This window comes from Betta splendens, chromosome 5 (genome assembly GCF_900634795.4).
Source record: "Betta splendens chromosome 5, fBetSpl5.4, whole genome shotgun sequence".
In the NCBI taxonomy this organism is placed as follows: domain Eukaryota; kingdom Metazoa; phylum Chordata; class Actinopteri; order Anabantiformes; family Osphronemidae; genus Betta; species Betta splendens.
Window position 1 is genome coordinate 15,240,273 of NC_040885.2, and position 72,089 is coordinate 15,312,361.

Sequence of the window (72,089 nt, forward strand, 5' to 3'; positions counted from 1 at the left end):
TATTTTCTCCTAATCCTTTTTGCCTTAAAATACTTAAATGCAAAATGCATCCAACTAGCATTCACTGAAAACTATCACATTTTATTCAGTACACCGTCGCATCTTTCTTTTGTGTATAAAATTAATTCTCCATGGAAACATGGACAAGCTTTTGGATTTGACTGTGTCAATTAAAGAAACTGATGTTACATATGCGTTATCGGTTCAGTTCAATGGAGGCGAGTTCCTTTAGATAATCCTGATAACATACAGTACCTGAAAGGATATCTGAAGGATGCGTTTCAGGCAAGGATTTTGGGAACTTTATCATTTGATTAATGTGACATTGATATGCATAGCTTGTGAAATGAAAGGCTGGGAAATTGCTTTCCTATCTTGATGGGCTGATAATGTGAATGGGATGAGGGACTTGCCTAGCTCAGTCAACAGCACCTGTCATTACACCTTTGGTCCTTATCAGCCCTGTGATCTGTCTTCTCCGGGTCTGCTTCAGAAGGGTAATCTCACAAAGCAATTAGGTCTTCCTCCCTCTCTGTATTTAAATGGCAAATTATAATGTACCCCTCCTCTCCAGCTGTGGTGGGAACTGCTCCTGGATATTTGCTTAAAATCTTCTCGAGTACGGAAAATACCAATGGTTCAGCTGTTTTTGAACCACAAACTAGTCCTGCATAAAATCAGCTGCTGTTTTCAAAAATAATAATTGCTGTTTATCAGAAGAGAAATGTGGCTGTCCAAAAAATGGTTCCTCCCTCACTGATTGTGAGATGTAGGAGGCGAAGGGCGGATCTAATGCAGGTAAAAACAAAGATGGCAGACAATGCAAGTTCACTCACAGCCTGTGGGGAAGAGGACACGTGTTTGACCGAGGAACACGGGAATGGACTCAGGAAATCGTGAACTGCGTCATGTGTGTTCGAACTCCATCTGTTCAGGTACGTTGGACGTGGAGCATTAGTTATGAAAACTAAATGTTTGATGGAAGTTCAGACTTGAGGCCTGCTCGATGTTTAGCATGAGCTAGCATTAGCTGTGTAGCTAACGTGGCCATAAAAGGGCCCATTATTAAATGCTGTGTCCACCTCAGGGCCCTGTTCAGTATTACACTCATTGATTTTTCTTGTCATTTTGACTGGTCACATACAACAAAGTTCCTCTTTGCTTGCGTCTGCAGAACCCCCCCTAAAAAAGCTGTCAGTGAACTAGGTGCAGGTGGGAAACTGGAGCACAAAAATGCTGCCATAACTACATGTTCTCAGCATCTCAATCATCGTGTCCCAGCCAGCGCTGGTGCTGCCCGGCTAAAGCTGCAGGAGTGTCAGCTGCGCTGCTGTTTCCAGCTATAATGTGACGGTCTAATATTTCCTCGGTGAAAGGAAAAGTAGAAGGCTGTCTGCCGACACTCTCCTCTGCACAATTATGTTTCATTTAGCCTCAAATTCAAAATACGGAACTTTTATTCCTCTGAGGACGATTGTGCAGAACACCTTCCAGCACAGAATAAACAAGACCATGGAAAAGGAGTTATTTGCATATTTACTCAAAATCATGACGGCGATATTGTAAACAGAGTGAAAAGCAGAGTTAATTTGATGTTGACTGTGTCATCTTGGATGTAATAACACTATTAATCCTGGTGGAAGGCACCTGCATGCCTCTAGCTTGTTTTGCTGAAGTACATTCATTTCAATCTACTCTATCAAATTACCTTGTATTGACACGCCAAGGATAACCAGCATCAGACTGAGGTGAAGTAATCACGAGTTATTCGTGCTGAAGTGAACATATACGTGTGTGTATATATATGTATTTTTTGTATGCACATTCACTTTTGTGTTTGGTCTTTGTCCTTAGTTTCTTCTTGACTCTCTCAGGCACTGCTCTGCAATTTGCATGTATATTAGAAATGCTAGTTGCCTTTTTTGCGGCCATTTTTCTATAGCTCAGTTTTCCTGGAAAGGCAAAAACAACAGTTCTTGAGAAGAAGTTTAGTTTAAATTTCTGCTGGCAGCACTGGTAGTAAAGTGCAGTGGGCGTGTGAGCCAACCACGAGCCGGCGTGGCATGATGCTGCTGCATGTTGCAGACTGACTGCTGGACGGTGTGAGTATATTTGAGAACAGCCAGGCTGAGGTGTTCTGGCCTCTCGTGTTCATCTTGTTCTTTGTTCAGAAAAAGGCAAAAACTACAAAAATGACAAAGTGCAGCGAGTTTGTTTCAGTCCTCGGACACTGACTACCGCAGATCCACATTATCGGCCGCGTTCCCTCACACTCTAGGCCCTAGATTTTTCTCATATGCGTCTGTGCAGGTGGCTAAGAAGGATTAGCGGAGGCATATTTTCAAAACACACTTTCTTGTGATTGTCGATTTACTTCACTTCTTCACTTTCCTCTTGGCCGGCACGAAATGTGTTGTACAGATTGTCCTTTGTCCCCTTTAAGCACCACTTCTGGAGCCATCCAGAGTTCTTGAGATCTTCGCCTACTTAGCTTCAATATGTCCTGCAATGTTCTGCAGATACACTTTTACATACGATTACATGCGTTGATGACTTTAATGAATTTATTGATTGTAAGTCTTATGGTAACAAAGACTTGGATTTGTGTGTGTATGTGAAGTATAGTGCACAGTAGAAGTCCTTCATAGTGACGCAGCTCTTGTGAAGCATGCGTGGCACTCATCAGAGGCCTCCTGAGTGTTTGTTTGCTTCTTTGACATGTTGTGTAGGTTACCAGACAGAGAAACGAACTTGTCACAACAAATCATCAACGTTGCTGCTTGTGTCTGGCGCCTACGCTCCAGTTAGAGCGCGGCATGTAAATGACTACTGCAGATGCAGCTCGGCCCGGCTACTGCGTCCAGTGGTACCTGCTATGCGTGAACACCGCCCCACAGCTGCTGCTCTTTAGAGGCAAAATATGTGCTTAGGGTCTGGAGAAGTGTTTATAAAAGTTGATAGAAACTCTCTCCAGCGGTCGAACGCATCGTCACCCGAACCTAAAGGCGCCCGTTGAGTGCGGCGCCGGCCCAGAGGAGACCCTCACCTGCGCTCAAGCAGCCACGACTGCGTTTGATGAACACAAACCCGCCGCGTTTGCTGAGTCTTTAAACATGACTCACGAGCGGCGGCGTCATTTGCAGGCAGTGAAGAAGAATGACTTTTATGCTTGGATGATTAGGCCGCAGCCTGCTGGCCTCAGCGTCTTGTCATCTACTGAGAGCTGAATGTCTTGTTTATAAATAAAGATGTGCGTGTATATCATTTCATCCAGGCTTTTGACATTGCCTGTGACATCAAAGTCGTCCCTGTCGGCAACTGAAAATGAAGTGTTTTCATTGGGACAGAACGTGCGTAGCAATGCGTCCCTGACAACTGTTTACTCTGACTCTCCTATGAGAAAAAAAGATGATCCTGAGCGCGTCGTGACTGAGGCTGCTTATTATCAGACTGCCACGTCCTTTATCTAATTAATGGAAGTATCTTAATTATGTAATCGTCATTTTCCACAGGGGGTAGAAGGAACAGCGACAAATGTTAATGTAATCTGATAATACGTCTGCGGCCCTGACTGAGAACATTACATATAAATTTAATAACGTAAGATTCAAGCTCGGACAATTGGATTTTGATTGGCGTAATTGACAATTACCATTCGCCAGCATGTAACACAGCCTGTTTAGTGTGTGTGTGCGTGTGAGTGTGTGTGTTTGTGTATAATTCACGTGTTGTGGGAACAAATGAGACTTTTTGTCAGTTCCTGAATGTGCTGAACGGGTTTGATTTCATTAGCATCATGGTAAAAAGTCCATAAGTAATAATATTAGTTGTGTTAGTGTAATCCATGTCTTTATATATTTATGTTGTCATTTTATTTTCTTTAAAACAGAGACTTGATGTAGGTAGACTTTTCTGGATAAATGCGATGTACAGTAGTTGGAATCTTAAAAAGATGTTTAACTTATTAGGTGGTAAATGTCCACCAAGACCTGTAATATTAGCTAATCGAATCCCGTCTTTGTGTGAAAACGTGAGGCCAACGTTCCCGCGCGTCCAGGAGAAGCAGAATAAAGTGAGAAATGAGATGACATTAAAGCGCGCCTTCCTCCCTTGAGTCGGAGCTGGTGGAACAGGGAAAACAAGAAAGCCACAAAGTTATTTGAGTTCTTCAACCTTGCCTGTCTCGCTGCCATCAAACCATTTATCTTCCTTTTTTTGTTGTTCAGTGCTCATTAGTCTTGATTTAATTTGCTTTCTCTATGCCCACTCGCAAAAGGCATCCAATTAGGTGTCAGCCACAGTTCTCGTCTCTCTAATAAGAAAGGAGGTGGCAGACTGAGGAACACGGGCTAACAGATCATTTTAAACCTATACTTGTGAGAGGCGGCTCTAATCTTCTGCTGAGCTGCAGTAACTAGAGGCACGCTTTGTGTTTTCATGTTTGTGTGTACAGTGCTGGCACGTTTCCTATTCACTCTTATGTTTGTATACTAATGACAAACCAAGTACAGCATCGACCCTAAAGGATTCATGATACGTGTGTGTATGTGCTGCTCATCATAAACATGCTGTTTATGCTCTGGACTGGGAGTTACCGTCCGTGTGACGCAATCATTGCTTTAAACGCCACATGTTAAAAATTTCCATGCTAACTAAAAGGCCTTCTTACCTTTAGCGCAGGATATTAAGGATAATTGATCTTTCTTGACAGAACGTATTAGTAAAACTCAGCCTCCACTGCTCCGTCAGGCTTGACTGAACATAAATTTGGAAAAAAATCACAGTTGAGTGCGGAAAGCACTGAGTGGGAAAGTGTTTCGAGATGCACTGCGTCGGTTTAAACCATGCAATCAAAGTAAGTTAGAAACTTTAATATTTATTCTGCCACCTCAATCTATAAACAGGCAGCGCTGTGTGCTGCTCGCTTCCGGCAACGTAAGAGGGCACTATCATTAATTCACTCTAGTTTTGTTTGCATAAGCATTATAAATATTCTCCCTTTTGATTAATCTGACTTTTATTTCTTTTTTCTTTGTCGTCCAGTAGCCGCTGAACAGAAGCTTTGGGATAAACATGACCTGGATGATCTTCAAACATGTGATTAAAATGCACTGGTTGAATCTATTAGCTGTGGTGCAGCATTTGGGCGTTCCCGATCCCGGCTGCAAACGGTGGACGGCGCATCCACGAGGTTTCGGTGCTTTTTGACACGTTGACATGTAACGAGAAGGAACCAGACTCGAGGGTTCATCGACGGCTGCTCTGCCAACTGAGCCGCCGCCGCCGCCGCCGCCGCCGCATGAGACCCAATCAGTCCACCCCGCTTCGCCGGCCGTCCCTCTCCTTGCTCCGCTGCGCTTCACCAAATTCTGTCGGGCGCTTCAAGTATTAGTCCTGCAGAATTACAATAAATAACGCTGCTGCAGAACCAGCCGAGCTCAAATAATTGATTGCTTAGAAAGGGGGATCTTCGCTCCAACCCTTCACACGGGAGCATCTCTGCGACGCTGCCAGTCGTTCAATGACTCGGGGTCACAGCCGCTTTTCACAGCACTTATCCAGAGCAGTATTTGTTGTGCTGTAGTTTTAACTGTCCGCTTGTGGACAGAAAATCAACATTCCAGAGTCCAAGGTGACATCGGCAGATGTTCCTTCATTTGAGAATAGGACCATGGGGCCTTGCTCCAAATGCAGTAGAAGAACATGCTGCAGGTCACATTACCTAAGAGTCAGTGTCCAAATCATCTCCACGTGCAAGTTTCCAAAAAAGATGCTATCTGAAAAGGAAATGAAAGTCATTCTCACCTCCTCCTAGTATTTTGAATAACGAGAATGGGCTCTCATCATTCATAATGACACTGATCATCTATAATGGTTTCAGATATGATAAAAATCCAAGCTCGTGTAGAAATGCCCTCTTTTCCAATTCTGATTTCTATGGCTCTACTGGCTTTAACCTTGAACAGTGACAGATAATAGGTTTGTCATTGGTGAGCCACCTCCTTCCCACATAAAGAACCTTTAAAAGAGATATATGGCTCCTCCTGCTGATGAAGCCCTCAGTGTTTTGGGATTATATCGCGATTCATTCTCATTTACTTTCCTGCGGGTCTCTAATTTGAATGACTCTGACAGGATCATTAAAGCAGAGGTTATCAACTCTCCCTCTAGATGAGATGCGTCCTTATCTGAGGATTGGTCACCTCTCTCACTTTGGCTCTAACTGCCTCCTTCACATGTTCAGCAGCGATCTTTGGTAGTTGATTAGTCACAGTCAGTTGTGTAAACTGTAATTCCACCATCTTACCTTTTAATTATTGCTGTAGGTTATTTCTGTCGTGTGTGTGTGTGTGTGTGTGTGTGTGTGTGTGTGTGTGTGTGTGTGTGTGTGTGTGTGTGTGTGTGTGTGTGTGTGTGTGTGTGTGTGTGTGTGTGTGTGTGTGTGTGTGTGTGTGTGTGTGTGTGTGTGTGTGTGTGTGTGTGTGTGTGTGTGTGTGTGTGTGTGTCAATATACAATACAATATACAATCTGACATTTATAGAAATAGAAGAAAACACTTCAGTGCCACAAACAAAATTAGACACTGCTAAAAACAGATGAGAAGACGAGGGACAGTGATCATTTTAAATTGGCCAACATCCACTATTGTCATTATATGGCAGTGCAAATTCACTAAAGTAAAAAAATAAAAAGGTTTTTCTCTTCTCTTTTTCTCTAGGTTTTAACTTTTTCACAAATTGTACATTACAGCCTGTGTGGGTTGAAATATTGGTTAAGCCAAAATTGGGAAGAATCTGACTAACTAGACTTGTGCAGTAATAGGATGATGTCGGACACTGAGGATTCTGTCTTAAAGTCATTCCAGACTGACAGACTGCTGTGAATCTTAGTGGTGCGCTGGCACCAGCATCGAATGATAATTGAGGAGATGGTTTAATGCAGGTCATCAAGGAGAAGAGGAAACAGATGTGACGTTTGCTTTTTTCCCCCTCGTACACAAAGTTATCAGTAAATCTGGGTCTGCGTAAATGCAAATTAATTTTCACTTTGCTCCGACTTTTTCACAATCTGCTGTATTGATTGACAGCCGTGTATTGGTGCCTTTTCATTTGTTCCTTCGGCTCGAAATGAAACGCTCCCTGTTGAATTTCACTCCCGCTAACCGCACAAGAGCCACTTGAATTAAAAACTGACGTCGGCTCAGTGTTTTTTCCAGGTAGGAGATCGCGATGCTGCTCCTCGGGTCACTTTCAATCAGCCCAGTGCAGTGTTTGAGGCTTTGCATTTGATTAAGACTTGTTTTGTCACTCTCTTTCCTCTTCTGTTTGAAAGCATGTCTCAAGATGCAAGTTTTAAGAAAGTCTCCCACCCAGAACCCATTACTATGTTCATACATCATGCTGACGTTGAATGTGTGATTAAAGAGTGGGGATATGGTGATTAATCTACTTTTTAATTACTCAATCATCCTTGTTTGAAGAGATGCTTGAGGTCAACAATGTCTGCCCTTAGAAGTGATTGATCTTTGAATTTTCAAAAATGAGATGGAGGTGAAATAAACGTTTTATATGTAATATTTTAATGCCAACATACAGAAATCTCTAATAATACTTTAAATCGACAGCTGCGATCTCTAGATTATAGAAAAAAACATTCTAATGATAGGAAAAAAACAACCTGGATGTTCGACAAAAGTCAACGATGACAGTTGTACAATTTCACATTCAGGTAGATCAGTCAGATTGTACATCCGACCTCCTCGTGTGTGACTAGTGCACAACCTTGGAACTTTGTGTGCAATGACAGGAGGCTGTTCAATCAAAGGCACGTACGTACAAATGGCCGCTTCTGTTCCCCCTTTCCTCTGCATGTCTGATAATAATGTTTTTATTGGACCTTTTATGTACAGTATAATTAATTTAGCGCATCTGTGAAGCTGAAGCAACTTTGATCTTTGAGCAATTTGTTGTTCCTGGTTTTCAACATGAAATGTGACATTTACATTTTATGCTGTGTGCGAATGCATATCAAAACATGACAAATGTAGAATTGTTAGCTGATTCCTTTTTTATTTATTTTTCTCTCTCTATAAGAAATTGATGAGAAGCAGAAGACGAGGGCACTGACGAACATCGGATCAGTTTTAGGGACTATATCGCTCCAGCTTTCCTATAAATAACAACACTCCTACATTTGAAGCAAACTAATGTACTGTAGGTACATTATCTGTTGATTTTTATGACTAATAAAATACTAACTTATATTTTTTTATTACAGAGACTTGGTGCATTCTGAACATAACTGCAATGTTCTGCATGTAAGACTATTATAATTAAAGCCTTGGGCAACAAATGACCCCTGAATTATTAACCATCATCAACTCTCACTCTCCAACAGATCCAGAGGTGTTACAAGGATCGAGCAGTGGCTTCACTACTGAAAAATATGTAAGAAGCTTATTATTATTGTTATCATGGGTATTGTGATATTGTCATGTTTCTGCTTTTGCAACTGAATCTAAGGTGAATACAGCTGCCATTTGCATAGAAGCTACAAAGCCTGCTTTCATAGCCACAAGCCTGCAGGTACTGTACAGGTACTGCGAGTATTTGATCCTCACAATGTTTGGAACTTTGTTGTGTTAAAAGAAATGCTGCGATAAAGTGATGAACCGAGCCCTGAAGAGGTGCGTTAAAAGAAAAGTTTTTGTTTAGCCACTGTTTTTAATGGTGGTCTGCGCTCCGTAGGGCAACCAATTACATTTGCAGGCAAGACTCAATTACAGGCGCCTAAACATGTACTAGATTATAATGAATACATGGGCCATGCCCCAGCTTTATGATTATAAATGTCAACATTAAGGCAACTACTTTTTATTTATTAAATTAAAAGGGTGTAATTTTTCCAAGCTTTGAAAGCGTATGGACTCACATTTGAGAGTCTCTCAGATGTCTCTCCAAGCTGGGAGTATCTCTCCTAATTAGATACTGTAGGTGTTTGTGTGCTGGAGGTATTGCCAATTACCACAGTGACAAAGAGCAAACATTAATGGGAGATCGACTACAACCAGGCGGCGGTGTCTGCAGCTGAAAGCCCAAATAAAAACTCTAGCAGACAGGTCATAAAGCTAAAGGTGAAATCCAATTAATTACTCTATTGCGGCACAGATAACGACACCGAACAAGAATTATAATACATTTGTGCATCTTAATGAATGTGACTGTAATTAACCTGTAATGTCTCTCCCCAAATCTGCCCCTAATTAAAGTAAAAGATAAACTGTCTGTCAAATCAGCTCTCCTCAATCAACTCATGCCCAGGAAGCTGCGTCTGCCTGATAGAAGCACAGAGGCTGTGGTTTAACTTCAGTAATTAGGATATCATCTTGAAAGCATAGCCCTGGGTTACGCTATTAGATTATCATATACAAACATTAAACTGCACCAGTGGAATAAGGGCTGTGCTGTGTAGGTGGATAAAGTGCTTGTTAGGGTGCTGGGAATCAAATGCAAAGTGTTTATATTCCGGCAGACTTGGACTTTCATTTATTTATATAAGAATTCTTCACTAATCTGTCACGTTGTGTTACTGATACAGACCGTCCTTCTGTGATGCAGAGAATCCATGGAAAGTACAGAGATCATAGAAAAGTCAGCCCTAAACAAAATACTGGGTATTCACAGCAAACCACTTAGAAACACAGATGACTTCATGCACATTCTGAGCCTGAGTCCGTCCTTGTGTTGGTGCCTTGTCCACATGTTCCACCAACACTAAGTAGTAGAGAAGAAAAGCGCCGTGTGGGATCTTTAACGTTGTTGGGCGAATTTGATCAATTCGTAGAAACACAGCTTGTTCTAGAATTAAAAATGCCCCATGCTGTTATTTATCAAAATGATACAACTACATAAACAGCTTAAAACATTCATAAATAAAATAAAAGTATTTATAAAACAACAAAACATGCAATTTGAAAGGACTTTTATTTACTTTCTGCTGCCGTAGACCATATCATCAACTTGAATGACTGAGGTTTTCCAAAAAAATATTGTCCAAAAGAATGTAGGAGAGTTTTCACTCGTTAAATAATTTATCACCAATATGAGGATTTAGTAGACAGTAGGGTTCACAAATGCAATGTGATGCTAAAGCAACAAAACAAACAATGGTGAAATGCTAGAAATTATTTAAAAAGACTGTGTGACACAGAGAGAAAGAGACTTATAGTGTCTCATTTTCTCCAGTTTTGGCTTGTGAATGGATCCATGCGGGTCATTGGTCTTGTTTCCTCCTGGCTCGCCTGTCGAGTTGGATATTTGTAAACCGGCCTTGCCTGCGGCAACCTTTAAAGGATATCAGTTTGTTGGAGAGTGAGGGCAGGCGGGGGTGCAGGCCCAGCTGAGCGAGCAGTTGTGTGGGGGATAAAACGGGGTGGAGTGTGGTGGGGTTATTACGCACCCCGGATTGAGCACAGTCCCTCGGGTTCAAATTCCAGCGCTCTGCGTGCCTCTTGACTCATGCGGACCTTTACCCCTGTAGACGGGGACATGTGATGAGGATCTGGATGCGGCCGTGCTGCACTGTGTGTTTGGCTCATGACCAAAGGGGGACTCGCAGCAAGCAGCAGCAGCTCTGTTTCTTGAAAATAGGACATGTTGGATGTGGACATGAAGCTGTGCAATCACAAGTGACAAACGCAGGCATGATGTGGGATCCCGGCCATGTGGAAAGTGTGAATTCGCTTTTTAAACTGCAGGAGACGGGTTTAAAGGTGTTTAAATTAGCAAAAGACTTCTCTCTATACACATACACTACAACCAATGAATACCCTTTGCAGGTGGCGTCCTCCATCTGTGTCATAGGCCTCTGCTGGATGTGACTAATTGTTTCCAACATCATCAGAGCAACCACCGCCCTGAGCAGCGTAGTTTCTCCTGTTGGTTGAGAAACTTTCAACAACGCTTGCCTCAAAAATCCACTGTAGAAATATTGCTTGCCCAGTTGATTGGCTTAGTTTAAACCTCGTCTGGTTGCACTGATTATTATTTTTTTTATATTTGGGTGGAAATTGAAGACCAAAAGCTCTCCTACTGTAGCTTTAATACTAAATTCAGCGTTCTCCTCCTGGTCTTTTGTATAGTTGTTCCCTGCCCTCCTTCCTCCACTTAGCTGTTCTCCTGAGTAAAGCTACTGTAGGTAGAATCTAGTACTCTGCACTGTACATATGTTCAATGTGTCATTGAACCTTTGACCCTCGCAGCTCCAGTACTGCTCTCTCTCAGCCTGCCTGCTCCTCTAATTAGAGTTGCCAGCCCTGACAGAAATCCTGCCACAATCCGCCCGCTCACAAATGGCACTCGACTGTTTGTCACCCCTATTTCAGAAACGTGTGAAAAACTGGAGAGGTGACACTTTCTCACCATCGCGGTTCAGCTCGTCCTCGTCCAAACTTCGTTTCTCCTACAGTAGCTGTGTATGATTAGTTTTAAGAAGAAGCAAATATTGAGGCGTATCCTATCTGTCAGTGTTACTCGGTGAAAAAGCAGAGCTCTCAACTAAGGTTCTGGTAATTATTCAGTTTATTAGTTAATTATCAAGCTACAGGTCTGTGATTTCTATAATCAGCCTTCTTTGTACTTTTCCGACAGTGTATTTCAACAAAGATGCAGGTAGACCTTTATTTGAAGATGTTGCCTGAAGAAATGAGTGGAGAACAGCATGGTAACTGCACAAACCCGTGACGGGTTCAGGAAAACGAGAGGTGGAGAAATCAGTGGGACACGAACACCCATGCAATTCGCCCCGGTTGTCTACAAGTTTACACATGCAAATACACAAAAAAACCCAATGCACATGTCACTACAGTGGAAATAAAATACAAATGCTTTCACCATGCCTTTCCAGCACAGTACTATGCTGAAACATTGTATGAGGCTTAATGTTAAACACTGTAACACATAAGGTACTGTAGTATCAGTAAGAAGGTGATGGACAGAACTTCCAAATGGTAGTTTATTTTGTTAACCACTGTAGCTGATCCACATTATGTAAAACTATTCTCTCACTCTTAATCCTTCCATTTCTTATTTCTCATCTTTTTACTCGGGAAGTTTTCTGTTACATATGCGACTATGATGACCTTTAGCCACTTCTCTGCCAGAACACTACAAGCAAATGGCTTTGCAGATGTGAAACAGGCTTTCACTATTCACAATCGGCTGCTGTCTTTCTTGTGGAACAATAGACTTTTGCTGAGGGAGAACAATATGATATAGTTATCAAAGTACTCAGAAATCTCGCTCGTCTGTGCACAGTTGTAGCACAGAATGATGTTTTCTTTCCCATTTGGGAAAAATGCCAAGGCCTCTGCCTCAGCTCTTCATGCTCCTAATGCATATTCGAGTGTATCATTAAAGTAGATGCAGCACGTAGACATCCATTCTCATAAGTCATATTTTAACCGTTCTGTTCACCATAAATTAGCACGAAATGGATTGTAGATTTAACTAAACAGGCTTTTAATGTTGGTGTGTTTTCCTTTTTAGATAGGAACAAACTCTAATGCACTCATAACTCTTAGCAGAATTGTTTAAATGACCAGGAGTCTCATTTATAAACACCGCTATGAACCAAAAAGTGCTGTTGCAAGCATTGTTATTTACATAAAAAGTCCTAAAGTGTCTATTCTGCATCTGCCAGAATACATGCATCATTATGTTCCCCTTTAAATTAGGTTTAATTAGAACTGTGGGCAATACATGAAAAAAATTCTGTAACCCCAGGAAACATAAAACACACTTTACAGTTAACTTTCATCCCTGTACTGTATGTAGTGAAGTACTGAAACCTACTGAGGCTCACATGGGGATGAGAAGACATGTTTGCAAACATGATGAATTTTTTCTATGTTTTGAAGTAAACCAATTAATTTAAAGTGGCTCTTTTCTGAGATGTGAGTTAAGTTAAGAAGTTTGTAACCAGAGTATGGGATGTTAAAGCTGCTGTGGCATGCAAATTAATGCTATCATTTAATGCTGTAAAGCGGAGAGTCTAGTGCCACCGCGCCGCGGCTCAGTGAATGGAGACTTTTAAACTGGTGATTACAGCCTGCTGGGATCCCATTAAGAAAACAAACCAGGTTGATGCTGGATGAGTGTGAAAGCTTACGGAGCTTCAGCTAAATGTGAACGTGCCAGCTTTCATGGACCCCCCCAGTTGGTTGATGGCAGAGCAGCAGCCACTTCTAGTTACTGCAGGTCCGTTTACAGATCATTGTTGGGTCACATGCACTTTCCTGCTAGTAATGGTCTTTAAATGGTTCAAATATCGATTGGATTGTTATTCGTTTTTAATTCTAGGCACAGTCTTGATCTTTAGCTTTCAGCTTGAGCCTTTAGCTTGAGCCAGAATTAACGTGTCCTTAGTTAGGACACAAATAGATGAGGATGTTTTTGATTTGTTGCATATTTATAAAAAGAAACTTCTATTAAAGGGAACATTTTTTTCAGGATTTAGGGAAACTGTCATTTTTAATGTTACGGCTGATGTAAATCTACATCAGTGCACGTTAGCGTCACTTTTACAACGGAGCTGGAGTGGTGCCACTTACAGCAGTGTGGGTTTGTTTTATTCTGTTGAGGCACACAAAGAGATGGATTGCATTTCTAGAGCTTCACTGTGTGTGTGCGCACGGGGTTGCGCTGACCTTTGTACCGCGAGACACTGCCAACGTATCCCGCAGTGGAATCGTGCCAGTGATGCGCAGCTCTGCTGGGCGAAAGGGCCGCTTTGAATGAACACATGCCAGCCTTTGGAACCGAGGTGTTTTCTGAGGGCTAAATATGGCGCCGGTCCTCGGACCCCCGGGGGCCGGCTTCAGAGCATTTAACCGAGTTAGAGGGCAATGCGTTCTACAGATCTGTGCACCGTGGCGACGATGCGTCACTCTTACCCAATAACTGAGCTCAAACGCATGTCAATGCCAACTTATCGCTTCACCTGAGTATTGAGTCTAGGAGCAAAAAGGAATGAAATGGCCTCATGCTACATGTAATCTTGATATTAGCAATGGAATAAGATTGTTTTTGACTAAATCACCAAGATGTTTTGTTTTTGTCTAAGACACGATGAGGTTTGTGTACAATACCATACGTTTTAGCTGGGACCTCTTGATTTGATGAATTATTAATAATTTCCATTTAGAAACAGTGAAATCTCTTTGATCTTCATCCAGTGCTGCTAGAGAAGCTGCTTGGAATCCTGCAGTTCTGTGAGCGTGTGTGAGTTTTCATGAGCAGCACTGACATTGTCCGGCCTTAATATGGGATTCCTTCTGAACTTTTCCATGTACTTCTGCTTCAGAAGTTGCCCAGGCAATTTTTTTCAATCCCCTACTTGATAGAACAGAAGACTTCCTTCCTCTACCTTTTTATTTTGAAGGTTTGTTTTTCTCATAGCAATCTAGTGAGTCACACTGGCTGTTACAATTAAGGGCGATCTATGATGCTAAGATGGATCTCCCACCCTGCCTGCCCTTGTATCGGGACTTGAACACTACTAAATGGACAGTTGGAAAATGTCCACCCTCGAAAATAACACACACTGTTTCACTTTCTATGGGATTGCGGCCTTGGGGCAGCTGTGGCTGATGAGGTGGGGGCTCGCACTCCAATCATGGGATTAGCCGCACAATTCTCAGCTCCTGCCTGGACTTTGGGCAAGACAATAAACCCCAAGTTTTTTCTTGAGTCCGACAAAACGCTGGACTCCTGTAACGCATACCTACTGTACCTTTTGTTGAGGGAACGCACAGCATGCAGACACAGTTGCACACCAACACTATGAAGCCTTTTTATGTGTGTAAATAAACCTTTAACCAATTGCAAATAAGCTCATTGGAAAATGTTGCCGCGCTAAATTCTTTTTGTTTCACTTGACAACAGTTCATTGTTGTTCCGGCCCAGTGAAGGTTACATGCGATATCGTCTGAAATACTTGTAATGCTTTGACGACACAGATTTAGAGGTAATCAATCAACTTTTGTCTTGGTAAACAAAGCCTGTCTTGAGGGTTATGGAAATGGCGCTGTCTTCAGAGAGAGGCCCTGTTGTCTTTCCTTGGCGGATACATAAATAAGTGTTTGTTCTTAAAGGAGCCAACACTATTTCATGTAAATCGATGGGAGTCTCTGCTTTTTACCGTATGAGTCATAGTTTGTTGTGTTTGCATTTACAGTACAAGGGGTCTCTACGTATGATTGTGAGCACATTTTAAACTGTCATCTTCTCCCAACACAAATGATATTTTATATAAACGTTACTTTTATGCCACATGCACTTGTAATAATGATCTATTTGCTCATTCTCATTCAACTCACTCGTGCCAGAAATACAATAGATAGAGATGTGAAGAATAAATACTGTATATGTAGTGAAACAGTTTCTCTCTGGCTTCACAGAAGAACTGCTGAATTAGTGAGAGGGACTTTAATTAAGTATTAACTTCATATACCTGATGGGTGTTTCACTGGTCTGTGCTCAATGTGTAACTTTTGGCACTTTAGGCACTCTGGCTATAATGCGTTTATCAGAGGTGTTATGCTGAGTAACAATTGGAAAAAGTACAGGAACAACTACACTGTGTAGCTCAGTAGAACTAAAAGGTGCTGCAGTAATGGGTGATATAGAAAATCTGTGTGTGTTACAGTAATTGGTGGAATTTGAAACCTAACAAATTAAATTATACAAATAAAAATGATCTTAATAAGTAGGCCTTAAAACCTTGACAGGATTTGTGTGTGTGTGTATATATTGTAACTGATCACCCAGTTGATGATTTTTAAAAGTGAGCTCTCGACAGATTATAGGGAAAAAGACTAAGCAAAAGCCATCACTTTGAAAACCTCTTATTATTCCAGCCTCCAGGAAATGAAATGGTGAAATTAAATGTATGCGTATCTTAGCTGGGAACCCCCTGGGCTTCCTTGAAAGACCAGAGTGAACGCGCGTGTTCCCTTGTGACGCAGGTTATACAACAGCTATATTTATTCTCATGTGTTTTCTCCCAGCGGAACCGGGTACGAATGTGGAGCGGGAGACATAACAAGCTACGATGCCAAACGCTATCTTTATAGAGAGACCAAATGAGTGTTTATGCAAACATGATTAATAGACCCACACATTCATCTGGAGCAACGCGCCGCATTTGTCTGGCACGCGTGAACGTGTAATTGTTTCGGGAACCAGACGCGTTTCCGTGCTCGTCCACGGACACAGTGGTGTTTTGTCGCCGTCACTTGGCTAAGTTGCTGGAGTCGCGGCGCGAAGGGCGCTTGGCGTGATCCACAGTTTGGCGCGTGTGCGCTGGGAGCAAGTCGCACGTTTCCCCCCGTGTTTGTAATGACTTCATCAAAAAGCCAGTGAGGAAAAATTTACGTGCGGCGCCTCGGACTCTCCACGTGTCCAAGGTAACGCAAGAAAGTGAGACGTTGTTTTTGTAAAGTAGTCTGTTAAACCGAGAAACTGCTAGAAATAGATTTCACTATGAGTGAAAGTTTCAGTTTCAGGATAAGTGTCTATATATTTTATTTTATTTTTTTGGGGGGAGTTTGAATCAAAATGGAAATGAGGAGTGATGACCTTCAGTCGCCCGTCTGAGTCAACTGAAACAAGCTCAATTTGTGGAATTGTAACCCCAGAAGATTTTCCTCTCAACAGCAGTTTCTATGTGGTCCAGCGCATAATTCAAGCGAAGATGAAATTGAGTTGTTTACCTTTTTTACTTGTAAATCATCCACGCATGCTTTTGCGTTACGGTAACACAATTTATCACCTGGACCCTGTGCGTCTGTGGAAAATGTTGGGTTCATTCCAATTAAAAGTGTGGGAAATGTTATATCGGAATATGATTATTCATTCTCGAGCGTTGAGACTTGAGCGCCGCAGGACGCGTGGTAGCTTGGTCAAACTCATTTTAGTTACTGGACTCATCTTTTCCAAACACGTAAAAAAAAAATATGATTTTACTCACACGTTAAAACGGGAATTAGAGTTTTGACATCTTGACAAACTTTCTCTGCATTGATTCCATCTCACTGGACATTCAGTTGCTGAAATTAGACGCCAAGTAAAAATGTTCAGAGAAGGCTTTAATGTTTATAAAACCAGTTATTGCATTAACATCTGTGTGGTAGCTAGTGGTGCCCCCAGTGAGCTTTTGTGTGATTGATTAGAGCATTGAATGACTGAATGGAACCACAGGAAGTGCTTTTGTTAAACTTACAATTATCATTAGAAACATTACAATTGCTGTAGGTTATTTTTCGCCCTTTATTATGGAGTGAACCACACTTATTTATTGACCTCCTGTATTGTGTTGCCATGGGAAATTACTCAATATAGTAATATATATATATATATATATAAATGTCCAGAATCCAGTTATATCAAACTGGGAACACCTGGATTTCTGTTATTAGCATGCGTCTCCCTTCTGGTGTGCGCCCTCACAATCGGCGCAGTGCTCGGAATGAAATACCAGACGAACGGGAGGATCGGGTGGAGACGTCAGCAACGCAGCCATTTAAAATACGCCGCTTCATACGTGAACTGGCAAATAGCACGACACAACACACGCCAGCATTTCAGGAGACAAAGCGCTTTAAAGGGCTCCAGCAGTAAATTGTGTTTGAGTTTTGAGACTATGGAGACTGGAAGAGAAGGGAAGGAAAAATGATATTTGAACTACTTGTGTACATATTTATACTCACTTCTTTTATTAATAACAAATATTGTCATTTGGCCCTTCTACAGTTCACAAGCTGTCTGTATTTCTACAGCAGAGCACGAGTGTGTATTATTGAGCAATTTCAAGCATTTTAGAGAAGATCTTCCCTCCACAGTCTAGGAGCACTATACTTCATGGTCTAATTGGGTTTTACAGGCAACAGATTCTCTGCATGAAAGTGTTTTGCCATTATTCTGCAATTTCCACCACTTACGTGAAACAAATAAATACATAATAGCAGTTTTTATGTGCAGATCCAGTCCTATCAGTGTCATAACCTGAAGCAGTGACGGTAACTCCTGCTGCAAACGTGGCCCATAGCAAAGAATTGACTGTTAAGCCAGTGTGTGTGTTTTTTTAGCATTCATTGTCTTGATAAAGTGACGACCGTGTCCTGCAAATGTGAAAATTTCAATTTACAAATGTCGCAATTAGCAATGCCCGACTATTGCTGGGCTGCATTTGTTGACTTTTTGTCTCATACCTGATCCAAAGCCAATTACTGTATGATGTGGCTGAATCGCTGTGTCCAGGCCGTTCTTGGTCTTCTCAGCGCCATGTGCCCTTTACACCACATCAATTAGCCACTACGTTTTATGCTCCAATTGAACTTGACTCAAACTCTGCAGATTATCAGTGGCAGAGCTAACGGTTTCTGGCCTAAATGGAAAGGCGTCCCATTGGAATAAGCCCGGCTGCCCTTCGCCGCTGAAGCAGCTTGAGAATCAATTGTGAAGTGACATTCGCTTTGTGGCAGTGTGAGCCTGGCTTTCAAAGCGAGGACTTGGAGAACCGAGGCGCCCTCGTTTTCAAATAAGGCAGTTTTGTTAATTGTGGAGCAGAAATAAAGCAGATTGGCGTTCGTCTGGTGAGAAGGAGGGCATAATCAGGCGGATCGGACACTGAGGAGTGGAGACAAGGGCCATTATGCTCTTCCAGTGCAGACTCTTCAGAGGAAACGATAACCGGGGCTTAGAGTGACAGAGTAATATCACAAACTCGCCTGCACGAGCAGACACCTTCCTTTGCTGACGAGGACATGAAGTGGAAAAAAAAACCTCTGGGTTTAAAACTTCAATTTGAAGGGAAATGGATGTCTGCGCCGAACACTGCTGACTGCTCCACTTCACCCTCTACAATGATATTAACAGACAGTAATTAATCAAAGTTTTACTTTCTAATTGAACCCAACTTTCGATTTGTGGCAAACGAGAACCGCTGACATTAGGTTGTGATGATTTCATATTATGCCAAATATAATTATGTGCATGTCAAGAGTGTTGTATTACCGCTCCTTCTAACACCATGTCCTCTTTTAGAGCCACTGCGGTCATCTTCATTGCGAAAATACTCTCCAGACAGCAGAAGTGTGGGCGGCAGAGATAGCAGGGAGGTCAGTGCATTGGCTGCCTTCACCAGTCCCACAGCATTCAAATATGAGCCTGACTATCTCGTCAGAATAACTCTGGAGGATGATTTATTGGTTCTGTTTGCAAAATCATTAGCAATAAAAATGGAACATCAGTGCACTATTGAAATTTGCAACGGGGGAAACAGTGTCTAAATATATACGGTACACCTTCCAACGGTGCAGTTATTGTGTCCTGCCCGCTCTCCTCTTCTCAATTTGGAGAGACAAAATACAATTAGATCGATACAAATTTCTGAGTCGGTCGTGTCAAGCGTTATGCAAATAAATGGAGAAAATAGAAAACTGAGCCTAAGCTCAAGTCGCGCAACAGTGAGAAAGAGAAATCAATAGCAATATGAGCTAGTCGCACTGCTCCAGGATCAGTTTTCTTCATGTGCACAAAGTGCGTCGCACCTGTTTTAAAATGGAAGATTAGGCAACATCTGGCTGCTTTTTCCTCCAGACTGGCGTTCCTGCAGCCATCAATAAAATGTGTGTCACTCAGCCCATGAGTGAGAGCCTCTTAGCTGGTCACCTGAGGACAGGTCATCAGTCCAGTCAAGCAGCTGAAGTGCCAACCCTTCATTATATATTTCATTATATTCATTGGACCTGGCTCAGTACTGCAGCACTTTTTGGACTATTATGACAGGAGGTCTACTTGAATTCAATATTGGTTAAAGCCTCCCTGTGAGGTAATAATTAAATATTTAAGGCATGAGAAGGATGCTAAAATGCCTGACACCACCTGAAGTCACCCTTATACCTACTCCCTTCATTCTGCCTTTTTTTTGGTCGAACCGTTTCTCTTTGAGGAAGTGACATTTGTAAAATATTTAGTGTGTGTGTGTGTGTGTGTGTGTGAAATGGAGAAGAAAAAGAAGCAGTATTATCCGGTTCAACCCACCGGTTCAACATACTGTAGATCTACCCGCATTAAATATTGGCAATGTTGACTCATGCAAAATGCAATTATTGCTAAATAATTTATCACGATATTAGTCAGTAGCTGGAAATATTCACATTACAATGCAGATCATTTTGAATTATTCAAAGATAGAATATTAAGTAAAGAGTGATTAAGCGCATGCAAGTTTTGCTGGAAGATTTTTATTGTGGTTCATGTGTTGAATGCAACATTAGCTGAGCTGCTACAGGTCCGTTCGGTAATGAAAATTCCAGCTTGTTGCTGGTTGTTGGCATTTTTTCTAAAAATGTTAGTCATTATATTGCATTTATTAACATCTCGTGGCTATTAAACTGCTCCATGGTGTTAACTTAGTGAAGTGGATTTATATTTTGAATTGATTGTCACACTGTTACTAGTTGAGATCTTTCACATATAAATATCTTTTGTCATCACGTTTAATGAGCGGCAGCACTAACATTGTTGCTTCGCTGTGTGTACGGTGCCTGTAGGCGCGGACTGTAGCTTTCAGGTGTGTGGCGCTGAGATGAAATGTTTCACATAGCAAACACATTCTCACGATAACCTTGCTCGCACTGATGAAAAGAACATAGACATTTTTGGCATTCTTTCATTTGTTGTGCTGCCCGTGAAGACAGAAAAAAGCTACTTAAGGTCAGTGGAGATAAGACGCGGTGCTGATCTGGTGTTATTGATCCAAGGTCTGAAGCAGAACCGCTGTATTCAGTGCTGCCATATCTGTCACGTTCAGGTCTCAGTACTGTTGAATATCAGACATGTAATAACGTGTGTGTGTGTGTTCATATGCACTAAGCCAGTGTTTAGACACTTTGTGCTATAGGGGACATATGAAAACGATAGCATGGAGACTCATCCATGCTTCTAACACAAGAAATTGGGCTGTTATTGCTCTGTGACCTATTGCGCTCAGTCAAGATGCACTCATCCACCACACATTGGATGTTTTCAGTTCAACAGTCCCCCAGCATAGACGGGAATGATCAATAAGACCCACTCTTCCTGCCTCACTTCACAACTGTCTAGTCTTGCAGCCGTGGAATACGTTGACATGCAAAGGCATCGGGGTAAACAAAGGTATAATGGCAAAGGGCCCAGTAGGAGACTTCTTTAAAGCCTGTTTTCTTATTTGGAGTTCAGCTACTAATATTCCTCGCGCCTGTTGAACACTTGCATCTCCTTTTCATGGGAAGACCATGGGGAGGATCGTTTGCCTCCACCCCGCTTCACCTTCCTCCTTTTGGGCCGATGCTCAGTAAAGAGACGCCGGCTGTGATTTGTGCCCCACCTTTTCTTTGGGATCTGTGCAAAGGGAAATTTTTCACTTTAACTTGCAGTCTTGCTGGGCAACCGGCATCTTTGATTGTTATTGACAGACGGATGTGGAAACTATTATATTAAACAGCTCTTTTGCACCCTGTTTTTTTCTGGCCTGTTCAACTGGATCAGCTTTCGATTCAATATATTCTTTCATGACAGCAATGAAGCCTTGACCTTAAACTAACTCCGAACACTGACGTCTCCCTACTGGATGTCAAAAAGTATTATTCATAATATTGTTAGTGTTTAAATGCACGTATAAAGTCAAAACAAAAATGCTCCTATACTGTAGTGTGTTTTCATGTTAAGGAAGATACTGATTATGTATTATTGATTCATATTCATTTCACTATTCAATGCCATAACACTATTTGTACAACTTGCGAGTTTGTAACCACAGAAACAGATTTTCACTTGAACAATTGACTGAATGTTGACTTTAAATGAGTTGAATTTGAGCCAGAATAGCCTACAGCCACGTTATCTGTCTGACATAATTATAAAGTACTTAGTCAGGCTGGGATGGTTTAAATAATAGATCATTCTGAGAAAACTATTAGGGCCGATAGTAGTATAGACTCGTCTATAAACATGTTAATAGCTGTAGATTTTTGGCTGATAAATTGGGGAAATTATGTTCACATGGGTTGGAAACGTTTGAGGATAAAGACAGAGTCAAATCGACTATTTGTTTCAGTGATTTGTTGATTTTTCTATCTAATTATTGTTTTTTCTCTTTACTCTCTTACTTCCAGCATATGCTGACCTTCTGTTTCATATTTATCACATGCTCTGCTCAATGTCAGAATAATTAGTGCCAGTGATCGATAAAGGCAGTGGCTAATTTACGGCCTTATAAATGTTCCCTGTTATTATCAGCTACATGTCTTTTCATTAGGCGCTGCAGACTAAGTGTACGTGTTCTTCTCCACAGCTGACTGCTGCACTGCTGCCGCTGCTGCTGCACAATTCTTCACCCATGGCTTCACACAGATCAAATTTAACATGATTTTCATATTGTCTGATTTCTATCTCTTTGAGGAGTGGAACGAATACACGTCGACACAAGCCAGTTCATCTGTTTGAACGATCTACGGCGGCTGCCTAGAACATATTGCTCAATGCATGCTAAAACTGGCTTCGAGATTATGATTAAAATCCAATATTGTGCATGTTTCCCATGTTAAATTTGCAGAATAACAATTTTAGATCTTGAATTGGCAGCAGATAATACAAATGCAGCCTGTGGGGAAATAGAGCCATTTGCTCAGGAATAGTGCAGGCAGCTCCAGGGTATGGAACAAATATGTGTTTGAAGCTTTTATATTTCTGCGCATGGGTTTGAACAGTAGTGTTACGGGCTATGAGGATGCACCGGAGTTCAAACCTTCAAGGTGAAAGCGGGTTTCCGCTCCAAAGTAAAGGCAAAACTGTTCAAACCTAGCAAGGAGGCAAGATGCTGGTTCCTCATCTATGTCCTTGTGGTACAAGAAAAGAACTCCTCCTGACCTTTCTGCACAAAAATCCTATAATTTTGATTATAAAGTTTATTTCTTTCCACTATATATGTTGTCTGTTATTTCCATCTGTAGCCGGGAGGCTTTGTGGAAGGCTGAGTGTGCACATTTGTCAGTGAGGAAATTATGGGCTGGATGGGAGACGGAAGCTGGGTTTGCGTTGCTGTCTACGTGTGTGTACATGTGTATGGGAGTTGTGTACTTTCGCTCAACGGCGCGCTAGACACCGTATTTGATCATGCATTTCATAATCATTAGCTCGGGCCTTGGCAGTGGCGTCGGCCTCTCGCAGGAGTTCACTCTTGCTGCAGTTGTTTATCTGGCTGTGCTGCTGCAGACAGCTGTAAATAAATGAAGAAGGAGTAACTCCTGAGGGAGTGTGGGGACAGTCGCGCTGGGATTTGCTGACTAGTTTTGTTATGGTACACTCGCTTCTGCATTTGTTTATTTCTTTATTCATAAAAGGTGCCGTTTTTATCCATGTTTCATTTATTCATTCATCACGCCACAACTTCCTCTTACATTAATACCTGTCATGATAATAGAGTTTTCCTTGATTAATCTTTCACCCGTGTTTTTCGTTACAGTCGGTATTGCAGCAGCACCCTACTTATTTAATTTGAGAAACGATCTGAAAGCAAAAAAAACAGCATAATAAATGTTTTCTCCTTTGGGACGCTGGTATGGGCGACATCCATCTTTCTGGAGCTGCAACGCCCCCTACGTAAGTAATACGCTCACATGTGTGGGTGCACGCGTGTTGTTAGAAGGTGAATGGTGCATTGTATTTGTGTATTTACGACTAAGAAATAAAAAGAAATGTCACCAACAGCAGTTACATAATCAGACTTCAAGTAAACACTACACAGTGAGCTCAGTCTGCTTTATGATCCCAGCTACAGCTACAGCTCTGCACTGACACTCTTCCTCAGACTGAACCACGAGGAGGTGGAGCTGACGATAATGTCTGTGGTATGGAAAACAGAAAGGCCTATTCAGCCCTGGCTCCCGCATTACAGTTAAGCTTTGCATTCGCCTAATCCTTATTGTCTACAATTAATGAGTTTCTCTCATATTGAGAAACATGCAAATGGAGATTTCTGGTTGTGAGACTGCAATTATGGAAGGAGCTAAGGGATATGAGACCCTAATTATGTGCTATCATTATTGCCATGGCTACTGCTACAGTTGACTTAGTATGCAAGGGTGGGAAGAGGAGTATGAAATATTATGCAATGTAGCGGCATCGTGTGATTTAGTAATCTAAAATATTAAAGAGGAAAAACTGTACGAGGTGTCGGTCACTTGATGACATACTGTTCATTCGTGCTTTTAACTGCAGCTACAGTCATATAGAATTTTTAGCAAATTGCCCTGGGAGGAGAGGACGCGAGCCCACGAGGCGAAGTTTAATCCAAAAAAAAAGGTTGAATCAGGCAAAACAGACGCAATGACAAACCTGATTTGGTGTCATCCCGTCCTGCACAGTGCAACTCGGCACAAAACACAATGTTGTATTGTCATGGAAATGTGACACTGCTGCATTCACTTACAGTATGAAAACACAAACACGGCCCGTGCGCACAGGCTCGCACAGGTTCATGACTATTCCACATTAACAAAGTCACTTTTGTCAGCTCCGGCATTGAATCTAATCTGCTTTGATTTTGCGGCAGACAGAGCACGCACGCCCCATTGTGAGTGCCATCATCTCAAAAGAGCTTAGTGGGCAGAACTGCTATTTGACAGAGGATAATACACAGTCTTACAGGCACAATCGATGCGCCGCGTCTCAACTGGCACGGGCTGCTGTTTGCATTCCCCGCGTCTCTATATCCCCTCGCCGTATTCAAATGAATAGGCGATGCCTATCACAGAGCAGCAGCTCCACCAATCCTCCGCTGTAGCATCTTTGTGTGTGGGCATTCATTCCCGGTGAAATCCGCGCGCCGGGAAGACGCTTCAGATGTATGATTTGTGGAGCGGTGTCGCCAACTCGCTGTGCACTTTTAACTTCAATGTCATCCACCAGTAGATTTCCCTCAGGGCTTAACTGATTTGTAAATGGCGCTGTTCGCCCCCTTTGTGCTGCTTACAATGTGCCTTTGAAAAATAGAGAAAAATATAATAAGTTCTATTCCCTTTTATCCTGCATTGTGCCACTCTGTGCACCTGGGGAAGGGTAGCACTTGCATGATAAGAGGGGTATTGAAAGGGAGGCTGACTGAATTCAATATTTCAATATTTCCCTCCATCTACCATTCAGTTCTAGATCTGGAGCACACGAAAAACTTCCTGAAATTTAGTCGTATGTCTTTTGACCCGTGCTCAGCGATCATTACTTGGCTGCTAACAATCAGCATACTATAATACTAAATTCATTAATAATCATCTATTATTTATTAATCTTCCTCTATATTGATCGCGAATGTGATTAATGGGATTAAGCCCACCCCACGTGAAACTCCTATGTATTAATCATAGGTTTAGCGCACAGCATGACGCAGGAAGCGACAGGGCCAGGACCTCAGAGGGGCGTGAGCGCCCTAATACCACAGAAGAAAACCTCACCACATGTATGAACACTGATCACAATGATCACATCAAACTGGACGACTCCACCTCCAGCACGTTCCCATTTGTGAAGTGTGTGGAGGCACATGTTCCATAATCTGCCATTGCTCCAGAAGATCCCCTGCTCACACTCCCAGGCACAACTGCAAGGACAGCTCTCTTCCCTAAGAGGCCTGTGGCGAGCTAAGCCCAGTCCCACCGCCAGAGCCAAAGGATTCTGGGTAGGTTAAAGCGGCTTTCCTGCCGCAGCCACTGTACCTTCAAAGACCAGGAAGCCGTGCGCGACACGGGGACACGGGATCAAAGGCCCAGAGAGCTTTTGCTAATTAGTAAGTGGGAATCCTGTAAATGCACCACAACCTATTGTGTGCCACTGTCACATTTGCGATAGCAAAGGGCCGAGCAAAAGAGGCAATCAGAGAACACAGGCAGGCGAAAAAGAGCGAGGGAGAGGAGGATGAGATGAGTAAAGAGACGTGCACAGTTGTGGCAATGTGTTAAAGTTAATTTTCTGCTGTGGCCAAAAGTAAATGTCACACGTGGGCACTAATGTAACGAACGCAAAGTCACAGCACCTCGATCCCCTCTATAACCAGCTCCCACATCTGCTTCATTCATTATCATTGCGGCATCATCAGACACCATCTAATTAGCATACCTTAAATGACTTGGCCACATCCTGTGTGCTAAATCGGGCAGTTTGACTGTAATTTAACATGCAGTACCTCTGACAGGCACTAGATGGCGCCAGGGAAGGTGAACTGGTTTCTTAATGTTTAGCAACATTTAGCTACTGATGTCGCTAACCTAATAATATTTTACATAATGCGGTCTGTACCAAGCCTACATCATGGATGACTGCTAATCCATTTAGCAAAGAACAAGCTAGCTGATATCCTAGCATGACCTTCTTATGAGTGGGTGAAGATTTTCAGTCAAATAGCAGCACTGAATGAGCAACAGCGAAGGAAGGTGGAAGAACAAAGGTGAATGTTTGTGTCACGGCTCCACAGAACACTGCTCTTGGAAAGGCGGCGCCCCTTGTTGAGTAAGGCCTCGGGAGCTCTGGACCTTTTTAGAATGACGTTATGCATCCAAACATATTCTGGGTGCGCAGCCGCTGAATCAAGTGGATAAAACACTGACAAACAAAAGGAAACAGCAGGGGGTCGAGTCAAAGTGCCTACGCCGCACATGCGAGGAGTCACCTTCTCGTCTCCCACCTCCACAGCGACCTGACAGATCGTTCTAATTCCCCCTCTGCAGACCCCCCCCCCCTTGCCTCGTGCCTGGGGTGGGACCAGACTGGCAGTGCAGCGGCCAGCCTTTTGTCAGCACAGATTGACTTTTTTGCCCCATGAGGCGTCGATGCGCTGCACCTGACAGGGCGATGGCTCCGCACAGTTTGTCCGCTTGTTAAGTCTGACACTGACAAGAAGCGACTGGGTGCGAACTGACACACAGAGGAAAAAATCCGCGGCCGAGCAAATATTTGATGATGTGATTTTTGCCGGATTGCGGATGGAAGCCGGTGTTGACATTTGTGTAACATCTGCGCAGCCCGGTCGTCAGTCTCCTCTATTTGTCTTCCTCTCCATGTTTTCACAGTAGTAATACAGTAGGAGAAATCTCGGCTGTTTATTGCTTTGCAGTCGGGACATTATTTTGCAGAAAAAGAATCATTACAGTAGGGTGGCATAGAAATGACTTTCATTTTCCTTAATGCTGCGATAAGATAAGAAAAACTCTGCAACACTGAACGCACAGTTTCTCCCACAGAGCTTTGGTAAACAAAGAACTATGTGTTTAAGAGTCATGTGGAAAATATTAAACATTGAAACACCAATAGGGGACATACGACAGAATGCATTATTCATTTTTTTCCATTTGGAAAACATCTACAACCTCTAACAGACTTTGAACCAGAGATGAACTGGAACTATCTCTGTGCAAGAGATATAAGGTGTCACTAAGGGGACAGAGGAAAGTATGAAAGCGTCCAGATGTTTGAAAAGGGAATTGAATGGTCAAAGAAAAGATGAATTGAATGCTAAATAACTCCCTTTAGTAATCGGCACAAATACAGGACAATGTGCCATTGGCAGAGGGAAGGGCAGAAAAGAAAGGAGTGGAGGATATAAAAACGCGGCGCTGTTGGGGTTTTGTTGTCCGCCAACAAATTCTGGAGTCATCTCAGAGGGACCACCAGGACACAGTTAAATAAGGAGGACTTGTTCTTAATTGAGATTAGATTTCTGTTTTATCTAGATGCCACATCAAGGATCCTTTAGTTCCAGTCTGAATGGCGCCTCATTGTGGTCCATTACGTGGTTGATCGACCGTGTTAATTTAAACTGCATGCCATCATTTAGCTCGTATAATTCTTGCAGAATGCTACGCTGAGCTCCCGTGGTATTAACAAGTGTCACAGGGTGGAGAACTTTGAGCGTAAGAGGACAATCAGAGCCTGTGAGTGTGTGAAATGTGGAGCAGGGTAAACACTGGTAGCTTGTGTTGCACATGGTGGTCCGGGGTCACACGGTGGGTAGACCGTGGTACTGACAGCTTGTACGTAGCCCCCCCCCCCCCTTTCGGGTTGCAGAGAGTGCCTTTTAGTGCAATTACATGGGTTTCTACACATCAATTAGCAATCCAATTAAGTCCTGATGTGATGAATAGCGGCGAATGGGAGTGGTGGAGCTACTGATCTCGCTAATAATGATCTTGCCGATTACGCTGATCAGTCAGTGACTAAGAAGACAGACACGCCAAGGTCATCAATTAACTTGGAGAAGGAGCATTAGGGAGCGAGGGGCTGGTACAGCGTTATCGTCTGTAAAATTCTAAAGGGGGGGTGTTTTCCACGTGATGCCGATCCTTCGGCACATGTCGTCATGGTGGAAGGCAAACTTTAACACAATAGTCTGGATGCAAGAAAACAGCTGGCTTGGCAATATGCATATGCACGTTATGCACGTTTAATGGCCGATCAAGACTTACTCGGACGTGGAGCTTTCGTTTTTTTTTTTTTTTTTTTTTTACATTTTGACAGTTCGTCGTCGATCATTTGCACGTCTGCTCCTGCTGCAAAGTCAAGCAGGAGGATGAAGCCATTATTATTCTGACTCATGAGTTTGAATACTGTTGAGCTATTTCACCCTTCTCCCCTCATGCCACCTTTAGCGCGCCGAGCACCTTGCTAATATTTGAAGGTTCACGCATACTTGGTTACTCTGGGCCACTGGTTAATTCTATCTGGGTCAGTGACTCTAATGAATTAGATTTCATTCCATTTCACCCTCTTTCCTCCTCCCATTTGTCGGGCTCTGATTAGATATTTTAGAACCCGAGCAATGCGTTTCTTACAAAGCGAGCCTGTGGAAATTAAATTATTCTAGTAAGGGCGGAATGGGGCGGTGCATTTACTCAAGTACTGTGAGTACAGTTTAGAGTACTTCTGTCCTACGGAATGCTACTTTTTTATTCCACTACATAGTAAAATTCTGGTTACTTTTAAAATCTGAATTAAAATATAATTTGCTAACAAACATCTATTTTAATGTGGATTCACCACTCAGGACAGATAAATACAGCATCAGCTTCTCTGTTCAAACTGACTCACTGTTTTATGAGCAAGACCTTCAGTAGAGAAACATCCTAATATCGCCTTGTATTGTAAATCCTTACCAGATGTCAGTATATGAATTCTCATATGTCAGATGTCCAGCTCTAGATTCAAATAATATTGTCTTGTGTAATTGTTTGTCCCATTCTTGGAGTCACTAGGAAATTTCTGTAATAGTTTGTTTGTGCACTTCTGTGGCCGAAGGCGTCATGATTTGGGTTTTCCGTCCTCTCCATCAAACTTTTTTGACTCAAATTTGCCAAAATGTCTCGGGACAGACATGCACGTAAGCTGCAACTTGACTGGCTGGCGAAGGCACAGACTGTTAACTTCACTGTGCCGTTTTTGTTTTACATGAGAGAACGTATAATTCAAACACAACAAGATCAACAGAAGAGCGCTTAAATGCATAAGTGGGATTGAGAGGAGCTGCAGGACCGAGGGCTTCATTCATCTACTCAAAAACGCTTCCCACTGGAGACCAGATTAGCGTAGCGCCGTGTTGTACCTCTGTCATTGCTTTCGCCCTTGGCCACAGACATTCTGTCTGTTCAAACATTCCAAAAAACATTTTTGGCACGACGTTGTGTAATGGAACGTAATGGTTGTGTCTTTTGAATTTAGCTTAAAAGGAATGAGTAAAGATTCAAACGCAATTACGCTGAGCAGCAAAACTCATTTTATCCTCCAACACCGGTTCCATTTCATTAATCCTCTAAATACTTTATGCACAAAATCAGTGCATCCACCACCAGTAACATTTGGCCTGTACATCTTTATCTCCTTTATTTGCTTTCCTGCAACTTGTCCTTGATTTTTTTTCAGTTTACACTCAAAACATGGTTGTAAAATCATTGATTTTAAAAATTGCTGAATCAAAATTGCTGGTTTTGCTCTTTTTCTTCTCCACATATAAGAACTTTTATAAACCAAACTTTTTTATTGATAGATTCTATACAACCTAACGGAGGCTTAGAATTTTTAAATGTTGCAGTAGACATTTTGAACCAATCAAAATGTTTAGCACTGCATTTCCCTTGCATACATATCAGTGTATGAAGTGGGGGCTGCTTCAGTTTGGACGAAGAGTTGCTGCTGTTTTCAAAAAGACAACAAACTGTATCTTCTGGATTGTTTTCTTTTCCCATTAACTGCAAATCATAAGGTTTATTTCACCATGCATAATGTTCTTGAGGTGCAGGACGGGAGTGGGGAGAGTTAGCGGCTTCTGTGATTGATGTGGACTATTTGTCTCTGAAATAAAATTGACCTACTCTCTGCACAGCTGCTGGATGCCACACATACAGAGAGAGGAGGAGGCTGGAGACTGACCAGAGCGTAGCAGCGTCATCAGCTTAACAATGCATCTTCATGCAAAAATGCGCATCTTCATGCAAAAAACACTGGATTGCATTCCAGAACTTCCTTTCGTTTCACCACTTATACAACAATAAAGAGGACAGCGTCTCTATCCGCGCTCAAATGGTCCCAAGTTTAAAGTTGAACGCGCTTCCTGCCAACCCCCCCCCCCCCCCCCCCCCCCCCCCCCCCCCAAGTGGAGCGTGGCTTGGAAGCAGCTGGGTCGGTGGTGTTACGTGGGGGTGCGCATCGTCTGCCAGGGAGGCCATCCATCAGGGAGACTGCAGCTCCCAGAGGCAGAGTCTGCAAGCGCAGCGCCTGGCCCGCTGCTGCACACACACTTAGCTTGCTCCAGTTATGAGCAGCCCTGCACAGAGAGAGAGAGACACACACACACACACACTCAGCAAAGCGCTCACAGACGTGAGGAAGATCGGAGGACAGAAAAGACTTAATGCGAGTCAACCAAACTTGGCTTTACGCCCCCAAAAAGTTTATTCTGAGGCCGCGAATATTTATCCTTTTCATCATAACATCAAAAAGAAATCATTAAAAGAATAAACAGTGCCTGAAGCTGCTCTACCTGTTACTGAAGGCGTGCAGCTCCACCACCCTCTGCATGGGCACCAGTCTATGCACGCGCACGCGCCACCCGCGTCTGCAGGCCCCTCTGGGGCCACTTACACTGTAGCACAGCTGGCGAACATGTGAGCATCCATGTTGATTTGTGGATATTGCTGACCTGCTTCTGTGTGCAATACGGCATGCTGATATGTGATTTATGGTTTAATTTTCTACTCTATGCCCTTATTTTTTATCTTTACTATAGAGAAAGTACCACCCATCATGCTATCATATATATCTGTTTGTCTCATCTATCGCTGTTGTGAAGTATTTATATGTTGAACCTCTTTGGTCCTCATAATGAAGTGAATTATCGTCCTGGAACATTTGATTTTAAAAAAGCTAATTTACACACAGCGCCGAGACACGTTTTGCATGATTACGGCTGAATTTATTTTGCTTTCTTTATGCATTCTATTTCCTTAGGACTACGTCGATCATCGTTCTGCCTCGTTCCCTCAACCACAGTCAAACGAGGCTGATTCTCCGTCGCTCGCCGGAGCAGTCGACCAGACAGACGGCTGTGGAACGTTTCAATAATCTGGCAAAGGGAATCCTCCTACAAGTGGGGACATTTGCATATTTTGTGAGAGGGTCTATATTGTCAAATCGGATTTGAGGGAGCGGGAGGCTTACGGTGGGAACACGGCGTCTGTTTGTGCATTGGTTTGGATGCAGAGGAAACGCAGGCGTTACGGCGTCATCAGGAACTCACCAGGAGCCTCACGTCTGCCATTTGTCTTTGATATCGCAGCGCGGCCCTGTGATATAAGAAAACATATCTCGGTGACATGTCGCATGCAGGAAAGTGTGAGGTGAAAGAGCTCATGAATTCCTACCTTATGAAGTTATTATGCATGCTCCATTATTCATCAGATGAATTATTAAACTCAGCCGATTTATGTTCTTCACTGTAGCTGCAGCACCTTCACCCTATAGGCGTCCTCCCCGGGTCACGTTTAATTGCAGAAGGATGTTCCTGTTAATGGTAGAGTGGATTCCTACAGAAAATTATGCGCATCACATTTTACTGACGTTACAACTCACATGGGTGTAATTAGGCGTGTTACAAGTTGTGTATTATCTTTGTGTTGGCATCTCAGTGGCGATGCCACGTTGTTTTTTTGTTTTTTTTTATTGTGGTCACATGTGCTGGAAACTTATATCCCCACAGTGAGTCGTGCAAATTAGACCAGCGTGGTGCGACATTGTGCGTTTTACTGTGTCGCAGAACAACACTCGGGATTATTTCATTTCTGGTATGACTTCAGGTGTGTGTGTGTGTGTGTGTGTGTGTGTGTGTGTGTGTGTGTGTGTGTGTGTGTGTGTGTGTGTGTGTGTGTGTGTCGCAGATTAAACAAAATAGAGCAGATCATTAGAAAACTGCGCGCTAAAGTCAAAGCTGTTCTGTAAAAACCCTCGTAATTGGCTGCGTCCTCTTCGCATAGTTGCAGCTGCCGCGTGCTCTGCTCCTCTCACGTCACACGTGCCCGTTGAGCGCTAACAGACGCAGACTGTATAAACGTCCTGCACACGCGTTAACGCGGACCACTTCCATCACTCTGCTTGAAACCTCCACGTTGACCTGCTGCCGCGACCGCTGCTCGACGAGGAGGTCGACGTGTCGCGTTTACACTAATTAAATGTGCAAATAAGACGTGAATGAAGTAAGTAAAGGTTGCGCTTAATTGGGAAAGGTTATTTTGCAGAAGTCGATTAATAAGACGTTATTGGCTGTTTTAGACGGCGTTGTTTGGCGCACGGAGACGTTCATAATGAAAACATTTCTGGAGGTGTGGAGCGAGGAAGGTGTCCGTGATAACAGCGATGTGCTGATATTAGCATTAACATCCGCCCACATTCCGGCAGGTCCGTCCGCACCATCAGCGCATTGTTCGCCTTGTGCTTTTTGCCATTACTTGATGGGGCCGACCCGCGGCGCTTCTCCCGTAAAGTTTCTGATCGTATATAATATGAAAATGTGCCTAATTACTTGGAAGGCCGCGCTCTCCATTTTCGCCGTCACTTAGCAACAACGCCTGCGTCTCCCGTTAAGGCGTGACGCGTCGGCGCATGTCTGTGACCATCGCCTCGGGGTTTCAATGCTCTTCAAGCCATTTTCCATTGTATTTGAGTTTCCCCTCTTTCCGGTCTCGGTCTCCGCGCGTTTAAATGTGTCGTTTCATCTCCTCGGCTTTTTACCTTCTGTCGTCTCGGCCTCCCCATCACACCCAGTGCCCGCAGAATAATTTAGGAACTCCACTGGCCTGGAAACGGTTTTCATGCCTCCTCTCTTTTATTCTTCACTGTCAAAACTCGAGAATTTGCATCGTGTCCCTTAAAACCACAAGCATTCTCGCTTATAGCGCTTAATCAATAACGCATTGTCTGGGTGCGGCGTCTTAATTGCATGTTTCCACGGGCTCATTACAAAACGGCCATTAATGATCCTTATTAGCGGCATGTTGCCTCTGCTTGTTTATAAATGTCAATGAACTCAATCCCCCCCGCTATAAATTATGCTGCGAGTGGCGGCGCGACGCTCCCGACTGCGTTCACTCCGGAGAAATCACCGCGCGGCGCTCTCGACTGCGTCTCGCCGCGTTTATGCGCATGACCTCTCTTTCGCTTTCCCACTTCGCCGCCGTCGTTCTCCCGCGACCCCCTGAACGTGTCAGAGTGGCCCGAAAAAGCCGCCGATGGTCTCACACGACCATTTGTTCTCGCGCGTTTCCGTCGGTTCGTTCCCCGCTGCCTCCTCTGTGTGCGCGCGCCGCCTCCTTTTATGAACCGACGCACGCGTCGGCGCGTGCGTGTCACATCTTTAATATCGTCACAACGCCGCTCCAGACTTCTCCTTCCACTCTGCTCCTCGTCGTCGCTGCTCAGTAATTCAATCAGCGCGGTGTTGGTGTAATTACTGCGGTGTTCCAACCCCACTGGTGTCAGTGAGGGTTTGAATCGGCCATTAAACAAAAAAAAAAAAAAATGCTGCGAATAATTACACACACCGCCGCTCCCCTGCAGGGGGACCTTCTTTTTAGTTGCTGAGAGAATGTAGCGTTGCATAATATATGATGTGATCGCAGGCTGCTTTTGATTGTCTTTGATGAGTCTCTCATTGAATTCTTCCATCTCCTTTCCTTATACAACCATCTCTCCCCTCATTCTGGGATTCTCTCAGCACCTCCTTTAATATTTTACCAAATTGCCCAAAGGGTCGTTCTCTCTGCATCCCAGGCTTTATAATGTATCTCTTTAATCTCACGTGTCCATCTGTGATATTCAGCCTTGCCGTTCAATTCTTTTATGACTAAAAGTTTAGAAAATCATCTCGTTCATCACGTTCAATCGCTTACATATGTATTTTGCAAGCTCCAAGATACACTGAGGAAATCCATTAAATTCTGCGTACTCAACTTTTTGACACCATGTGATTCGGTTCGTTGCTTAGAAAGTTTTAAAGGCGGCCCCATGCTGAGCTGCTGGTGAACGACAGGCAAAACTCATGCATTTAGGAAATATTCTGAGGCTAAAGAGACGAACAGTCAGTGGCAAAAGCAACGAGGTAAATTGAATTAGTTCGTTTGAAGCCTTGGTCTGGTGCCAGTTTCCTCTGCATTAAGAATTCCAGCTGCGTGAAGTTTACTTATGAACACCCCTTATGAGTCAGGGCTTCAGTTCTCCCTCACTTCAAAATGACTTTTATTTTCCAACTCGCGCACCTGTGTGAGTTTCTTACAACTTAGCACCAAATCTCAGCTGGCTCCCTGTCTAAGCAGTAACATAAGTTTGCGTCCCGGGCGGGAAACCGGGGAGCTATGCTAAACTAACAAACCATGAAAGACACTGCAGACACTGTTGGTGAAGGAAGCTGTCACAGTGGGCTGAGAGGGAGGATTCCCCGTCTCTCCCCAGCGCGCACGTCCCCTTCAAATTACAACGAGGCTCACCGCATCACAAAGGGGGGGGGGGTGGAACCAGATAGGCGAATTCCCAATCCTCAGTTTAGCAGCGATTTGGAGTAGCTTTTCCCATCAGGGCCTGGCGGCGCCGGTTAACTCCCCCATCCGCTGAACAATGGCGCAGGGCCGACCCTCCCCGAGCGTTGAACAGCGTCAGGAGCGACTGCTCAAATCAGCCGGGGGGATCTCTCACTCCTCAAGCTTTTCAGTAATATGAGGAGGCGGCCAGGTGGGGGCGGAGGCAGCGGGGGGTCCGGACAGATAATGGAGTCCCGTTTTCAGGTAGAGGGTGGGAGATGCCGGGGGGCTTTCAGGCCGTAAGGCTGCATTATGTCTGACTCGAGAAGAATCCGGTCTGTTATTCCTGTACAGCTCTCGCAGGTGTTGGGGCGCATGAATAAGCTATGGGCTACAAAAGTTCCCCGGTCGCCGTCAGAACAGCTAGAGGTGGGGGCCGCGAAGAGATGCATGCAATTTTATGGCTTCTCGCCGGAACGCAGGCGTTTCCAGGGGCCCGGGCTGTCACTCCCACCGGACGTATCAATTAGAAGCGCGGCGTTGCCCGTTAAAGAGAGGGAGGCAAATAGGACGGCGCTTAAGAGCGTTCTATCAGGCGTAAATGTCAAAAACAAAAGCGGCGCCGTCACAAACACAGAGCCGAGTCGCACCTTATCGCCGAGATAGAGCGCGCTCTCCCGACGCCCGAGTACGAGCTATCAGGAGGCTGGCGCTCCATTCCCCCCACGGTGAAAGAAAGAGAAATGCCACCCAGGACGGATGAATGACGGGCGAGTCCTTTCCATTCATGAGGCTGAGGATGCGCGCGCTGATCTGCCGTCACGTCTCCCCCTGATTGAAACGTGTTTGTGTGCGCGAGACGAAGGAGCCCCAGAAAAAAGGAGCGCCAGGAGTCTTTTTTGCCCTCCTACATTATTATTCTTCTGGCCATGTTTTTTTTTTTTTTTTTTTTGGTTGAACAGTCCCACTCTGTCCCTGTTTATCAAGCCGGCGTCTCCGTTCTTTCAGCCTACTTGCATCATGGCAGGTGTTCCTCCAGAAATGAGCCCGATGGCCCGTCCTCCGCTCCTTTCACCAGTGCGAGGGAGGAAGAGGAAGTGTGCGCGCGCGCAGCTTCTGCATAACTTAACATTTACGTCCATTCCCACCCAGATAATATATGCACTTCATATACCAGCGAATGCTCATATGGTGGAATCACCTTCGCAACACGGGGCGCGGGGCCTTTACGCATGCAAATTCTCTGTCAGCGCACAGTATGAATGTGAGAGCTAAAAGGTTTACAGCTCATTCAGTCAGTGCCTCGCTCTAAATGCTGCCAGTCCTCAATATCCCATCAACTGGAATAAAGTGCAGATTTGGGGTTAAATTAGAATGAAATGTGACCTCATGAACAGAAAGTGGACCTAAAAGTGGAAGACAAGTAAATGACACTATGTATGATGTTCTGTTATTACCAGCCCCATGCTATTAATTAATTAATTAATTAATTAATTAATTAATTATTGAAGGATAAATAATAAAACTATTAAATATATATATATAGTATATCTGTTGGTTTGGTCCTTTTATAGAGACACTTCCAGTGCTTGATCTACTTATTTAGCAAGTCCAGCATCCGGCTTTCGCTTCTCTTCCCTGGTGGACTGATGTTTTGGGACGTCACCTGACTTTGCCTTAAAAAAAGGAGCTCTGGACGCTTCCGCTGCAGATGTGACTTGGAGCCCGCGGCCGACTGGTGCGCTCCTCATTAACAGCCCTATGAGCCAGCGGACCGGGTCGGAGCGCCGCTCTCCCTGTTGCTACACGCACGCCGGCTAATGACCCGCCCCTCTCTCTCCTCAGGCTGCTGAGGAACGCGGCTCCCGCTGAGGCCGGCTACCTGTTCCACTGTCGAGGCCTCTCTCTCTCTCTCTCTCTCTCTCTCTCTCTCTCTCTCTCTCTCTCGCTGTCCCCTCAGCGGGTTAATTGAACCCCAGCCCTTCAGTCTGGTTGCTAGTTACACGCTGAACTCCCTCATTATGCAGTCTGTATGTAACACGCTCCCAGGGGACGCACACACTTAATTGGCAGACTGTTGCGCGGAACCAGTTGCGTGTTCGCCGTCACCTGTTCCCACTGCGCCGTCCTCTTCCGGCACCCGGGCGTCCTCAAACCGAGCACTTTGTTGCAGAAGCGCGTCTGTTTCTCCGTCAGCCACCAGCCGTCCCCGCGCTACCTGCTCAACGCGCCTCAATCTGCCATCGCTCGGCGGAGCTGGAGGGACGTGGAACAAGGGGGCGAGCGACGGCGGGGGAGAGAGAGGGAGGACGGCTGAGAGGAACGAGTCTGAGCGGTTTGTTAATTGTCGAGAATACTTAGCGGACTCCTTCCCAAACATATGACAGGCCCACCTGTTCGCTTGCCAGTCTCCCTGGCGCGTGTTGCAATTTGGAGATGACAGTCTCCCTGAGATGCTGGCTGCCGCCCTGACAGGCGGGGGAGAAAACGAGCCGCACACTGCAATTCTCCCAATGTAAATGATCAAATCGCAGCTTGAAAGTTTTCCTCGTTCGTTCCCAACGTGACAGGTCGGCTTTGATGCTGCAGCCAGTTCAAGGCCAAATGGTGATCATTTTATTTCAGGACTGATGTACTTTTATACAAGTGCGAGACTCTCTCTGTGCTGTGTCTTTGTTGTTCTTATTTTGCCTTGTTAACAGGTGAAAAATCCTCCAGGGACGCGTAGAATCCAGGACACGCGGTGGCGCGAAGAGATGGGCTCCACACACTGAACCCCACAAATGCACGCGCGTGTAAAGTGCTGCGTCACTGCTCTCGTGTGAGTCTGTGAACGTCCCCACAAACGCTCCGACGCGTCCCAAGGGCGCGAGTCGGCCCGAACCAGGTTCGGACCAGCGCTGAACTTCATTATGAGCCACCGCCAGCGTCGCGCCGTCGCCCCGGCCTCAGCCACCCGCCTCAGCTGCACGGCACCGACTCACACATATGGCGCACGCCATCTGAAAACCATGTTCTCTAAACTGCTCTGCACACGTTGCCAAATATAGGCTGTGGAATATAGGCTGGTGATACATCTTCTCGACCCCAAGAGGCTCGTGAATGCCCACAACCTCTTCTCCTTTTCTCACTTGTGTACAGAAAGCGAGGCTTATTAAGCTCACCCATAGGCGTGGACATTGGCTTTTTCTGTTCGGAGCTGCAGGGATCGGGCTCTTCAGAGAACTTAGCGATCGTGCCATCTGGAGGCGGCGAAGTGTCGTAGCCGCCGATATCGATCATCTTTTTTACACTTTCACTTCGCAGATGGTGGGAGAAAAAATAACACCATCTGGACGCAGGTGTGGGAGCTTTGAAATTGAAAAGTGGCCACCGCGCAAATATCCTGAAGGTGGGTTTCAATTAGGAGCCGTAGTGGGTTTTCATGGCGGGTTTCAGTTTGTATCTTCTCACCTACAGATTGAAAATTCACTCACTTGTATTTGTTCACTGACTCAAAGCCCAAAGAAGTATTAGACAGGTACTTTATGCATATGAGAGCTATTTGTGCTCTCTACATCCTTTAGTCCTGCTTTGTATTTTGTGCAGATGCACAAACGCATGTTGCTCCTAGAAACCAGAACGATGCTGCCACCCAGAGGCCAACTTCTCTTACTACACGCAATAAAAGCGTCATATTTTATATCTTATCATAGTCATTATCATATTCATTATCAGTGTCATTATTATTACCTTACAGCCTCCGTTAGGAAATATTTTCCCCTTTCATCTCTTTCAGAAGCAACTGTCCAAGTTGTTGGTCCCTGCGTCCTTAGTGGCATATGTTTGCTTTACGGCTGCATTTGCACATTAGAGCACCCCATTAACAAATTGTGCTGGCATTTTATGTGAATATGAGGTTCATTAGTCATTAGCGTACGCAGCAGAGTTTGACCACTAGGTGTCACTGTTCACCGTCAGTCAAACCGTTGCAGCGGTTCACCTGCAGCTTTAGGCTCGAACGTGGGTCCTTGTTGTTGGAGTTGTTTGTTCAGTGCTGCAGATTTTAAAACCATTCTCACTAAGAACCAAGTGAGTGAGAGCAGGCACATAGGATTTATTCTTCGCACACACACTAATCAATAATCTAATCAGTAATCATCAATTTATGAACGCCATTGTTGGGCAGGTTTTGTTTTATTGTGTAAATACACCTACTTGTTTCACCCATATGACTTTTAAAAATTACTGTTTGTTTACAAAACCCGCTGGCTTTAATTAGTGGGATGATCAGAGCGTCTGCTGGCGTCCTCTCATTGGTGGACACCTGTGACGTGAGTCTTACTTAATACTTTGACATGCTCAAGTCCCAGTAGAGGAAGCTGTAAACTGGGCAATAGGGAAGTGACTGAATGGTTCCATCACTGACCGGCAGCGTTCCTACTGGCTTTGTTATGACTCCAGCGGAGCAGGACCTGACGCCTGGCATCGAGTGTGGAGCTGGAGGAGGGCGGTGGCCACAGCCCTGACCTGTGTGACCTTCACCTGCAGACTGTGACACGCCCCGAAGCTGCAGCCTGTCAGAGGAGAGGTGGTCATAAAGCTCCAAAACCTGTTCCTGGAGCAAAACAATGCGGGAGTCGAGCAAACACCAGAGTCAGTCTGGACTCAGATGATGGTTGTGTGTCTGTGTGTAAGAACATTGCGGGTTCATTTGCTGTCACGTGTGTGTGTGTGTCTCCAGGCGTCTGTAAAGAAATGTTTAGCCTTTCCTGTTGTGGCCTGACTTAACCATACATTAAGTCCAGGTTCCAGTCTTTCCACATTGCTGGAGCGCCTCATCAAAGTGGGCGTCCTTGATAACAGGGCTTCATGACATCTTGGCAGCGTTTACGGTTTGAGCCTCTTCTCTAGTTCTGAGAGTAAAAAGTGTAAGTTTCCAAAGTTCACCTCACAATCTAAACATGCGATATAATAAAACCAGTTTTAAAGCTCAGAATGTAACACTTGAATGGCAGTAACACAAAAGTAAGCTGTTCTGGCATAAATAAAATAAAACTAACTAAAATAGAAAAGCAGACTTATTAGTAAAGATAATTACTGGTTTAGAATCAGAATCTTGCCTGTTTGGTTTGTTGGATATAAAGAAGGACACGACACAAACATAACTGAAGTCACATGAGCCTTGATATCAGTGGTTCCTTGTGGACTCTGCTGGAACACTGCATGGAAAACGACGTGTGCGGCTGATGCGATGCAGGGGCTGCAGCTTTGATATGTTGCACATTGTCCGGGATAAAACACACACACACACACACACACACACACACACACACAAGTCCACGGCAAAGACGCTGCTGCGTGGTGTGCAAGCGCCTCGTTGTGGAGGTAACTGCTGAGAGCTGTGTTTACTACTGGAGCAATTTGTCCAACAACGAAACAGCGAGCGGGACCTCGTGGAGAAACATCAGCTCCCCGGTTTAAAGCCCTCACTTTACGCGCGTGCCTGCGCTGTGTATGTGCGTGACCGCGTGACCGCGAGCGCGCGGGTCACGTGTACACGCGCCCCTCTCGCGGCCGCAGAAAGGCGCATTTGTTTACGTTTTAGGGAGAATGTTTAAAACCGCACTCGCAGCGTTTTGTTGGTTCGCGCGCGAGCGTCTGTCAAGAGAGATGACGAAGAGCAGCAGCTCACGTGCAGAATGAAAGTGGCATCAGGTTAGAAAGAACGTACTGCGTTTTATGAAGGTTTTATTAGGACGCGGAGCCTTCGATCGGGAGTCCACGGACGCCGTGGGAGCAGCGCGTCGCGTGGCAGCGTGGGTGGTTTCAGTCCGCGTGGGACCGCTGCGTGACGCGCATCAGGCTCTGCCGCCAGGACGCGCTTCAGTACAGAAAACTACCGCGCGTCCTTCTTGCCCATCCATCATGGAATGGATTTAGGATCTGATCAAAGTGATTCTGGGGATCAAAGCGACCCAGTAGAGAGAGTTCTCCTCTGATCCCTGTTAAAAAAAAAACCCCACGTGGTTACATTTACATGTTTATGATATGTGACCAGTCCAGATAACAAAGAGTTGAGACCAGGAGTAGAGCTCTGGTGTCACAGGTGATGCTTTTTAGCTTCAGGGGAGGAACCGAATCCGAGCCGGAGTCCAATTCAAACAGGACCGAGTCCACCGGGTCAATCACCTGCTTTCACCGGGCAGCTTCTGTAGAGCCACGTTAACAACAGCTGCTTTCATGCATTTACGCCCTTTCAGCCTCTGTTTGCTGGAAGTGCATTCAGATTTGCATTCACAATCACTTCCATTTACCTTCAGGCCTTAACGCGGTGCAGTGAATGCATGTGCAGGAATCTCTATGGATGGTGCAAATTTTAGCTTGAACCGATGCAGAGGATGAGGCGAGGGATGGAGCGAGGCAGCATCAGGGCAGGAAAGTGGGAGCCGGTTGTGTTTTTGTGTTCGGGGGGAAGAGACTCTGAGGATCCATTGAGGTTAATCACTACAAGAAACTTTATTAAAGATTGTGGGAAAGCGTGATAATAGCTTTGTCTTTTGATTCGGCTCTGTGGTCTCTCTCTCTCTTCCTGTCTCTCTCTCTGTCTCTCTCTCCCTCTCTCTCCCACTGTGGCCTCACTGCTTCCAAAGTTCCAGCACATTAAAGGAGCTCGTTTCTATTCCTGCAGGTTTGATCGTCCCATCACGCAGTCCGAACCAGTCACAGATACAGAGGCGCGCGTGCACACGACTGGGCGTTGTTGGCAGCTCTTAAATGTCACCCAGACGCGCGGCAGATGCTGTTTTACGGAGGGTGAAAGCTGCAGCGCGTGCAGTCGAGCGTCGTGTGTGTTTATTGGCGACGGGACAGAGGTTGCGCTGTCATTTGCAGCTCTCCTTCAGAGGAGCAGTTACTGCACGTGACATTATCTCGGGCAGCTCCACTGCCACATGTACGTGCATGGAAGCATTGAAGGAGGCCGTGCGTCCTGCTGAACGTCATAATTGTCTTCATTCCTTGATCTGTGTCCGTCAGCGTATCGGCTGAGTCCATCTCTGTCATTTGTTCCAGTACAACCCCCCCCCCCCCCCCCCCCCCCCCCCTTTAAGTTTCTGCGTCTCCCTGACAACGTGGACCGCAGGACCCCCTGGGGGGATTAAGGTTCTTAACTCTGTTGTGAGTACATTTTAGGTTGCTGAGGGTCAACGAGAGCAGGGAAGAGGAGACGGCACAAACAGGCACGGGAGCAGAGAGAAAACTGAATGGTAGCGAGCAGGGGATGGAGAGGAGCTTCATGGGGAAACATGTTTTTAGAATGAGCTTGAAAGGGGGGAAAAACATAATTGGAAAAATCTGAGGGGGAAATGGCTATTTTACCAATAAGAGTGGTTTTCGGTCCTCTGTCACAAATGCAGCTCTGGTTGCCTTCTTATGAATGCAAAGCCTGTGTCGACCGGTACCGCAACCCTTTTCAGGTTAGTGCCTTAAATATAGCTGAGCCAGGTTGTTTTGTTTCGCTGACTCAGCATCAGTACAAAGTTGCAAGATGCCGCTTGGGACTAAATATTTCAAGGTGTCGTCTAAATTTCTGGGCTGTTGCCAGAACCATGAACCTTCCTGTTCTCTGTTTAAGACCCGACTCTTGCAGGAGTTGTGACACATGACATATTCAGGCCATGCGACATTTTCCAGGAGGCCGGGAAGATTTACACGGCGGGGGTCATTAACTGTGCAACCAAAGAGACCCTTGTGAGGCCGTGAAACCCTCTTATTGGAAGCGTTTGTCTTAATGGCTACCAAATGGCCAGAGCTCATTCGAGTATGATTTTCACATCAATTTATTCCATGTAAACAAAGGTTCAGGCCGGCGGAGCGTGAAACCTCACCTCTTTCTGACACATTGCTTCAGTTGTACAGGATGAAGCGGGAGCCAATAATCCGGGGAAGGGGAAGTGTGATGCAGTGGATAAAGAGAAAAATGGATCTTTAATACAGATTATTACTGTGTTGCATAATAACATGGCACAGCGGTGTTAACAGCAGTTTTTTTTAATAAAAACACCCTCCTGGTCATAATCAGATAAAGACGATTAAATCTATTAAACACATCCATGTGTTGCAAGTGAACACACGGCTGTTGATCCGACGCTCATGAGAGGAGGTGGACTGAGACAAACCAGCAGCGCTGCAGCTGCAGGATATTCCAAGACGTCCCGCCTTCGGTTCTGAACCCGATCTCACCTGAAGAAGCCCCGTCGCTGTCGATGCCGTCAGACAGGTAAAGTCGAGGAGCGTCTCCGATCCGCGGATCCTCCAGTGACATCTTTCACGAACACAGTCATTCTCACAGCTTTGATCAGCGCATTACTCACCTCGTCACTAATTTCTAGCAATTGGTGACAGTCGTCATGCGTATTTTGCACCGTATCTTACCTTCCGCGCATTATTGCCCCGCACGCCCCCGCTGCGCGCTTCCTCCTCCGCTCACATGATCGGATTTCTCCAGTCAAGTCAAGCAGCAGGCAGCAGGTGACGGGGTTAAACCTGCTGCTCCTGCCCCGGCTCCGCCCCTCGGCTCCATCCACCCCGCACGCCCGGAGGCAGCGAGGGCGGCTCGGCCCCGACTCATGCCGTGCCAGAGATTCACACCGGCAATTTAAGCTGTCACCGTGCTCATGAATCACCGCGGCCAAGGCATCATTACTCTGGGAGATTTATTAGAAACACACAGGCCAAATTTTCTTACTAAAGAAGCGAGTGGAGGAGCCCCCGAGGGTTTGAGGTGGTGGGTGGAGAATATGTGGGAAAACGATGGGGCTTCAGAAGAAGAAGAGTGTAACTCATGTTGAGGAGTATGAACTTATAGAATTTCAAGTGTCAGGTGATCATATAGAACCTGGGAAAGTGTCCTAGCTGCCTCTCAAAACCTAGCTTCACTAACGAAATAGATGTTTTGTGGTTTTTGTGTAAAATACATGAAGAGAGTGAGTTTGCTCTGAACCATTATGAAAACAGACAAGGTTGAAGAAAATGCACTTATTTATTTGAATATTTGAGTATCATCTGTTTTTGTACACTTGTGAATACTTTGCTTGGTGCATTGACCAAGAAGTGACACAGTGTGCGGCATCATCTGTTTTAAATAGAACACAGATTTCTTATTTATAACAAACCAGAGGACTAGATGGAGGAAAAAAGGTTAATACTTTTCTTTCCAAAGAACATATTAGGAAATTATTTCATTATTTTCATTTTCACCTTTAACCAGATTTCTCCAGCAAGTAAAAGAAATTGAGCCAACAATGTAGGCTTCACTTCTCTAACCTTGAGGCTACATCCAGTGTGTGTGTGTGTGTGTGTGTGTGTGTGTGTGTGTGTGGTGTGTTCGCATATTTCTTTTGTTTAGCTTTTTTTTATTATAACCAGCTGGCTGCAGGATTGTAAAGGAAAAAAACAGAGGCACATTATAATTTAATCTGCTTTTCTAAACTAAACAAACAGTTGGATGATTCCTATAATTGTCGAAATGCAATACTTAAAAAAACAAAACAAAGGTTGAGTGGACTGATTTCACAACAAATGGCAATGAAGACGAGGCAGGAATGAAAGTTACACAACAGAGGGACACACACACACACACACACACACACACACACGCACACACACATACGTAGCGTAAACGTGCACATCCTCCACAGACGCAGGAGTGACAGCCTCTCCACCTCAGGACTAGTCTGAGCAGCTCCTCGTGCCTCCTGTAAGACTCCCTATTAAGGTGGCGTGTTAATGAGTTGCATTCAATTCCGCTTCTCAAATGTCCAAGTGCCTGAAAAATTGGGCTGCAATTACCTGTCAGCCATCTGACAGCGCTGCCTCTCAGCGCCGTGTCTCCGTCTCACACCTTTAATTACCCTCCCCACACTTTCAACATGCAACCTCTTATTGATTGCCCAAATTTGCCTCGGATTTATTTATTTTCATGACGCGACGTTGGATCGGTTCCAGTTTGCAGAGATTTTACTAATAAGGTTGGCATCGTCATTTGAATATGTGACTTTTGACTCAGCACTAAAACTACTTGTTGTGTATGAACAATTAGCTTTTTGCAGACATTAAAACTGTTTGCTTTAACATACTCATGCACCAAAACCCCAAACAGCAACTTATACAGCCAGCAGTAACACACACACACACACACACACACACACACACACTGACAAGTCTAGTAGCCTTTGGTCAATGTACTTAGCATTATAACATTTAGGAGAAATAGAGGGAGACAGGCCTGTCTGGTCTCCCTGTCTGCCAACAGCAGCCTATCGTTATTTAGCAGGAGACTGGGGGATTTAACCCCTGTGGCTCTTTTGAATTGAATTAGACACATGTTGGGCCCTCGAGAGCAGAAGCCTTTATGACCCTGATAAACCTCTGGTCTTACACAAAAAGGAAAAGTTGCAAAGAGAGATTAGAGGAGAAAAAATAAGAAAAGAAATAACTTCAGTAATAAATAATGTGTCATAGAGGGGGCGCATCAGGAAAAATGTAAAACAGCAAGACACAATCAAGAAAAAGAGGCCAAGTGTCAAGTTCTGTACTAGAGAAGCAGTGAGGGATGTCAGAGCAGGACTTCACACTCACACCCTAAGTGGTTCCCTGAAGCCGTCCCCATCAGTCTCCTCCGTTTGCATGGCTTGGCGTCTCCATAGCAACTGTAAAGGGGCCCAAGCCAAAGGGTTTTGACTTGATTTAGGGTTCGCTTCATTTATTCATTTTTTGATCAGGCGTCAGGCATGAGGTCGGTCAAAAAGCGATGCTTCATCTCTCCAACCAGTGGGTTTGAAAAGATGTTCGACAGGCATCATTGCATCAAGTCAAGTCAACCCGGTGCATGAAGCAGTGAGTAACGAAGATCGTCAGGGTTCAGATTTTCTTTAAGACTAATGACTAAAGCCAAGCATGGAGCTCGTGAAATGGCATGACTTTGTCATGGCAAGATCTTTTACTGTTTGACATTTCCACATTTTCCATTTTCGACATCAGAGGCAGCGAGAGAGAGCGAGAGAGATGAGGCATGACAGACACTCAACTCAAAGTGACATTTCAAAGCCGGCCTGCAGTGATCTGCTGGTAGATTCATCAGTGTCAACACCGCGGAGTTCCCATCATCATCATCTGAGAACTCCGATGCCTCACTCATCATAGCAACATGCTGAAATCTAATTATCTATTAAAAAGAAACACTTTTTCTTTAAAAACATCTCCTGTTGTTGCTGCTGGGGTGGAGCTGGGCTGCGTCTTCCCGTCATTAGTGTCTTTGGGTTACGTGGGACTTGTGTGAATGGATAAATGACAGGCAACATTATAGGTGTGAACTATTTATTGTGCTTTAAAAAATATCATGTTTTGCATCTTAATTCCTAATATTTCACTCTTAGTGTTACTCTTATTGTCACATTGAAAATGTCTCATGTGAATATCAAGCAATATCCATAAAATAACAACAAAAAACATAAGCATATTTACAGTAATAATTCAGCTCCTCTGTTCCATAGCATCTGTAGCAGTAGAGCTGATGACACTAATTCACCCTGTTTCAAAGCAGGTGAAAAAAACCTCGCTTAATTTTTCAGTTAAATGGTGAAAGTATGATTCAATAATCATCATTTTCACCTGCAGTGTGACGACGGAGCCGCTCCTGGTGACCTTCGCGTTCACCGCCTGAGACTGACGGCTGTTCGACACATGAATGCGCCACCAGTCATAGACGCGGCTGCAGACGAGCGTCGGTTGCTTTTGTTTGATGTGTCACACACGCGGGCCTTTGTTCTTTGGACGCTTCAGCTGAGTCCTGCGTTGTAAGTCATAACAGGCAGCAGTAAATGGAGAGCGTGCTATCGCGGGCACAGCAGCAGCTCCATAATGTTTGGCCTTTTCCTCCCATGGGGGTCACGGTCCCCAGTCTACAGAATATCGGCTTTTACACCTGGAAGCTCCCAAAGGAGACACATGTACTAATATCAATCAGCAGCGATGACGATGAGCTTTTACTTGTGCTTTGTACTTGAGCAACCATAAAAATGCTCCAAAGGTGCCACTGGTATACAGTAAACAAATGCAAGAAGCAGAGCTTCCAGGAAGAATTCAACCACCACCACCACCACCCCAAAGTGTGCATTGTTCACCCGTCCCCATCTACAGTCACCAACCACCCCGTGGCTTTGATGGTGACAGCTGGTTGGACGGCATACAGGACATACCAGCTCCGTTTAGGCTCCGCTCTCCGTGGCTGTTCGACTTTACTCAAGCAGTGAAGGAAAACAAAAAACCTGTCAGTGAGAAAATAACGTCCAAAGAACCCACTCGCTTCACAGAACTCTGCTATAAAACTTCTTGTTGATTAGAAACATGTCAAATGACGAATAACAAATTTTACTTGAATGATTTTTTTTAATTTCTAATGACACAGCCTGAAAAGTGAAAAACTGTCCTCTGATGTTAAGATGACGATGATGACGATGATGGCAGAGATGATGATGATGATGATGATGACGGTGATAACTATCAGGTGTTTTCATCTTTAATGCAAACGTCAGCATATTGTTTCGCTCTGCGTGTCATAAATTACCTCCAAGTTGCAGAAAACCAACAGGGACTGTTCTTTGATAAAAGAGGAGCCAGGTGAGGCGATCGTCCCTTTTAACTGCTCCCGTTCGGTTTGAAGCGGATCTAGTTTTGACATGTTGCAGTGCTTTGTGCTCTCTGTAGTGAAGAATGTGACTGTGCTGCTTAATTGCTGTGAGTGAATAAGTCATAGATGGCAGCGGCGGCCCTCGGGGCGTGGATCATTTTCATCCTTCCTCCGCCGCACCGCCTGGCTCGGGTTCTGCTCCTTCAGCCAGCACTGCTCGTGTTCAGTGGGAGTCGTCTGTCTCAACTCAGAGCTGTATCGTTGCAGGTTGAACGGATACAGTCTAATTATAATGGTGTTAGCGCTGCACGCTAATCCGCGCGATCCCGGGTTCGTACGGGACCAAGCGTCTGCACGAACATGCCCTGGGTTTGACCTGAAATGATCATACTCGTGTGTAGTAGAATTGAAATTAGAGTTTGTGTTGCTTATTTACTACACAACTGATTCACAATATTTGTCCCAAGAGGCTTTTAGTCAGAGAGAAAATTGGTTTGGTTGGTTTATTCATTTTAAATATGGAACCTCAGTGTCTATTAAGTGGATGTCTTTTTTTTTCCCCCTCGTGTCTTTTGTAACTTTCTGCAAACATTCCTAACATTGACCTCACCCTCATTACTGTCACGACGCTTCTCCAATTAACATAATGTTGAAGAGTCACGGCGTGTTTACATACAACACATTGGGTCTCGGAGCTTCGCACCGGCCACCGCGCGCCCTCCTGTCACTGGAGCAGCACCCGTGAGTCGTACAGACCTGCAGTGCTCCTCCCGGTTTGCCTCGGGCACACGCTGTCAGTCACCGGGCGAGATAAGGAGGCTCGGGTTGATGAGATTCTCACAAAGATCAAACCTATGGCGAAAGCTCCGGCCTGCGTTGTCAGTCAGTCAGTCACGTGTTCCCGCAGTCACGCGATGGCCTTCAGCGGAGTCGAGCCAGGGATCGATTCACAGTTTGCATTAAATAAATAAATGCTAGCACCTTGTTGTGTTATAGAAGCAGAACCGAGAGTGCAGACTGAGCCTTCATATATAGTGTCATGTCTCAGACTCTATACTGCAGTGAGCTCTGCACCCTCCGTGAACATACTCTGGATGTTAGTCATCAGCTCATTTAAATGTAATTTAAGCGACGTTTGAAGTTGTTTTTATTAACCCTGCGCTCTCCTGCCCCGGGGCTTTTTCCTCTGTGATGCCGATTATGTTGTTTATGGTAAACAAAAGCTAAAAGGGATTGTGTTTGACCGCAGTGCATTTGTTTGACAATGCTGATTAGAAGTGACGTTAAAAAAAAAGAAGACAAAGGCCCAGAACCATGAGAGCATCTCCAAAGGAGGAGAAATGTGTCATTTTTTCCTTCAGTCTTTATTCATATTCTCGTCCCTTTCTCTCTCCCTGATTAAAACAAAATGGATGAACTCTCTTCGTTCCTTCCCCCGATTCACTACCAGTTTCGGACAGATACGACGGCCGCAAGAGCAAACCCGAACCAGCGACACTGCAGACTGTGCACAGGAGGCCATTGTTTTCATGTACAGTGCAGCCTTTCTTGTGCCGAGCTTTTTTTAATTTTCACATTATGTATTTAAATTTCAAAGCAATCCTTCCCAGATGAGGCCTCGCTCATGAGAGCCCGCGCTGGAGACTCGGAGAGTGGCTGACTTCAATTGCCTCCTGTCATTTCTGGTTTAGCTCGGTTCGCTCGTAGGTTTGCGCCAAGGAGGCGTCTCGCACGGAGTGAGCAAAGCATAAAAGACATAAGTCTTGGAGGCGGCGACGGGTCCACATGCTGCGGACGCCCTCCAGTACGTTCAACTGGGCCCACGGTGTCGCAGCTGCTGACCAGGCACCAGGCAGACGGGGGAAGTCACTTGGAGGGTGTTGGTTTTATTGCGCTTCTACTGTGCATAAATCGCTTTTCTATGACCTAATGACAGAGCAGGTTCTGCAGGTGAAGCCCTCGGGGACAAACGGAGGAGGGACATAAATACAGCAATAAAATGCCATAAAATGGACGTCGCTGAAAGGACCACACGCGCTATACTGTACAACAATATGACTTCTCAGAGTAAACAAAGCAGATGTGTGTCGGTTTTAATCAGCTGCCTGTAACTATTTTCTTCCACTTTGGATTTTAATTAATTTATTTATTTGAAATCCGCCTTCAGTTTACAGGTGTGTGTGTTTTTTTTTGCATACCACTAATTAAATCATGTCATTGTTACACCACCCGAAGCACTACACACATAATAATTAGCACAGATCGTGAAGGCAACGCTGGCATGTTCCAAAGACTTGTGTTTTTGCCTCTGAGCACTAAGAGAAAGTGTGAGGTAAGGAGAGCCATTAAGTTACCACTCGTGATATAAGAGCTGGTGAAAGCAGGTCTCAGACACTGTGTGTTCAGCCCGAATACGTGTCCTCTGAACGGGAGAGCGTTATAATACACATGAGTGCCACTGGAACGGATGATCCAAATGTTGTGTTTGTGCTCCCTATTGTATTGAATAATTATGTCCCAACACACACACACACACAGGTAAGCTGAATATCGGTGGCTGGCCAGGACCTGGGTAATTAAAGGAGATAGTGATCTTTCTGACCTCACCACACCCAACACTTAGCTTGGCATGTTGTCTGCATATAACAGCCCTGCCCAACCACGTATGCATGACAAAAGGAAGGGTCACAAAGCCTGTGTGTGTGTGTGTGTGTGTGTGTGTGTGTGTGTGTGTGTGTGTGTGTGTGTGTGTGTGTGTGTGTGTGTGTGTGTGTGTGTGTGTGTGTGTGTGTGTGCGTGTGTGTGTGTGTGTGTGTGTGTGCGTGTGTGTGTGTGTGCGTGTGCGTGTGTGTAGCTAAGAGAAAAAAAAAAGATTATGCAGGTACTTTCAAAACCTTTTGACCTCACCTTCTGATCCTCTGTTAACCTGGGGCAGTCCTGGAATTCCGCACCAGCTTTGTCTCATTATGTTTTTATTATAACAATTCAAGCTGGGAATGTATTTATTTACCAAAACCGAGCAAACAATTTTAGGGGCAGAAACATTCATTGGCTTAGAAATGTACGTGTTACAAATGTATTCTGTTTTCCAGGGACGTCATCTGTTCGCAGGTAAATTTAAATATTCTCAATTATATGACAGAGTTGGCAGTTTCCTGGTTGGAGAATAGGGAATGGCTTTGTTTTGATGAGAGCTCTGCTCAGGAGGTTGGAAGCCTTTTGGCACTTACTAACACAAGAGGGCTCTCTTTCTCTCCATTTTAGTAGTTCATGTGCAGGAAGGACAGGAGCATGTGTGTTATTACTTAATAAGTGTGTGGGGCTCTTGAAAATGCATTAATGCAAAAGCACTTTGATTTTCTTATATTAAAAAAAAGGAAAACCTGAAGTGAGTCAGTAACTTGCACATGGGATCCAGTGAGCGTGTTTCATGTGTGGCCCAGTTCGAGTCTTGTCAGATATAAAGTACTACGCATGTTTGTCACGTTATGCTTCAATTAACTGGATCAGAGCATTAATCAGTAGCAGCAGAGAGCAGTGAGTGTGGCCTCGGTGCCGCTCGGGGCGCTCTCAGCCCTGTGGGGAGAGTTAATTGATAAAACCTCCTAATGAATGGGGCAGATCTGTGCCCCAGGCTCTGCTTCAATAACAATTACCACCACCACAAACTCCAGCGCCGAGCGGCTCGCAATATCAAAGCAAGTTGCAGCCAAGCGAGTGACGTGCGACTTTGATAAATGCCATCGGCGTTGCCGCGTTCACGTGGCGCGAGCACCATTCCCTCCTCTGCCTGCGTTAATACCTAGCATTGATATTTGTTGCATTAGCGGGTTTAAAGTGCATTTGGTGGACTTCATCCTAAAATAATGGATCCACCCGCGTTATTTGGCTCCCAACGCGGCCTCAGCCGATGCAGAGGCTGTAACATGTCTCATCGGTCGCCTGTTCTGCTCCTCTGTGGACGGCGCGGAGCAGGCGGAGGCTCCCGTGCTGCTCAGCGGGAGCTGTGCGGCCCGCGGGCCCTGCCACGGCGCCGGGGCAGGTTACGCACCGGGCCTGCGTGTGATGCCCAGTGACAGCGCGGCGCCGGGGGCCCGACCCGCGGCCCTGAGCGCGGCTCGGACTGGAAAAAGGGCCCCGAGAGCGCGGAAAAAACCCCACGGGCTCCGGCTCAGGTCCCGTCTCGCGCCGCTACTGCCCCCACCCCCCCCCCCCCCCCCCCCAACCACCACCCCCTCCCCCCTCCACGCATGACCCTCGGTTCAACTCCTCGCCTTCCGTCCACTGGCCAGTTCTCAGATCACACCCTGCTGCGTTTGTTTATCAGCAGCATCATGTCACGTAGTTCACCGTGACGGCAGCGAGTCACGCTTTATTGTCGGTCTAAATTTAGTCCGGCCGGGAATTATGTGTTTACGTGTGATATTTGTGGGAATTCTTGGAGGTTAAAGTTTGAGGTTAAATTGTGGAGCTCTTGGTGAAAATGCTTCCATCTCTCTGTGTTCGATATCACTTTACATACTGTAACAGCGTGTTGTTGTGGCTCCGAGCAAACATTTGCCTTTTGGGATGACGACGTGTGTCTGTTTAATTGTCAGGAGACGCTCAGTCCTCCCTCCCTCTCACAGCCGACCTCCTGCACTCCTCGCGCCGAGCATTTGATTGTGCGATGCATGGGGACACCACAGCTTTTCCATAGTGATTCCAGCCGCTGCCAGCGCGAGTCAGGGCCGGGCTCCGTGTGCACCCAAACACCCAATCCTTCTTCAAGACGTACCTGAAAGGGGTTAAAAATACATCAACCAGGCTGCTCAGTCAGGTTCACTCAGCAGGAACACGGGGAGATGTATTTATAGCGTTCCCCCGAGGAGCTCAGCACCTGAGGCCACATGAAGGGATTTTAATGTCACAAATGAATATGCAAATATCAGCCAATGTCATAACAGCAGCCAGAACCGGACGGATAAGCCTGCATCAGCGACGCCGGGAGAACCCCAGCTCCACCAGCGAGCAGGAAGAGATGAGGGCCGTCAGCCAGAAACGCAGATTTCTTGTGAAGTGGTAACATCAGCAGGTCTGAGCTGTGTCCTGAGAACACACCCGGTGACTCTTCCTGACAATAACGAAGCACAGAGTGACTAACACTCGTGCGTTTGATTGCTTAATTGCCGGATTTAATATGAGCATGGAGCTGCGTTCAGTGTAAATACAGTTGTGATGAGTCACCTGGGGTTTTTTTTTCAAACAGGAGTGTCGCGTGTTAACGTCAGACTCTAACTTCCACCTGCCTGAAGTCTGTGGCAATAACAGGGTCACGCGCCTAGAGCCAATGTGGGAATCACCATCAACACCTGAACCTTAACCAAATTCCTGGGACAGGGTTGGGATTCGTCAGGATACGAAAAGGCTGAGGAATCGTCAGGGTTCAGCAATTAAACACACGGTTGATGTTTAGAATGAGGAAGCGATTCCAGGTCAGGGACACTGTGAACTCTGGCTTCCTGTGGAAGACAGGACCCCCACACCCCAACGTTCCACGGGTTCTGCCTCTGAACTGGACAAGATTCTCGTTACTGTGAAATGATGTTCAGCAACTATCATTAAAAATCATACGTAACATTTCAAAGGCCCGTGTGTTTTGTTGTTATTTATTGGTTCTTTCTAAATTTGCGTTCTTGTCATTCGCTTGTCATCAGCTGCGCCGTTTACGGGACGAGCTGTCAGGACGTCACCGCCCGCGCTGAGAAAGTGCTGCGCTCGTTCCTGTTCCTTGTTGCTGCAGATTTCCAGAAATCGCTCGCGCACCGAGCAGCGAACGCCTCGCAGGGACGTTCGAAGGGTTAAACCAAAAAGAAAGGAAGTCAATGGGGCATGTTTACAGTCGCTGTTGCAATATAAGCAGCTGCAGTGACAAGCACATCCATGAAAGCGTAGACACACACACACACACACACACACACACACACACACACACACACACACACACACACACACACACTCACACATGTGGATGGAAGTAATTAGAACTAGAACAAAGCTGAAAAATTGAAGAGGGGAGGGCATGTTGAAAACACAAGTTTGGTAAATGACCTCATAAACACCCAGTCCCCTCTTGCTCCCTTCCCTCTCTCTCTCTCTCTCTCTCTCTCTCTCTCTCTGTACCCCTCCCTCGCTTTCTCTCTCTCCCGGTTCTGCCGCCCGTCACTGTTTTCCAATAATCCTGGTTTGTTTTTCCTCAGATCGGTTGCTAGATGTGAGTAAAGGACATCAAAAGGCCCCCGCCCCTTTCTTCCTGTACGTCTCTCTCTCTCTCTCCCTCTCTCTCCCACCGTCAGCACTGCTTGGCTGCTTACTCTCTTCATCTGGTCCTCATATGGGCTCCATTCCCCCCCACTGCAATCCAGCCCAAAACTATTTCCTCTTTCAATTTCCAGGGGAAGTTGTTAAATGGTTTCTGAAGCAAACAAGCCTTTTTTCCCCTCTCTCTCTCCCTCCGTCTCTTCTTTTCTGCTACTATTCGTTTAACTTCTCACAGGGGACCCACAATCAGTTCTGTGCCGTTTAATATACAACAGCGAACTACCAGGCAATAAAGTTGGATGAGCAGAAACAAACATTGGCACAATGCACTAATCACTGAAATGATGGAACTCCCCAATATGGAATCTAATCATAATGACCACATTCAAAGGGGACGATAAACACTGAAATAAACTCATTACCAGATGAAAACTGAGCTGTTAGACATTTGGACCCTCCTGCGCGATGCTCCCCCAACGCACACATCCTCTTTGTCCTGAGTTTTTCTGTGCAGTCAGGCGGGAAGGCGAGCGATCGCCACGGGGCCAGAGAAGCACGCTCGTCTGAAGGACGACCGCGAACTGGGCAGACCCCCCCCCCCCCACACACACACACACACCCGGGCTCCGCGCCTGTTTCGTGCCCTCTAACCTCGCTACCAGTGCGCAGGCCGGAGTAAGAGGGGATCCATAAATCCACCCCCCACCCCCACCCCGTTGGTCGGCGGCAGAGGCGAGGCCGGGCGAGGCTGGAGGTGGTGTGCAGCAGGTCTTCAACGTAAGCTGTGATGACAGGTGTCACTGAGTCTCATGGACGGACCTGTGACGAGTGTCCCGCTCACTTACAATCCTCACTTTGGCGCTTTTCACAAGTCACGAACTGATGAGTGCCAAAAGAGGGGGTACGAGGATTCACTCGCCCGTTTGTTTGTTTTCTTGTTCTCTTCACGCGCGCTCTTTACGCACACACACAAACACACACACACACACACACACACACACACACACACACACACACACACACACACACACACACACACCCCGCGATGCGAAGTCACGGGCAACCTCGGATGCGGGTAATACGTGTGCGCAGATCCACACACGCATGCACGCCCCCCCCCCCCGCACACACGTCCTCCCCGGAGCCTGGCACCGCACACACGCCGGGTGCCACGCCAGTTTAGTGTAGTCCGGAGGAGCTGCTCTGTCTCAGGGCAGGGACACTGCAAACAAAGCCCGTAGCTCCTCTGTACACTGGGTAAATTAGACGCGCCGCGGGACCAAAGAGGAGAAACTCACAGGCACGTCCGTCTCGTTTAACGTGATGCACAAAAACGGCTTTGTCGGGTGCGCGGGGGTTGTTCACACTCCCCAGTCTCAGTCCGATGATAAACGACCAACAAGCTTCACTCGGGGTCGTTTGCGTTTCTGAACGCGTGCGCTCCGATGATAGCGACGTCTCAGGAAGGCGCACAATCGGCAGAATTAATTGCAAAATAGCAGCATTGACTTGTTGTTGCCAGGACGTCGTGTTGTGTTGTTGTCATGTGAGATCACGGGGCCTCCGCGCCTTCTTTCACACGTAGCATGTGATTCGGGAGGAGACGCTGCACAAATGCAATAATTAAACCTTGTCCCCAAATTGATTAGACAAACCCTCAGCTGGTTCTGGATCGGATCATGCGCGATCAAAGCCCGCACTTGGTCGAAGAAATGGCAAAATGCTCCCTCTTGGTTCTTACTAATAGATTTATGCGATGCGAGATTAGGGCCCCTAATCACAGCGGGACGAGGGGCCAATACGGCCGCCAGGAGCTGACCATTCATCAGATCGTGGCAATTTCTACATTTCCATTTCAGTGGGATCCCAGCGGGGATAAACACACTCACGGAGACGCTCTTTTATACCTGAGCAGGGGCGGCCCTGCCTTCTTTTATCCCGCAGCCTCGGCTCGGGGAGACTAATGAGCACAGGCCTGGTACCTCCATTCACCAGGAGGTCGGCTCCTATTCATCCGGCGGCCCTTGTGTGAGATCCCGTGTATTTACCGAAGGCCTGCCAGTCAGTATATACAGCACTCCTCCCTCGCTCTCTCCCTCGCTCCTCTGTTCTCGCTCCTTCCCGCTGCGGCGCACAAACAGTCAAAGCCCAGCTCCACTTTTTCACACCGCGCGGGGCTCAAAGGGAGGCTGGCGGGGGGGACGTGGAAAAGAGCCGTGTTTGTTTAAACATGCCTTTAAAAAGCGAACAGGGACCTTGTTAAATGCGGCGCAGCGAAGCCCCGCTGCACACGACGAAAGAAAGAATCCGCAGCGACGCGGCTGCGCAAGGCCTCGGAGGTGTCCCTGCCCTCAGAGGACTGACTGTCTATTATTATTATTATTATTATTATTATTATTATTATTATTATTATTATTATTATTATTATTATTATTATTATTATAAAACGAGATTTTTGTTTATTTGATGTTTCAAATATCTTTTTGTAATTCATTTATTAATTTACTAATCAAAACCAAAACCCCAACGTTTGGCATTTTGTATTTAAATCCGTGCTGCTGTACATTTTCTCGCGGTTTCCAAGAATAACTGACTGTGAGGTAATTTAGCCAGTGACATTTTCACCATTCACTGAATGCCATTAATTCATGTCTCTGTTTAAAATGCCAAGGAACTATTTACCACCGCGTTTTACGTAATATCTAACGAGACCATTTTTATCCAGGCCGTTTTATTCTGGATATTTTTAATGTAGTCCATTTATTTGCTTTAAAACGCGGTTGTTTTACATGCTTCGTGTTTTTGCACCGCGTCAGACGCGTCTAACTTTGTTTGACAGATTCACTGAAGATATTCCTTTGCATTACAGCCTGCTCCGCTAACGTGTCTCGTCCCTGTGCTGCCTCTATGAGAGTAAACATGTGTTTAGTTGGGATGCATGTCTAATAACGCGGGCTTTTCACGGTTGACTTTGTGCAGCAGTGCAGGACGCAGCTCTGTCCCGTTTGTCACGCTTGGACTCTGTCACAGACTTGTCGCTGCGTTCATCAGAACCTCCCGAATTAGGTTAATTTGCACTAATAATGAGAGTATTTTAATGTTTTAATGAGGCTGTTAAATTCGAGGGCCCATTGTCTCCAAAGAATAATTAATTAACGAAAGCACTGCTTGAAATACGCCTGTGTGAAAAAACAATGAAGAAATATCTTTACTGTAATAATCTTTAGGTTCATATTTTGGGAACCACAAAGAACATGATCTATGCATGTCAATATCTGGTTTAATACATATTTTAGGCCTTACATTTGATTTTATCTGTAGTTATCATTTACTAGTCCTGTATAGTTTTATTTTCGTTATAATCGTATTTTTATTAATTTATTTTTTTGCTCAACGCTCTCCATAAGCTATAAATACCTGCAGTTTTTACAATTACAATAACCAACAGCGCCCACATCACTTGGCACGCACACACGCCGTCCTGTACGTCCGCCGCTTCCCTCCGCGCCCAGCTCAAGGAGGACATTTGCATTTATGCAGATTAAATTAATCTGTTGATCTCCGTGTCTGTCTAATGAAGAAGGCGCTGCGAACGCGCGCATGCATGAAGAGGACGGGTTAATTAGGGAAACTGCGCCCGGGCTTCCCTAAAAGGTCACACTTTGCCAAAGGCTTGAATACATTCTCCGCTCGTGATATGACACAAAGTGACAAGTGCAATGACAGATTTTTTTTACCTTTAGCCATGCAATACTGAAAAAAACACGTGGTACGAGTTGTTCAGGGCTTCGACGAGTTAATCGCATACTGCTTTGTTTGTTTAAATCGAGGCTCTCATTATTCCGTAGCCTATGGAAACTTTAACCTAATTCCTTACTCGAATTCACTGGGGCCTAATAATCAGATCTCATTCACTAATCTGGACACTTGCCTCATGAAGTGCCTCAGCTCCAAGACAATTTAAAATAAAGACGTGTATATGTTTTATGAGGCAATTACTTTTTTTCACCTTCTAAAATCCATGACAAGTGTTGAGAAAGCTGCGTTTTGTTCACTGAACTCATCACTGGCTGGAACTGGGTGTGAAAACATTTTCCCTGCTCTGTATTTTCTTTTGCCTGTCACTTCCCACTCCGGCTGCTTTGTCTGATGGTCATTGCTTCCTTGTCTCATCACATTATTCAAATGGCTCGTACCTGACAGCCACAGCGGCTCACTGATATTTATGCACCCACACATATTGATGTGGTTCCCCTTTAGATAGAAGGGAGCGCACGCTGACAAACAAGATGATAAATTTAATATGGTCTCACTCACAACATGAGCACCCTCAGAAAGTCTGGTTAAAATAAGTGTAAGTTCTGTTTTAAATATGTTTTATTCCCCCTGATCCCCTTCACGCGACATTAAAACCATAAGGACTCAACGGCTTTTCTTTCTTCCTAATCTTTCTATCAGTCCGTCTGTGAGATCACGGAGTTGCTTTCTGACCCCTTCTAACCGCTTTGTGCTCTTAAACATTGCAAGAAGATGCAACACATCTTTCATGGTTTAATGTTTAAAGCCACATGATTGCCTCTAAAGACCCACGTCTGAAAATATCCACTCTGTTCCTCTTCTGGAGGAGCTGGAGCCAGTTTGATGGGATGTTTGGCTTCATGATGTCGCTACGACAAGTGATCTAATGCTACAGTTGATTAGCATGTAAATGCCCTTGTAAGCTAGTTATGATCAAATCATGATTCCCTATTCTTTCTCTAGAAACCCCTCATTTTAACATTCAAACCATTTTTCACTAGGCGGCAAACACACAATGAGTTAGTAAAAGATGAGGCTGCACTTTTCTCACAGCTGTCGACAAGAACCGGTAGGATGCACGTGCACGTGCACGCTTAGAAGTTAGTTTGCATCATTGCATAAGGATGCAAAGATGACACATTTTGTTTTAATTTTACACATAATCACAAACATTCAACAAAACTGTTGCAATAGTAAAATTAAAAAAAAGTCCACGATTCATCACCAACACAAAGGCTTGTTATATAGCTGCAAAACTACACTATTGTGAAGCTCATATAAGTGGGTAAATAGCATGTGGTGGGAATTAAAGCGTCGTACGGAACCGAGCAGCCAAACCACACGAGTGTCGCGCTGTTTCTTCCACCATCCATCTCTCTTTGTGTTTCCCCTGTTTTGCTGCAACAAGTCAAACTTGCATGAAACCTTCAAAGCTCGCCTTCGCCGTGGACCCCGTGGAGAAACTGATTGTTGTCTGTTTTACAGCCTACATCAAACAATTTGATTTTAATCAGTCATTCGGGTGTTTTTCAGGATCAAAACAAACAGCGCACTCAAAGGAGCTGGACCTTCCTGCTGGGACTCAGAGTCCCGGCTTTGAAAAGCCTGGAGTACGGGCACGTTCCCAGGCTCCACGGGAGAGATGTGATCAGCGCATACGTGTCCAAATGCATCAGGCGAATTTGTCAGCGCTTTCATTGAGACGGAGCGTTCCTACGCTGAGGATGTGATGTTGGTACAGTCACGCATGCCCAGATGTGAGACGAGCTGCAGTGGATGGTGGTTAACCCTGCTGTCAGTCAGCTCCTGCACAAAGAAGCCAGGCTTTCTAAACAAAAGGCCGTCTCCGACGCGTCGGAGCGCCGGGAGCTCCACGTCTTCCAGGACTCAGATAGCAGCGAGTGGGCCGGTATTAACAGATTTCCTACCAGCTATTGTGGCGCGCCATGAATCAGGACGGGCCAAATCCCTCTCTGGGCCACCTAACCAAACCACAGCGTCTCACTTTGTTTGAGTAATATGAAAAGAGAAGTTTGTGCTGACACCGAAAATGGCACAAAGCAAACAAGCGCAGTGTAAACGGTACAAAGGATCCAAAAGATCAACATGTATGACTGAATAAATGGATTACATGTTCCCCTTGACAGAGTAGCTTTCTGCACCTCTGGGATTCCTGCAGTTTGCCAAGTGTTGATTGCCACGCCCAGGTGGAGGATTTGGAGGAGAGTGTGCATTGACTGATTTTAAGAATCTCTGATATTTTCCTGCTCCACAATCGCCAACGCGCTCGTCTGCAAAACATTGGAGTTGAGGAAACGCTTTGGATGCTCAGATCAGCTGGTGTTGCATCCACAGGTTGCCTCGTGTTTTGTTTTTCGCAGATTAGATGCGGATTAGAGTGTGAGTCACCTTGTGTTTCTGTAATAAACAGTTCCTGGTCCCAGTTGCAGGACGTGCGACGCGCATGGGGCTGGTGGCCGACGCAGCGAGGGCATTATTTAAATGGGAGCCTGTTGTTGGCAGGTACATTAGAACCGCGGAGAGCGGGACGCGCCGCGGCATGCCTTTGTTACACATACATTATTTAAAGAAGTGTGGGAATTTGAAACAGGATCCGGCCAACTTTGTAGTCGGGCGGAGAGGAGCTCGACTCGAGGGGGGGGGTTCGCGTCGTACGTAGCCGTGCGGCTGCGGCGTTCGCCAGCGTGCGGACTTTGTTTTGCTTTTTCAAAAAATGCGTTCTGCTTAATGTAAGGTGAGACCCAAACTGTTACTAAAACATATCCACGCACCGTCTGCTGAACGCCCCCCCCTCCTCTTCCTCACTGTCCCTTTGAAGTGTGGACCTGCCAGTAAATTCTTGGGTTCTTTTATGCTCATTCCCATTTCGATTAGTGGGGTTAACAAGCCACTGCAGCTCAGGCTAATGAGACTGTACCGTGGAGAGGGGTCATCAAAGGTGGGGGGGGGGTTGCATGACTCAGTTCCCGTCCCTCTGAGGAGTTAAAAAAGCTACAGGGGAATCCTGAGCATGTGCAGATCCGAGGCCGGAATGAACCGCGAGTGACGAAATGAAGGACAACAGGGCGATTAGCCGCCGTCTGCAACGTCCAGTGAATCACAGCGTCCTCCAGAAGACGCGGCCTCGCCTCCTATTCGTCGCATCGTCGCAGTGTTTCCAAGAACGTCTCCCCGGCACGAACGCGGCACACACGTCTACTCTTCACTAACACGGGGGCCCTGTGCAGCCAGTCCCGCTGGGACAGATGGGCAGACAGAGAGGGGGGGCCTCATTAAGGCAGGATGTATCAGGATGCAGTAAAACCTCCAGTTTGCTTTCCTCTCCCCCTCTTTTTTCCTCTTCACCAATCACAGTACACAAATATTTTGAAGATCACTAACAGATGGAAATGCAGTAGAGTCAGATGACTCGGCGTTCAAAGGAGGGACGTTTGCACGGCGACGTCTCACTTCCGCCCCGCAGAAGTGGCAGAAAAAACGAATCAAAGCGCGTTAAAAGCAGAAACAGAATAAGCAGCGTGTAGAGGAGAACCTGAGCTCCACAAACAGCAGAACGCCCAGACGAACACGTGAGCAAACTGTACTGGAACCAGCACGCGAGTCAGCAGCAGATGGGAGCTATTTGTAAAACGTAAACATTAACACCCAATAATCTTGTAATAAGTCATATCATGAGGCAAATGTTTGCTCACGCCGACAAGCTTCAATGTTAAAATGCCCCAAACTGCTAAAAGAGGTGAAAAACCCAGAGGACCGGCCGGGCCCTGTCCTCCAGAGTATGGAGGGTCCGGGTTAGACACCGCGCTCCTCGTCATCCTCAGTGAAGCTGTCTGTACATCATGTGAACCAGGGCCTTGACCTCGGCGTTGAGTAATCCTGTGTTATTGAATCCAGATTCATTTGAATTGAGAACAGACTGGGTTCCTGTCGTGAGTTTTTTTTTGCCTTCAAATTTAAATGTGTTAATTTATGCTGCAGCATTGGCAAAAATACCGTGTGGGTTTATGGGATGCAACAAAGACGTATAGGATTATCTGCACGTTTAGAGCCATTTGCATGTCACCTATCAGAGTGTGGGCTCCCACATTATTATTAGCCCAAAAACATTAGCCAGTGTAATGGAAACCCGTGGACTTGCCCCAGGGCTCCTGTTTTACAACCCAATGCTTTGTGGGGGTCAACGCGTCAGCAGGCCAGCCCTCCACACTTTCAAAGCTCTCCCACAGAGGTTAAGTATCACGGCCGCGAGGTCAGACCGTCATTTAAACAATACGAGGGCAGCCCGTCCTATCCGGGTCACACGCTGCGTGGAGATCAGCTGCGATGGCCAGTGAAGTGAGCAGGCTGATGATGAGGAGGGGGAGGGGGGGGGGGGGGGGGGGTGCAGGCCATCGCGTCCTGTCTCCTGCTGCGTCTGCCGTCCGTCCGTGTTGTGGTGCTAATAAACCTGACACCCAGCAGACTGAGCTGCAGCCCTGCGTGGCCCACGGTCCGCCTGCATCCCAGCGCCTGTCAGTCTGGTCGAGACCCCCCTTCAGGAGCTGCTGACAGGAACAGGAAGCATGCGATAGAGGTCCTACGCGCCTTTCTCTTCATCCTTTCCTTTCACCACTGCGGATTCTCCAGCCAGTGACAGTAAGGACGTGTCAGCGTTCTGTCAGACGGACGTCCCCCTCGGGTGGAGTCGCAGACGCAGAGAGTTCCAGCCTGTTGCTAAGAGCGATGGAACGGAAGCTGGACGAGCGGAGGATGAAGGAGAGCGAGGGTTCCTCCTCCTCCTCAATATCATCAAGCAGGACCTCAGGGGGGACGAGGAGGGCAGCGGGGACACAGGCTGTGGAAATCAGGATAATAACTATAATTCAATTAAAAGGCTATTCACCTATTCAGTCACTCGGGGAGTTCTGTCCTCCAGGCCTCTTACAGCACATCGTAATTGAGGCCCGCTTCTCTCAGTGTGTGTTTGGAGACAACAAGAGGACCCTCCAACTCTCCCAGGGGCTCCGCTTCTAATTGGTTAATTAATCCTTCCAGAGCTCGTCTGCGGAGCCAGGGGCGCTCGGCGCAAGACGGAGCGGCAGAGGCCGGGACAGAAGACTGCAGGCATGTGTGACGGACAGGGGAGCAAGTCTGACAGAGACAGCGGATCGGATGTTGTCCCTCAAAGCGCCACATGTTCCGCCCACTGAGTCTGAAGCCAGCTTTTACTCATGAGATCTCAGTCTGAGTCCACATTTTGACAGAGTTTTTGACTATGATGGATTCTTCTTCTTTTATTGCTTCTCCTGCGTGCACCCCCACCCACCCCCCCCCCCCCCCCCTCCCCAGACCCCCACCCACCCAACGCTCCTCATCCAGCTTCTCATCTTCATGTGCTGCAGAGAGGGGTTATAGTGGGCTGCAGGGAAGGGGAGTCATGTATAGTGTCGGTCCGGGTGACGCTCACTGAAAGAGACAAGTCTGTAATTTGCCCTTAGATGCAACACAACACATAATCCACTCTTGCATAATACCGGTTATGGGGTGAAACGAGGACTGTAAAGTATATCTGTTACGGAATCTGCTCACACGCGGCCGACAGAAACTGCCAGAGTGGTTCAGTTCATTCTTGAAAAAATGTTTCTGCACAAAGATGTCTGTGTTGCAGACACAGGCCTTTTGCATCACTCAAACTTCACCATATGTTTATTTTTATTGGTTCTTGCCGCAGTGTTTCATACAAGCAGGACGTTACTGCAACAACCGAGCACGGTGTTTTTCCCCCGCCAGCTGCCACGTGGATTATGAGATTTCTTGTTAAGTGTGATTAATCTTGCGAGATTTACAGTATCATGCAGAACCACCTAGAGCTGGTTTCTCTATGCCAACACGCGGCTGCTGTTTGTGTTCGCTACTCAAACCATATCGGATTCCTTTGTGTTCACAGAGCAAGCGGACACGCGGCTGGGCCCGGGCGAGGGGAACCGGGCCGGGCTCAGACGCCTGCGACTCGTACGCGCACATGTGGAATGCATTCTGCACACAGCCCAGCGTATGAGAACAGGTTCAGTGAATAAAGTCAAAGGCGTCTGATGACTGAGGGAGCCTGCGCACACACTCCCTAATCCCGTTCACACTGCCGGCAAAGCAAACACGCACCGAGGCAGCTGCTGCACACAAAGCGCTGGATACACAGCACGTCTTCGACAATTATCACGAGCGCCGGTCCAGTCCCGGCCGTGGATTTCCTGTGCGAAGGATCTGGATGGAAATACATATCGCGCGTCACGGTGTTCGGCACAATGACAGTTAAAGTGTTGGCAGCGACGCGGATCAAATCAGCAGATCCTCCTTTTAGCTGTTTTGCAGCGAGGGAAGAATAACGCGTCTGTGCTGATGTTATAAATACACGCGCGCGTTCAAAAATACTCCTTTCTGTCGTTTGCGGGGAAGGCGAGCGCATGACGGCGCGCAAAACCACCGAATTAGCCGTAAAAATGGCCGCGTTGGTATTTTGAGCCCGGCACAGACCTCCTCCTCTTCATCATCCAGGTTCAGGAGGCAGCGGGACACGCGGAGCCTGCAGGCCTTGGCACGCTGGCCGCTGCTGTGGCACCATAAATCAACCATCACTTAAGCACCTAGTATGATACTGTTTTTCATTTTACGCTCAGATATAAAGTCTTTGTGTGGGGCTCCGGTTACATGGAAAAACTGACTTTGGTCGTGCACTTTGTTTATTTACTAAAGTCACAGGCAGGATAATGGTTTTCGGGCATCCTAAGCATTTTAATGCTGTTTGGTTCTGTGCGTTTTATTGTAACGTCTTCAACACACTGAGTCAATATTGTAAAGTGGAACATTTCACATTAATATGACTGTTATTTATTTCTTGAGAATCGTTGAAGAGCGTTTCCCTGGACACATTGTGAGTAGAAGCCCTCTTCTGCTGTGGTGAAATCCAAGGAGTTTAGCGAGGATGAGCCGTGATGGCGCACAAAAAAACATGGCCCGAGTCAAATCGACTGCTTGTCTTGGACGCGTCGGCCCCGAGGCAAAGACAAACGCAGCGCTGAGCAGACTGCATGTGACATGACAGACCTCGGAAGTAACCCGAACGGACACACGCTGTGTGTGTGTGTGTGTGTGTGTGTGTGTGTGTGTGTGTGTGTGTGTGTGTGTGTGTGTGTGTGTGTGTCATTAAATGAAACGCACATATGTTGTCGCGTATGTAGACGTGGAGGATGAGAACACAGGAAACCAGAGCGGCGGCGTGTGTGCGCTCCAGCTCCTGACGGTCCCTAAGCCCTCGCTAGTGGAGGTCAGCGAAGTTAAAGAAAAGCACATGCCGAGTAAATACAAGCAAGTGAACGAAAGCAAACAGGAACCAGCGACTGCTCTGAGAAACACCGGAGCATCAAAGCTTCCAGAAAGGCAAAGCGTCCTGTCAAATGTTATGTGTGTGTGTGTGTGTGTGTGTGTGTGTGTGTGTGTGTGTGTGTGTGTGTGTGTGTGTGTGTGTGTGTGTGTGTGTGTGTGTGTGTGTGTGTGTGTGTGGTGACTGTGTGCGCCCGTGTCATCGTTTCTACCGGAACGTCAGAGAACAAGGCGAGGAGTGTCACAAGTCATTTGGCCAGGATGGAGCCACACGGCATGCTGCCATTCACTTTGAATCAGCCCCACACTGAGAGATCCTTCTGAGCCTGGGGGGCGCAGGCGCTAGCGCCCCCCCCCCCCCCCCCCCCCCCCCCCCCCCACACACACACACACACCTCCATCGCCCCACCTCCTTCTGTCCCACAGACACACCGAACACAAGGCCCCTTCCACGTCTTGTGGCCCCTGGTTGCCTCTCCTCACCCTCCTCACCCCCCTCACCCCCCCTGGACACAGATGTAGCGAGACCATGGCCGTAAACACGAACGCCTTCAAACGCCACGAGCTCCGACACGGGAGGAAGGGAAGAAATCCACGCGTTCAGTCCACATGCATCAGATACGTGCTGGCCCTCTCATCCACTCTCCCTCCATCCTCCACCTTCTAAGAGATTTATCTCCTCGCCCACTGACTTTGCTGTCCTCCTTCCTTCCTCCCTCTCCATAGACCCCCCCCCCCCCCATCTCCCTTTTGGAGATTTCAGAGAAAATAGCTGAAGGCCAGATTAGAGGTTGGCTGCCTCTTTGTGTTACCAGCAAAGATAAATATTCCCAGGATGACTCCCATTGCCTGGAGGATGTTTATGTGTGTACATGCTGCTCTGCCCTACACACACACACACACACACACACACACACACACACACACACACACACACACACACACACACACACACACACACACGTGCCAGGGTAAACACGCGCTCACGCTGTCGCGTTTCCGCTCCGCTCAGTGTGACACCAGCGTTTGTCCGCCTGCGACCGGTTCCGTCTCGCTGCTACCTGTTGCCCCGACGAGGCGCCGTCCGCAGCGCGCGAGGACGGCGTGTCGGTCAGGTGACAAACGCAAACAGCTGCTGAGTGATGTCACCGTCTCAGGCTGCAGGAAGAATTTGAATAGGAGGCGGTGAATGTGCACGACTGGCAAAGCTGAACGCGATGACAACTGTGTTTAATGCTTCACTTTATTGATAAAATATATGAATATATTAGTTCTGACCCTAGAGTTGGACCCATTTGAATGAGGAATGGATTTGATTTCCGTGCTTGAGATTCAACCATTGACGAGAGAGGAGTCATCACGCAGCCCACGGCTTCATTTTCCATGAGTCTCAGCTTTCATGATAGCGTTGACCTTTGTGAAATCTCTCTGACCTATCAGATCCTTCTACTAACTAGCAGGGAGCCTATCCAGAACCTGCTGACTCAGCTTTTCTGGTTTCCAGCATATACACAACCTCTCATTTCCATTAGCTTGCACTTTTCCACAGGTGGCGTGTAGGAATGCTGTCGAATGCGCTGAGGATCGGTCGATGCACCACTGAAAGCCGAACATGGGACGCGCTCATAACTAGTCCACGGTCCGGACTACGGGCCATTATTTAACAAAGCTTTCAACGTAGCAGCCACAGTTTGCTGTGGAAAACGATGGCCTCGTTTGTTCCCGCTGAAGCATCGTCTGCTGAGCGAAGAAGCTGGATTTGCCTGCGCGTAACTGCTCCGGCTTTGTTCTTGTGTCACAGCGCAAGGAGAAAACAATTAGGGCACAGTGAAGCAGAGTCATGAGGTTTGTCAGGCCGCTGTACGACTGAATCCAAAGACGGTGATTGATCACTTCTCCAGCGCAGCACCAGGCAAATCATTACAACATAAAGTCTGTCCCTGAGACACGGACCTGAGGCTAGACGCCCATAACGGCCCGTCAGGAGCCCCATCCCATGCCCTAACCCGCTCGACTCAATGGTAATAAATCTCAGCTTGTGCTTTTACAGCTTTAACCTCTTTGGGCCCTACCTGCGAAAACACAGGAACACTAAGAGTGTGTCAAGGTGTTTTTCTTCTAATTAAGGCAGAATACGCAGATCTTCACAAGCATCAAACCCGCCTAATAAAACATCTTCTTCTACCTCATTTTGGCCTTTTAACGAGCTACATGACACTGAACTGCTCACATACAGTGAATTCCTCAACAACGTAATCCTTTAGACACTGTTGTAATCACTGACTGTCCCAGATGTTCTGTAAAGTGAGATAATGTGCCACAGCCCCACACACCAGTGTACTGGAACTCAACTGTGCTCCACGCTGAGCCACGAAACCAAACCGAAGCCCTTCACTCTATCCTTTAACATAGCGTCGTACTACAGAATGTACGGAAGTGTCCTTTTCCACGGACGGGGATCCCCGATAAGGGAATCTAACCTAGCTAAGCCGCCCTGAGCCGCTCCAAGGCACTGGAGTATTTCATGACCCATAATTACACAGCGCTGGTAGGACTCAACTCTGGGCCGGTGGGAAAAACAGGGAAGTCGTTAACCACATTTGAATTTGGAGAGTACCGGCGGGATCCGATCCCAGGTCAGCGCGGACACACGTGGCGGCCGGCGCCTCGAAGCCGCAGAAGAAACGCGGACGCGACTTCGTGGAGGGGAAGAGATTAAGTCCTTCAGGGAAACTGCTTTCAGTGGGACATTTCGAGGAAATGGGAATCAGATGGTGATTAGTCAGTGGAGAGTAGGTTCCACCTCAGAGGTAAAGCGAGGATAAAGCACATGGAGGAAGAGCAGCCGATGGCACCAGTGACCTGTGAACGCAGGAAATGGACTTACGCTCTAATCTCAGCCTCTCTGAGGAGCTAATTTACCCATTTCCCCCGCGGACGTCTGCATTCATCAGCTTGGTAAACTGAGGCAGGAGACCTCCAGACCCCGGCGCGGCCCCAACGCTGGAGCCGCCGCTGTCGTGCCGTGTTCTGGAGCCGCGCCTCCAAGTGAAGGTGGTTGGTGCAGAGCGGAAAATGATGCAACGTGTCAGAACAGGACTAATATTTCAAGCTGCGCATTTTTCTCCCGGCTGGAGACTCTGTCTGTCTGTTTGGACAAAGCGTTGGATGACACACACACACACGCACACACACACACGCACACACACGCGCACACACACACACACACACACACACACACAAACACACAGCGCCACATACATTCAGACCTATGGTCCTAGAAACAGTTGTGTAATCACACACTTAGCCTCCCATTCGGACTCATTCATGCATGCACAGATGAAGACAAATACACAACTACACACACACACACACACACACACACACACACACACACACTGACTAATCAGCAAGATTCATCTCTGCAGTGTTAGTCTTTTAGTTTTGGTGTGTTCATAATCTCATATGCTACAACTTCAGATCAGCCCGCCTTTTCCAGCGCTGTTGCTGCGTTCTTATCGTTCGCCCTGTGAAGGTCGCGTTTCTGGATAATCTGCCGTCACACAACACTCATAACACACATAAGCGCACCCTCACCCCACACAGGTGCTGCCATATCAGCGCGGCGTTGCGCAGATGGCGGTGTTTTTCCACTATCTCCGCCGATCTGACAGGTCCTCGTTTGAATACGTGTGATAAATTTGTCAACAGCGTCGCGTTCGTCTCTCCCCATTTTGGCGAAGCTACTTCCTGTTACTACAAGCAAGAGATGTGCATCTGCACAGAAACGTCTCAAGGCCTCTTAACATTCCTAGTGAAGGTTGTATATTCATTTAATTAAATAATATGACTCTTTGTTACTCGGGAGGTTCTTAAGCAGCAGTCATTCCTCACATCAAACAGCAGCAGCTCTGAGTGTAAACATGCTGAGATATGAGCTTTATCGCCCTCGTATCACTGACATCTGGGATTTCTCTTCCGCTCATTGCGTTCCCTGTTTTTTTTTTTGTTTGTTTTTTGTTGTTTTTTTTTTTTTTTGGGACGTGCCAGTTTTTCCGGCAGTGGTTGCATCAGCAGAACCGTTGTCTGTTGGAAGTCACGCTCATTTAGCCTCTCATCGCTGTATCCTGGACGGGCAGGTGCATGTTGGTGCACAAACAAAGACGCGCTCACAGAGCACTCGCTGCCGCACACGTACGCAAGCGCGAGCGCTTCTCGGGCCTTTGGCGCGTTCGCAGCTTTTGGGAACAGATTTGTGCGTCCCAACCCTGTTCAAACACACCGAGCGAGCAACACCACGGCCGGCGCCAACATTTGACACTACATGCAAATGTGCGTTTGCCTGCTTTTCCATGCACGCCTGCAGACATCTGCTGAATTTACCCGTTTTCACTTTCACAAACCACCATTTGTCTCGTCTAATGCACGATTAGCTCCGGTTTCCTTTTGGAAACCCGTTGGTCGTGACGTGTAATATTTTCCCTCATTTCACTCCAGACCTGTGGATAAAAATCGAAAATTGAAATTCCTTCTTTGTCCATCAGTCGGAAACCGCAGCAGGAAATAGCGGCGGTGTTTGCCGGCTCTCAGTGGCTTGTTTAAAGAGGAGGTTCCCGTCTGACAGCGGACACTGACACCTTTCATCACCGCCTTCCCTCGTGATGCACAAACAGCGCATGGCCGGATGCCATGGGTAGGTACTGTAAACATCGCTCCCTTTCTCTCCCTCCCTCCAACACAATAGCGTTCGACATAATTGAGGCATGCAAGTCTGTGGCTGCCATATGCCAAACATGAGCGGGATAAATCGCCGGGAAGGAAGGAGTAAACCCAGAGAAAACGGGTCCGTGTGTGTGATTAAATCCCTCATGAATGATTCATTCCGGTGCATCAGCTTGTTAACGTCCTCTCGTTCCTATCTTCACGTGTTGATTGTATATTAAATAGCCAGTTCCCAAGGATTAGCAGGGCCGGTTGGCCTGTTTGCGTCTCATCCAGTAGCCACACGCCTGTCAGCCCCCTCCTACGTGGAGCGTTGCTCCAGCGCGGCCTTTCCGAGCCTGAGACGGGCGCATCCCGCTCTTTGTGCACCATCCTGTGCACAGCAAACAAGTCTGGACAGCTTTGTATCTCGTCCCTCTTTGGATAAACACAGGCAGGAAATGAATGTGGTTTCACCATGATTCACTCCATACTGGAAGCATTTGCTCTCAAAGAAATGCATTCAAAGCAGCTTTGGCCTCACGTGTTTACTATTTTCTGTTTCTTGGGCAGATATGTATCATTTTATCTACTTCCTACCTCCAAAGCTCACCTTTATGCTCGCCTCATGCTTCGATTTTCGCCCTGTAACTTGAATAGTAGCGTCTGCGTTTTAAACAGCTCTCCATTGTTTTCTATCAGTAATAATGACGTGTTTTTACCAGATTTGTTATTTTGACTTCGTCTTCTGGTTTGTTTTCCTCCACTCGCCCACTTTCTCTGCAGAATTGCACATTTCTACGCGCATCCCTTCTGCATTGCTATCTTTATTAGTGGAAAGTAAAAGTGCCCGAGGCCAGAGCTTAAACCTTTCAGTACAGCTGGTTGGGGACTGTAATGAGCTTTACCTTTAGCTGAACCATAAAGGCTGGTTCCTGCCTATGGGCAGTCTTTCTCTGAAGTGAGGACAACGCGCAGGCACGTGCACGTGCACGTCTGACGCCTCGGCTCTGATGCTCCCCCTCGTCGTGAGCGACGACCTGAGCTGAGTGACCTCGAAGCCATATGTTCTAGAAGCTCAGCGTGTCCAACTTTTCACTCTCCAAAAGTGAGAAGGTTTCTCCAGTCGCTGTGAGGAAGACTATAATTTGACTTGAGTTCCACAGGCTCCAGATTTAAGCTAACACTTAATGCCCGCCCTAACATACGATGGAACTCAAGCCTCTCGGTTCCTCTGTAATTACGCGTTGTAAGGAAAGCGCTGTAACGGCAGCAGGTGTTTCTTTTAGACCAACTCCTAATGCTTCGCGGGTGCGATGTGCTGATTAGCGCCGCATTAGCCTCTTCCTGAGCCGGGCGGTCGCAGGCTCCATTCACCGGCCTTGGGAATCGACCATGTGTGGCCCAGTGGCGAGATGGAGAGCTGACGAACGCCCAAGCACAGACAGATCAATAATCCTCGCTAATCCATAATCCCATTAACGGTAACAATGAGGGGACAAATGTTGCTTCGTGACTCTGCGTTTCCTATCGATCCGTGACAGACAGGAGGAACATACTTGCGGTAAAACTTCTGAGAAACAAACATCTGAGTGACCAGTAATCTCCTGTTCCTGTCTCCATGTCCTGATTCTAGTAATCCAACAAAGAGGTACAATTTGTGTTTACAGGCCTGTTTGTTGACCAAACAGCTTGTTCCCATTACTCCACTCAGACCTAGGTGAACAAGACTTGCTTGTATGTTGGTTAGCGTGGGGAGACGCCACATGCTTTTCATTAGACAGATGAACCGTCCTGTGTAATGTATCTGTTTTGTGTCAGAGCACATAAGAAAGATGAGGGGCTGTTACTGGTGTCGGCGTGTGTTTGTGAGCAATTAGGGGCCGTCGTGTGTGTGTGTGTGTGTGTGTGTGTGTGTGTGTGTGTGTTGGAGAGCATCTAGGCCTCAACAGCCAATGCTTTCAGTTACGAGTTCTGGGATGTGGCACGTTTGAAGAGCATCAGACGCATCTTTTTTGGCGGAGGCCTGCGAGGAGGCGCACGTTCCCTGAGAAACCGCGACATCTGTTGTCTGCGGGAAGACGGCGAAGGATGGAGGG

The 72,089-nt window shown here is 46.1% G+C and overlaps 2 long non-coding RNA genes across 7 annotated transcripts; one reads left to right on the forward strand and one right to left on the reverse strand.

Annotated features, from left to right (window-relative positions):
- The first annotated feature begins 788 nt into the window (after positions 1-788).
- On the forward strand, positions 789-31,728 carry LOC114856352 (uncharacterized). Of its 4 annotated transcripts, XR_003786044.3 has the most exons (5): positions 789-935; positions 8,279-8,318; positions 8,399-8,448; positions 22,397-23,703; positions 30,464-30,665. It is a non-coding gene; the product is annotated as an uncharacterized LOC114856352 (long non-coding RNA). The 4 variants fall into 4 exon arrangements; XR_005897764.2 differs by lacking the exons at positions 22,397-23,703; positions 30,464-30,665 and adding an exon at positions 31,588-31,728; XR_008694828.1 differs by lacking the exon at positions 22,397-23,703.
- LOC114856353 (uncharacterized) lies at positions 31,580-35,407 on the reverse strand. 3 transcript variants are annotated; one of them, XR_008694826.1, is made up of 4 exons: positions 33,364-35,407; positions 32,001-32,162; positions 31,798-31,922; positions 31,580-31,720 (listed from the first exon to the last, which is right to left on the reverse strand). It is a non-coding gene; the product is annotated as an uncharacterized LOC114856353 (long non-coding RNA). The 3 variants fall into 3 exon arrangements; XR_005897763.2 differs by having other exon boundaries at positions 33,155-35,407; XR_003786045.3 differs by lacking the exon at positions 33,364-35,407 and having other exon boundaries at positions 32,001-32,445.
- Between the last annotated feature and the right edge of the window lie 36,682 nt (positions 35,408-72,089).